Source organism: Pinus tabuliformis, chromosome 2_1 (genome assembly GCF_031772625.1).
Source record: "Pinus tabuliformis cultivar Carrire ecotype Pingquan chromosome 2_1, CPIR1, whole genome shotgun sequence".
Lineage (NCBI taxonomy): Eukaryota > Viridiplantae > Streptophyta > Pinopsida > Pinales > Pinaceae > Pinus > Pinus tabuliformis.
Genome location: NC_142299.1, coordinates 294,545,268 through 294,617,356, shown reverse-complemented (window position 1 = coordinate 294,617,356; position 72,089 = coordinate 294,545,268).

Below are 72,089 nucleotides of genomic sequence, written 5' to 3'. Positions count from 1 at the left end.
CCCATCAAATTTGACGGTTTTCGCACCTCCTCACCAATATTCACAGTTTCAACAAAACAACAATATTCATAGTTTCAATAAAGGAACTTAACTGTTTTGCAACTTTCTTACCATTATTTGACAAGCAAATAACCCCATGACAAGAAATTTTCCTTTCAAATCCCGTCCCTGGTCTCGTGTTAATGCAAATGTTAAGAGTGCCTGGAATGACACATCGAGCATTGGGAGTCTTCTATGTAGGATGTTGAGCTACGCTAGGCTCTGGCTTTGACACATGATGCAGAGTTGGATGGCTGACTCATAGACTGTGGCCTTGCTTGCCTAACTTCGGCCTTGCTCATACAAGCTGTGCACAGGGGAAATCTTCAAATGACATTTGAAACCAACAATAATTTTTCCTCTCATCATATTTGCATTTGCTAGGATGACGAAAATGGGATGTTGGGATTGGCTGGGCTGAACAATGTTTACCCAATCCAATCTAGTGAAGAGAACACCTTCAGTGTAAAAATGCACTTGCGTTTTGCCAAAACAAATAAAGAATCTTATTCTCGACCATTCAACGTATGAAGTTGGTGGTTTAAACTAGCACTTGCCCTAAAAATGAGACGGCCATGAAAATTTTAAATTGAAAAGTGTTGTATGAAGATAAAAAATATTTAGAAATATAGTTATAATTATAATAAATTATAATTTTATATAAATAAATTAAAGAATATTTTTATATTAATTTTTTTTTTATAGATCAAATTATATACATCTCATATTTTTATATATCAAATTTATATATTTGTATATATCGAATTACATAGAGAGAATGTCCGCAAGATTTGGTACTATGGGGTTTGTTCACAGTGCAATAAATCCTTCATTTCTTATTGGCAATAGAGAAAGAAAGTTCGATGGAACCTTTAACCATATAGTTCATATGTGTCACAACAAACATGATAATGCAAAAAGAAGGTAGGAGTGCTCCAACCTCACATGAAATGGATGAAGTTTTTGTTCGGGCATAGTAACAACAACCTTTGTTTGCATAAATGTATTAATGAAATTTATTTCATTTTTGTGCTGTCATTTAGATACATAACAAGCAACATAGTAAGAAATTGATGACTTACATTTGGAAAATAAATTCTAAACACTGAATGTGTTCTCTCCCTAATATGCCTTTTATTGACTTGATATTTAATTAATCAAGCCTTGCACGTTGCAATTCATGTATCTTCAAAAAATTGTGCTATAGCCTCCCTATTCTGCAACCCAAATGGAGCAGCACAAGATTTTGAAAAGTAAAGCCTTGCAACTACAATGTAGTGATTCAAGAAGGGAGATTTAAGGTGCACAAATAAATCATACTTTATGGTTGCAGAAGAGTCTTAGTCTAGCAAATCTAGGTAGAGAAAGAGCGTTGGGAGCACGGGAAGTAGGAGAAGAGTACCCTCCACAGTAAGGCACTGGAGATCTAAATCAATCGCATCTCTTTCTCAGACGCATTCCAAAGTGAATACTGATAGGGATGAGAAAAAATAATAAAATTAAAAAGTTTAAAGCTTTAATTGCTTAAGTCCAAAGTATGGAAAGTCCATAGATTTTATTAAAATGCTGGGAGAATTTTTATTAGGTTTGCTTTTTCCATTTTTTTGATGTTTTTTTAAATCAATAACTACATATTTCAGTGTTATTTTTCCCCAAACTTTCTCTCATGTAAGTTAACACTGATATCGAGAAGTAAATTCATATACTTAATCACCTTGAATTGAGGTATTTAACTAATAGGCACTCGCTTGAAACCATCTCAGTGATTGCTTTGGTTTTAGTTTGTTTTTCACTCTAAATTGTTAGTTATAAGTAAAAAAAATTCACATCAAAGTAGTAGCATGAGACACAACATGAGACAGTTTGAAGCCTTTGAGGATAAGACTCTCATTCCTATGGATGACTCATTTGGAGAGAATGTCATTGATCAGAAGGGAAGGGACAAGTAGTGTGCTTATTTTATTTTTTCTACATTTGTTTAGTTTGTTGGTACTCGTGAACTAATTCAACTACATCTCTTTTTCAGGCACATTCTAGGGTGATGAATGACACGACTGAGAAAATTTAATAAAATTTAAGAATTTAAAGCTTTAATTACTTAAATCCAAAATATGGAAAGTCCATATATTTTGTTAAAATGTTGGTTGATTTGTTATTAGATTTGTCTTTTCCAATTTTTAATGTTTTTTAAATCAATAACTACATATTTTAGTGTTATGTTTTCCCTACACTTTCTCTCATGTAAGTCAACATTGATATGGACAAGTAAATTCATATACTTAATTGGGTTGAATCCAAGGGTAAGTTTCTGGTTGTGATAGCACCCCATAAATGTAAGAAAAAATGGCATGCACAAGATGCCAAATAAAGACTCATTCTCCATATTCTACTAATTCCCCATCTGATCATGAAATCATTATAATTGATGACTTTCTTGATGAAGGACCGTATTCCCATATCAATTCTTAAAACTACACCTTTTAGTGGAGAGTCCAGTCAATTTCAGAAGCAAAGTTGGTGTTCAAAATCTAACTCTAATATCACCCCAAAAAGGACAATGCCTTTGGCTATTCCAATTTGTTATTCATATTTGAAACAACAATCTGACCTAGGGTTCTCATCTTCCAAATGTGAAGATATGAAGTCAGATTTGAATAGGAATACTCGATAAAGTATGTTATGAGAGAGGGTTACATTATCTTTTTCAATATTGGAAAATATATGCTTTTGTGATGATCTTGGGAGAAGTGAAGTGAATTCCTTATTAGTAAGAAAATTTATTTGTTATGGAGCATCTCTCTGTAATTTCTAGTGTTTCCGATTGCAATTATGAATTTCTTGATGCCATTGAAGAAGGCATGAATAGAAAGGTCGCTAATTGGTCTGCCCATATTACTAAAATGTTGGTAAGTGTTAAGAAGTTCTACCGAAAGGGCCTTGTCTCAGGCATAAAGGGAACCCAGTATGGATCTTCCCATGTTGTTGTCATTGCATTTCTTCTTTTAGAGCAAGCACATGATTTGTGCCATAAGGTTGTGGAAAATGGGGGCTTGGATGTTGAGTTGACGAAGAAGGGAAAATGGAATGAAATCACTGGGTTGCAGGATATGGAATTGTTGAAGAAGAGGAGAGTGAAAAAAATCAATGGGATGCAGGATAAGGCTTTGCAGAGCCTAATAATGGCCTCAATCATCGAATATTTCAATCTTTGTGAACCATTTTATGATGGGAAAACCGAAACCTACCAAGAAGATATGAACTGTAATTCAATTATTCCATGGGTAAACAATGGATAACAAGAAGTGAAAAATCCTTACTAAGGAAAAGGTTTTATGTTGAGTTGCATTCATTTTTTGGACAACTATATGAATCATTAGCACTTTGTTGATGGTACTAGATCTACCAACATTCAGGGGATATCCCCGGTATGAAGTCCCAACTAGACCTCACATCGTTTGGTGTAGGAGTCCCATCCGACATGATTGCCTGATTTCCATTGTCTTAAAAGTTTGCCTTAGCTCTTGCTTGTCAACACATGAGAGTGGTTTGCTTTGTCTTCGAACAATGAGGTTCACGTCCCTGGTGAATGCTTAGTGTTACTTGTGTCAATGTCCTTTCACTACAGAAGGAGAGGGTGAGAATGAGTCTCAAGTCGAAAGGGAATAATATGAAATCTGTTAGATAGACACAACAGAATAGGACATGCACAGCTTCCAATGGAGTATTCCACAAAGATGCGATAGTCACACAACACAGAGTGAACAAATAACATGTACAACACCTAAGGGAACAGTCCAAACGAGTGTGATGATCATTATAACAAGTTTACGAGAATGGTTCCGTCGAGTGTCAGGTGGAGTAGTCCACACGGGCGAGACAACGTTAACAACTGATACGACACATTTTTGAAAGCATATGAACTAGAACAACTGAAATATTTCAATTGTCTTAATACAGGTTAAAGAAACATGCATTACAAGCATCTAAAGAATAACCTTACAAAAGAATACAATACATGTGTGAAAACGTGCTGGCCTATTATCAGGCTTCTGAATTAAGCGAAAATTCCAAGACACATCAATACATCATACATCACTAACCCTGATAGCGAGCTGTTGGAGCCATTGCTCGCTCCTCAAATAAAAGACTAAAGACTCTCAAGGCTATGTGGGAGGAGCCAAGGTGAAAATTCCTTTTCATGTACAAATGAGGGGTATATATATCCAAGGGTGAAATTGACCCTTGTGATTGTTCAAATTCCCTAATGACTGTTTGAATTACATGACTTTTAAACTTCAAAGGACACTTCAACTTTACATGTGGGTATCTTGGACTTCCACGTTACATTACATTGATTATAACAGTGTGGCCCACAATATTAATGTGGTTGAGATGACTCATGACATGAATCGACATGACAATGTTCATATGCTCATGTTGGTGGTGGTGTCCATGTCGAGTTGTAGTGTCATTGAGTGATGAATGTGCTCTTGGTGTATCATGGCTTCACCTCTGCATGGCAAGGTGTGCAGAGTCTTTGATGGTCTTGGTGTTCACTTGATGTTGCACATGCATATATCTCCTTCTCTTGTACTTGGCATGCTTCATGTATTGATCCATTGGCGAACAAGTCTGCTAGCATACGCTCCTTATTTATCCCATTCGTCGTCGCACCATGTCTCATCCATGTACCTGTATCTGCAATCACTCATGACGAGACAACATCAAATCCATAAATCTCCTAGTCTACCATGATGCATCATCTTTTGTTTTTGGTGCGGGTGACTAGGAGAGAGGAGAAGGCTCTGAAACTATGCAGAGCACATTTCAGGTCAAGATGCGAGCTCTGGGTACTGTCAAGGAAAAGTGTGTAGAGGTCACTAGGAGGCTCAGATGAGTAGTTCAGATCAGCAGTGATTATTTGCGAGATTTGGCTCAGCTAAAGGGAAGATCTGTGCAAATTTTCCAGGGAGGTAGTGGAGGCAGCAGTGAGGACATTAGCAGTGAAAACTGCGCAGATTCTCCAGGGAGGCTGGCAGCGGGTTGCGAGAGCTTGCTGGCTAAAACAACGCAGAAATAGGAGGCTAGCTTGTAAGAAATCTACGTGCAGTTTATGGGTTGACCACGGTGTCAAGAAGTTGGAGGATATCCCAAGAGAATTGTGTAGTTTTCAGGAGGAGTAGAAGACCGATTGACTGGGTGACTGGTTAATAGAACTTCGTAAATTTAGGGGATAGTGCAGTGACAAACAGTGGGTGCATGTCCTTCATGTCTGTATAATTTCTTTTGTTAATGAAGGCAGGAATACTAACAAGTTCTGTGCAATTTTTCAAAGGATTGAAGCCTGGGGTCACTGCCCAGTCAAACTCTTTGATTGACCAGTGGGAGGCTTGATAGATTTGCTTGCGAGTAGCCTATTAAGATGACTTGCTAAGAAACCTCTGTGCTATTTTGGGTGACAGTCAGTCAGGTCGATTCTAGTATTATGCAGTGTAGACATTGTGGGAAGAAACCTAGAGCTCTATACAATTCTGGGCAGGAGTACATGATCACAGAGGGCTGAGACTGTGCAGTGTAGCTCAATGGAGGTCTGACTATTGGGGGGTGGCCCAGTCGACATATTTCCAGAAAAATTACTAAGTGTGTGAGCGAGTGAACTTGTTCATGCATTACCTTGCAAAAACACACTTAACATGACTCGACGAGAAGACACCTCGAACCAACAAGAAAACATGCTCAGTGTGACTGACCAACGAATGCGGGCGACAAGCGCGACACTTGTGATAGATCGTTGAACGTTAGTGACAACACTTGCATGGCATTACATACAAATTCGTGTGTGAGTGCGACAAATGCTTACATAGCGAATACAACTTGTACACATGAAGACAGACTATGAACATAGCCAGAACGTGACTGCAAATGTGACATGGTAACAAACATACTAAAATATGTCCAGTGAATAGTCAAGCAAGGAGGGTGAAAGGACTCGACACAAGCTCATGGGATGAGCCTGAGTGTTTGCAAACATCAAGGAAAAACACAAGGAAGGCTCTAAAATTGGATGCAGACCAAAATTTTGGAGGGTGTTGCAGCCGCTACAACACTTGCAGATGCACTGGTTGAATACCAACTTCTCTATTTTCATCCATTGACAACACAGGACCTTGGTCTATCACGGAGTACTGAATCGTTGTGCAGGTTACTTCAGCTTCCCCACTTACCCCAGGGATATACATGGTTCACCTTTCGCCAACTCAATCAAACAAAACAATAAGTTTCAGCTTGATCACAATTTTAGAAATCGGGAAGGGTAGTTTGGCTCGCAAGTTAAAAAAATTTAGAGTATTAAATTTTCATCTATAGTGTTGCTCCGCTACCACTAGGCCTGGAAAGTATCCTGACAGAGTCACACAAGAACACACAAAATAATCCACTACCAACGAGCCTGATCAGTACCCCAGTGGAGTTGCATGCTTCAACTCTCAATGCAGGAAGCCTTTCTCTTCTTTCGACTTTGTATTTTTAAGAGGATTATGCATAGGAACTTATTTATTTTGGGGAAGAATAGGGATCCTGACTTATTGAGAGCAGAAGAGGTTGTTCCTTCATAGAAGCATGTAAGACCTCTGACATGGATTTGCTCATTTATATTTTCCTCTTATCTATTTCTACTAGTTGGATGAGCTTAAACACACAGAGAAAAAGGTTGAGTACGGGCATGGGGTTTCCTAGTGTGGACATAGGTTCATGGTTGGACCCAAGCTTCCCTTGCAGACAGCTCGTATTTTCTGTTAAAACTTCATCGACTGAAGGTTATAACCAAGCACAGAGAAGATGAATGCGGGACTAGCTAAGTGTTGCAGTCTCACAAGACTCTTTGGATCTCAACCACATACTCATTCAAAAGCCAAAACTCAGTAGAAGGCAACACTTATTTACAAAACATGAGTGGCATGATACTAAGGAGACCAAACAACATGGAACAAAAATAGTAAGGCGAAGTGAAAAAACAACAAACAATAAATAGTCTATGTACATGGCGCGGGACGTGGCCCCGACTTACTCAAAATAGTGTTTGAGATCTTGGTCGTTGACAGGAAGGTTATCAATCCTCCCATCAACTGACCGCAGAAGATACGTGTGTGGGCCAAGATTCTCATGGACAGTGTATGAACTAATACACAGGGACTAGAACTTCGTATGTTTTCCTTTGTCTTCATGGGGTCTATCTCATTTCAAGACCAAGTCACCCACATCGAAGTTAGAGTTCCCCGTAGACTTATTTTCGAACCATCTCTTGATACGATTTTGGTGGAGTATGAATTTTTCTTCTGCTTTCATCCTTTCTTCCCACAACTTGTGATGTCTGTCCATCCTACGCTAAACTAGCAAACAAGGCTTACCTTGGGATTCTTGGTACAATTGGAGCGCAAACAAGTATGTGTTTAGTGGAAGAATGGCTTCTTTCCCATAAACAAGTAAGTATGGAGAAGTGCTCAGAGAGGTTTTGGGTGTTACGTGGTCAACCCATAAGGCATTTGTCAAAGAGGAGTGCTAGTTACATTGTTCAGAGTAAATGGTCTTCTTGATAATGTGGATAAGATTTTTATTTGTGGATTTTCTGAAACCATTTCCCTGCAGGTAGTAGTTAGATGAGTGATTAAGCATAATACCATATTGCAATTCAAAATCATAAATCTTCAAAGATGAAAATTAAATTGCATTGTCAAACACAAGTGATACCGAAATGCCAAAGCATGAGATGATGTTCTTTTGGAGGAATTTGATGACTTCCTGGTCATTCACTTGCTTAAGCAGAACTACTTCTATCCACCGTGTGAAGTAATATGTAGTTGTCAAGATGTAGCAGTGTTGTTTTGTTGAATGTGGGAAAATTTCCCCAATGATGTCTAAGCCCCATTATTGGAATTGTTCAGTCACTGCAACAGGGTGCAGTGGGGATGCTAACCTTCATGTTCTATCGGCACATCACTAATAGAAATGGAACCTGTAGGCGTAAGCGTGTGCATCCTTGAACAATGTGGGCTAGTAAAAACTAGCTCATATAACTTTGTGCGTAGTGGTCTTTCCTGTGAAGTAGCCCTTGACTGGTCCGTCATGCAAATCATGCGATACCTTATCTCAATCATGTGCCCCCAGGCACTTGAGCAAGATTCCATTACTGTGCTTTTTGTAAAGCACTCTATGCACCAGCTAATATGATAAAGCTTTTAGGCGAAGTGCCCGCTTCTGTCTCATGGAGAAGTGAGAGGGTATGGTGCCTTGCTTAAGATACTGGAGCACATCTTCGTACCAAGAGATTCTGTATGCAGTGGCTGGTGCTCACTCTACATCATACATCTCGATTTCTTGCTCCTAACCAGCGAGTTCTTCTTCTTCCTCTTGTGCATGGACTACCTCAGCTGCGAGTCTGTAGAGACAATAACCCTTAACAGTGTGAATTGGATTAATGTCAAGATCATACTCTTGCAAGTCTATCATCCAATTTGCACGCCGTTCACCCAAATCTTGGTGTACAAGCAGTGAGTGTACTACTGGGTGAGGCACATAGACTATGCAATGGTTTTTTTAGCAAGTAGGGTTTGAAGTGTTTCACTACCTTGTATACTGCGTATGCTTGTTTTTCAACAACAGGGTAGTTGATTTCGGGTTCCTTCATGCTTTCGGTCATGAAGGAGATGGGACGTTTGTCATTCAGCTCACCCTTCTGAGTGAGTACTGCAACAGGCGAGTTGTCTGAGGCGAAGGTGTATGCATTATTTTCCCTCTTTCCCCAACTGTAGACCACATCATTCTTGATCATATCTTGCATCGATTTCACTATATGTGCATAATCCGAGATGAACTTCCACTATCTGTGCATAATCGGTTTCAGTATCTGTGCATAATCTAGGAAATAGAAAGGCTAGGCAATCCACTACCAATCCTGGCCATCCTCCATGCTAATGAAAGATGATAACCAACAAACAACATGCATATGAAATGCATGCCAAAACTAGTGAGGAAAACATACATGCAACTCAGTACCTCTAAGAAAAATCTGTTATAGCTGCTGATCTCGATGTCCTCTTGCACTTTCCTACTCTTCCTTTTCCTTCTTGCTCCAAAACTCCAAGTATGCCACACCCTCCAAGAGTGCTCCATGAAACTATAAGCGTCCAAGAGTATGAGAGAGAGAGAGAGAGAATATAAGTGAGTGTCACCAAAATAGATTGACCAAGCTCACCCACTGATTCTCAGAAGCCTTTTTATTAATGAGGCCTCTATTTTCTTCATTTTCCATTATTTTCCTTCAATTTCCTCCTCACATGCAACATGTGATCTTTCACCTTCATTTTCTCATAATTTCCATTATTTCATAAATAAATTTCCAATTAATACCTATTACCTTTCCAAAATCTTTTCCATTACCTTTACCAATTTCCTTTAGCCATAATAACCAAAATGAACACCCACTAGGATGTTTTTCCCACCATTCAACTTGGAATACATGTCCCATCAACTGTGGTTCTATATATTTTTACATGGATTTTTAACCAGGGTTGTTACAGAAACCAACAAGACTACTGAAAACGAAACTTACAGCCCATGGAGATTTATACAATAGCTCGTTGTAGTATTTACAATGACTACTACTGAAACATGACAATCATACTATTTACTAGAGATTTATAAGACATCTCATTACTGTATTTACAATAATAACCACATATACACATTTTCTTCACCCAACAAATAATCATATTGTCTATGGATCTTTATAAACCCATCTTAATACAATATTTACAATAATACACACATATACACATATGCACATTTTCTCATCCAACAAATAAAAGGATGTGATGCCTACATCAATCAACAAGGGAATCAAGAGGCCCACACCTCTACCCTCAAAGTAGTACCAGGATTCACCTCCTTCCCAGGAAGTCCAAAATCCACTACAAAAGTCAAATTTGCATCCAATGTCGAATACTATAATCTAGCACCACTTTTCCTCTCAGTGAATAGTTACTGACTCATTTTTTGGGGAACACTCCCAATGTGCATTTGATTCCATCTGGAAATGCTAATGACCAAAACAAATACATCCCCAACCTTTCCATCTCTTCTACATAGTCCCTCAGGAAATCTGGTCACCCCCTTCCGTGTAGTTACACACCTTCCAAGTTCCACTGGCACCCCCAACCTAGGCAGTCCATCCCTTGGCAAGGTTTCCTCACATTGGAAGGTCCAAAACTAAGGCATATCCCTACCTCAAAACCATCATACCATTCATAGAATGCTCATGGAAATAAATGGACACTCCTGGGTACTAGTGTCCCACAATGGCCCTACTCCTGAAGTGCTTTACTATCATACTAGGTCCTGTTTCATTTCCTTTTTCTTATGTTTCTAATGCTTGCCGTCAATTTCAACCACCCAACCAGGCATTTCCCATGCTTTCCTATGTCAAGCACATAACTTCCATTAGATTTAAAATAAATTGAAATAAACTCACATCATACCTCATTGGTAGCTTATCAATAAGGTACACTTGCAATCATGTTTTCTTCCTGTGAGAACAAGTCAAGCTAACATCTTTGACTAAATCATCATGTATAAACATATCAAAATAGGTTAGCAAGAAACATAACCATCATAGATCAAAATCATAACTCATATGTAAGCATCATAAACCAAAATCATAGTTAGCATGTAATCATCATAGAACATAATCAGAAATCACATGCATAATAAAACTAGAATAAAATATTGATACTTATCCTTTAATCAATTGTTAACTTCTACCTTTGTTCTTATTCTGTACACACTCTGGATCGGTTGACACACCCGACAAACACCCAGTGCCTTCTTCACAACCTTGTGCACATACACATAGTGTGCATCATACACATACAACCACACACAGCATACAACAACATGCAATACATGCATCTACACCTGACATACAACACATACTCCTACACCCAGTGTACAACACAACACAATACACATGCCTACATCTGGTGTACACCACCATGCAATTCATTCACTTAAGCCTGATGTACAACACAATACATATATGTAGACAATGTACAAAACAATGAATACACATGTCACGATGCCACAACTACACAATGCACATACATAGTACTGCATGTACACAACATGTATGACATGTGCACAATACCACATGTACACTAGCGCTATATGTACAACATGTACACAGTACCACTTGTACACAAAACCACCTGCAGAACATGTGCACAACATCACATGTACACAGCACCACCTACACAATGTGTACACAATGGCACATGTACAATGTAGCACCTGTACACCGTGTACACAACGCTAGACGTACACAACACCACATGCACATGTACGCAACACCACATGTATACAACACCATATGCACAACATGTACACATCACCACCTGCACACAACACCATATGTACAGCATGTACACGACACTACCTGCTCGCAACACCCCTTATACAATCATGCACACAACACCATATGTATATAGCACCATATGTACAACATGCACGCAACACCATATGCACATAGCACCCTATGTACACATCAATGCATATCCAACATGCGCACAACACCATATGCATGCAACACTTCATATCCATCATGCACATAGTACAATATGTACACATCACCACATATCCAACACGTACGTAGCACCATATATACCCAACACTACATATGCAATATTCGCACAATACTATTGGTACCACCCTGTACATAACATTGGACAAGTCACATGTACAGACACTATGTATACACAACAACAAATGGGCACGACATCACAGATATAACATGTACAACATATAAAACATATGCACAACAATATTACCACACATCCAAAACCACACTATCTTTGCCAAGCAACCTTGCTTCTAGTGTCTCTTTCGTCATCCATGCTTATCCTAGCATGCTTCATATCTCACTGCTTTCGTTTAGCTGATGTATCCCTTAGAGTTTCCTGTCATAACATAAACATGGGCATAATACAAGCATACAATATCAAATCATATCCACATGATATTGACCTCATATATTTGTCATGACTAGTCTTCCACTTGATTCCTTGTAAACAATGAGCCTCTTCATGCAATTCACTTGTATAAGTAATCATTCTTCCACAAGAATGATCTCTGACAACCCTATCGGAGAGTGACATAGATGCATGGATACATACATACATATATATAAATATTAGCATAAAACAATCATGATCCTATCAGGCAATGACATACATACACACATATATACATATAAACATTAGCATTAAATAACCATGATCCATGACTACCCTATCAGACATGACATACATAAATACATACATACATACATGTATACACATATAAACATTAACATAATCATGATCACAACATAATTACTAAATATCATAAGGTAAAGGTTAAGATAACTCCCTTTATCCATTCACAACATGCACAACATTGAGAACACTTGTTCCCAACTTAGCCAAGGCATATGACGCCTCAAATCCATTCACCTTAGCTTTCTTGATTACCTTTACCATGACTATCCTGCCATCGTCCATTTACACCAATGGACCCAACCAGTCCAATTAGTTGTCATACTCATGCTTTCAACTTCCCATATACATGCACTGAGCTTTATCCAGGTCTTACATTACTTGCTAGGTTTCATTCAGATCTCCCTGAGCCCCATTAACTTTCCTCTTTCCCAACCAGTTCCTAAGACCCTCAAAACATAAAAGGAAAGAGAAAACGCAAACAAGGAGAAAACCATGAAAACCAATGACAATACGACACCAGAAACAAAGTGGTATGGACATACACTAGACATAAAGAAAGGCACAAATCAAGCACAAAAAATTACAAAAATACCAAAAGAACAAGACTGACAATAGATGCCATGAATCAATCCCCATGGTTCCCAGTGATTCCAAAGGAAAGTTGAACCTAATCCTTCTTCAAGATTTGATGGCAGTCTCTTTGCCATTTGATCCCCTGCATCATATTTCCATATACACATAATTGTGAGTGCATAAATAAACATAACAATACACTTGTTACCTTACCTTATTATGCCAAGCGCATTTCTTGCAACTGAACACATCCAAGCCATCTCTCAAGGGACTCTAATTCCCTTGATAGATCCACCTGTAACTAGAGACTAGCTAACATACCTATCAAGTACATGTTCATGAATATAGTATATATCCAGATAATGTTAGAGAAAGTCAAGGTTAAGAAGACTACCTATATGGAAAGCACTCATTTGTTTGGAATTATGGTTTCCAAACATAGCCCAAGGAATTCTTACCCAATTCCTTTCTTTTACCTTCTCCTTGCTGCAATTGAGTCTTACTATGCATTTTCACATCACCCAACTATTTGTTATAAAAACACATCAACTATTACCATGTGAAGCTAATACCAAGCATGTTTCCCTATAACTGCTCAAACATGTTAGTATCACGTTCCAAAGATTAAGACATTATGTATATTAATTTGAAATCAACCTTTACCAAGTCTAATAACCATGTCATACTCAACAACCAACTCACATTCATTAGTCACAATACATAATGCTACCACTATCACCTACTTATACTCAAGTATATATCAATTTTCTCAACACATATGTGTTAGTACAATCATCTTAAACAAGATCATTTGAACACATAGTCATATTATGCAATTCATCAAACATTCAACCAACTTGCAAACATATCATGTTAAATAAATAAACTAGATGAGATAACATACACCAAAAGTTGAAACACCAAATAGATGTCATAATCAAACAATCAAGCACCAAATATATGACATAAGCAATCTCATATCTTAATGCATCTTAGGGAGGCTATATTGTCTGCACAATCAAGCTAGATTAACATGATATAACTTCACAACATATCATCTCAAACATAAATAAGGTAATGATATCCATAATAGTCACTAGCTAACATGATCACATCCTAAACTCATAAACAATTATGATTCATATATAATAATCACATCATTATAGCCAACCTAGATTAGTATGACATAATATCACATCACATTAACTCATACTTGAATGTCATAACCCTAACCATTTGTATAGACCAATCCAACTTAGTATGATACATATAACATCAAGATAATAACCCTAATCATCAAGTTACTAGCGTATAAAAGCAACAAGTTATATATCATTCTCATTAACAACATATAACCTCATCATCAAGCTAAATATCATATAACAACAACAAGTTAACCTAAAACATACTCATTAATAACATAATCATCAAGTTATCTGACCCAAAACAACACTAGTAATGCATACAACGATAGATTACTATCATTCATGACTATTCTAACACATGTGCATATGACTACACTAATCATCTAGCATCTATCTTACATTTAACCAAAAAAACAATGGAATGAAAAGCATACACATAACCATAATGCATATAACAACCCTTAACCTACATAACTGCATGCCCAACATACAAACTTGTATGACGACATGTTCTTGCCTCGAGGTCCAATGTTGCACCCTCAATTTAATGATCTTCATCTCCTACTCTATCTCACGTCTATCTCAGCCAACAGATCAACATCATAACAAACCAATATAATCATGATGGCCTAATTGTATACAATGACTTCACAACGCATGTCTGACCTACCATACATGCATAACCATAACCATGACAATGCATACGTAACAACATATAAACACTAACATACATAACAAATGCATATATAACCATACAATAAATACTTAAATATACAACACAAAATATGATACCTATACAAATAAATCTCCTTCCCTTTATTATAAATAGTTGATAAAGTTCCATCACATAACCTAATATTAAGACTACATAACTATAACTTCAAAATAAAAATAAGAATGGATAATTATTAGGACCTTAATTTCCAACCTCTCGTTAGTATGAAATATTGAATTGCTTTTAATGTAGGTATCGTGCACATGAAATGGTAACGTTGCCATGTTCTTTATCAATATTCACTTTCCTTTGTTCGCATTTGTTCATGTTAAAATGATCTGACTCAAAAAATATAGTAATTTAAAACTCATAATTGTCGTTTTTGTATTAACATTTTATATATCGAATAGTTACATACATTTATCAAAATACATCTCTATTTTACAATTTTTTTAAATGTGTTTTCTAATTTATTTATGGTTAACTCATTGCTGATCCTTATAAAAGTTAATGGGATGTGCTAATGATTAAATGTTAGAATTTTAAAGTTATTTAGAATATTGGAATAAGAAAAATATACTTCATTTTCTGTTGACATGTGTTCACATGGGTTATTTGAAAAAGATATATTAATAATAAAATAATTTATATTAATGTTTATTTTATATATATAATTTCTAATTGTAATTTAAAGAATTGAATAAAAACAAAAAAAACAAACTTACTTGAAATCGAAACATAACGCTTAAAAAATAATAATAGTAAAATTTATTTCAATGTGGATGGTGATTAAAATATTTCAGTTAGTATCTACCAAATGTAATTATGTTTTTTTTTTAAAAGTTAAATAAAACTATAGGCTTTTATAGAAATATATATATATAAAGTTAAAAGTCTTTATTTTCATTTTGATATTTAAATATGTGGGGATTTTATAAATATTTTATTGGGGATTTTATAAATATTTTATTAATTAGAATTTAGTTAGTATCTAAAAAATGTAATTATGTTTTTTTTTAAGTTAAATAAAATTATAGGTTTTTATGGAAAAAATATATAGAATTAAAAAGTCTTTATTTTAATTTTGATATTTAAATATGCTAAGATTTTATAAATATTTTATTAATTAGAATTTTGAACTGACACATAATATTAAAAATTTAATAATAATTTGAAAATATTTCAATTTAAATTATAACTAGAGTATCTCGACTTTTAATGTGTCAAAGTATTTAAACTTTTAATATATTAAATATTTCAAAAATCACATTTAACATATGATGATTTGGAATTTAGAATATACTTTCATTAAAACATTTCTATTAATTAAACCATTTTTACAGTTTATTGTCAATAAAATACTTGGTTGAAACCAAATGTTTAATTCATCATTAAAACATTTCTATTAATTAAACCATTTTTACAATTTATTGTCAATAAAATACTTAGTTGAAACTAAATGTTACATAGTATATGTCATGTTATATATAAATAAAATAAATTAAATTATAACATAAAATATAAGAGATTCCTATCTATAAACATTTTTATCAAATATTATAGACTTTTTCACAATAAAAATATTTGATTTTATGTATCTTAATGCATAATACATATAATAAACACAGAGTTAAAGTAAATCTATACTTGTATAGAATTCATGTACTTGAAAAGATCCATTTATATATATTTAGCATAGTGTTAACATATATTAATAAAAAACACAAGAAGTAAATCTATATTCAAGATAGTGTTAATATCTAAGATAGTGTTAATATATAATGGATTTATATAATTTAATATCTAATATAGTATTAATATGTATAAAGAAAATACTATAGTAAATTAGAGAAGTTTGAAATATTTTTGGTGTAAGCCTTTTTCACTCTAAAATATATGATTATATATGCTGCAATGCATTATACATATAGAGTTAATGTAAATCTATATTTAATCACATATTATGCGTTTGCAAAACTACATTTATCTGAAACATAGTGTTTATATATATATATAATTATAATAAATTTATTTTTAATATAGTGGTAATTTTTGACATAGAAAAAGATTGAAGTAGATTAGATTACTCTATACTACTAAGAGAAGTATCAAATCGTGCGTGTAAAGCTTTTTAACCATAAAGGATTTGATTTTATCTTCTCAATGCATCATTCATATGAAGTTAAAGTAGATGTATACTTATATACATTATTCATGCTTTCATAGGTTAAACCATGATAATTTGAAGTACACACTATTGTAATGGCATATAATTGTTTACGGATATGATTATTTGGGCTAATCACAAAAAAATATCAAACTATACAATGATACCTGTTTTGTTTTGAATATTTGGGAATTGTTCGAGATAATTACTCTCGGTAGATAAATAAAGTATTGATCGATGTATTGCCTCCACCTCCTACACCTCCTCACTATTGCAACATCGCCTTCACTTGTTCATCTTCGAAGTGGTGCAACCACCATAACTCTATCAATCTAAAGGGGCTTTTACCGACATAATTTTTTTTTGTATAAATTTAGATGATCATGGATTGAAGAGGGATACACAGTTAGTGTCATAAGGTATTTGTAGTTGCACACTGTTGTAATAGTAATTGTATAGTTTTTTTTTTGGTAGTAGAGGACCATTGTAATTGTCTTTAGTTTTGGAATTTTGATGTTCTGTAAACTTATGCCTCAGAGTTATTTTTAGAAGTTGTATCTACATGTTGTTCTGAGTCTTTTAATTGCTATTAGAGCTTGGTATAGTGTGAGAGGAAGGAGCCAGCAGGGAGACTTTGTTTTGAAGTCGGGTCAACATAACCAGAAGTTAAATATTTGTGTGAAGATTGTGACCTGAGTGTGCAACCTTCTGTGTGAGCATGAGTCCTAAGATCTCAGATAACGTGAGCTATAGTGAAATCATTCAAGCCAACAAATCTTTTTCTCGATACAAAGACAACTGGAATATCAACTGATGTTTTTGTTTTTTTATTATTTAAGTGTGGATTTATTCATTGTGTGGTCTGTTAAAAACCCATAGTGCAAAAAAATCTTTCAATCCATTAATCAATTATGATATTACATATATACAGAAGTATTGTCTCAAGATAGGAAAAATATCTTGGACACACAATCTGTTGGTTGAGAGAATATCTCAACCACACACAAACATAGGAACATAGTTAGGAATAGACTCCTCTAGATAGAAATAATCACAACTGAGACAAGTAGGAATTACATATTCCAACACACCCCATTAATGAGTACTTGTCTCGATATCAATTTGCAAAGTCTAGTTGTGCTTAAACATAACAAAAGAATATGTTGATGTCCATATAAAGGAGAAACCATCCACTGGAATGCATGGGTGTTAACCGCTGCAACCACCAGTCTTGTAGGATGTCCTTCGCATGTATGGTTCTTTCAACCATTAGAACTGCATACATGTACTTGTACCTGTAAATCCCCCTCTAATATCATAATGGGTCTTATAGGATTAACTATAACCATGCTCTGGGTTTTATCGGATCACCCTCAACCATGCCACCAAGGGCTTTAAGCCACCAAGGCTCAACACAACCACAAAGGCTCAACTCAGCCATGAAGGCTCTAAGGCAGCTTCGAAGGCTCACCACAACCACTCTGGGCCACAAATATGTCACTAGGGCACTCCAGCCACTCTGGGCTACAAACCTACCACTAGGGCACTCCAACCACTAAGCCTCACCAAAGACTTGACTCAACCAGGCCGAGGGTTTTCTCGGCTAGCCCTAAACCATGCCAATAGGAATCTTTGTCCCACATCACTCTTACATGTGGTTTCTCGCTTACCACAAACTGACATTGCAAATACAAAGTGGTTTTGACATTACCATGAACTATATGGGGTAGACATGCCTTACAAGGCTTACAACACAACTTCAACTTTTGGAGTTACCAGGTACATACATTACAAAGACCACTACAAAACATCCTACACTTGCTTACACATGTGATTCACATTACAACATAAGAGAGTCTATTCCACAAACACAAACAAACTCACACTAACTTTCACCTAGTTGTCCATCATCGTTTAATCGTTGTTGCTGCTCGCTTTACATCTTCGACATCTTTTACTTTGTCAATTAAATCTTGGAACTCCATGCTTAACATGTCGTCATTTGTTAGAGTCGTGAATTCTAACAAAATAACTTTACCTAAATTGAGTTAGCTAATGATGAAAGGAGACTTTAGGGTAAAGCCAATTTCCCCTTTCTTTAGAAATTTCAATCCTGAGGCCTATGGGTTATAATCCCATTACGTTACCGGAAGCATTATCTACTCTTATGCCTTAAAACCTGGGAAACACATCCTTTCGAAAATACATGGATGCACACAGGAATACATAGAAACTCCGCTCCGATCCCTTTGATCAGACTTCAAAAGCATTACGGTCCCAACTATAAAACATTGATTCTGCTCCTCTAATATTTCCAACAATGCTGCGTCGACCATCATTATCTTTGATCACCAATCGGTGCTTAGTCAGATATCGGCGCATCGCTTAATCGCAATTCCATCTTCGCCATCTCTTAACCTTCCCGTAATGCGATCAACGATTAAATCTTGGTCGTCGATCTGGCGTTCGATTCGACGGTAGGACTTCACCGATCAACAAAACCGAACGATGATCCTCCATCATCGATCTTCCTCCTTCATATCCGACGGTTGACATTTATTTCGGGTAGACAACAAGCACAAGATTTAACTGCCCAAAAAAAACTGCTTTTCTCTCTCCTTCTGCCGCTACGTGTCAAGCGGCTAATGGAATCAGGCGGACTCGTGATATTACCACTTACCACTTAGAGTTCCCCTGAAATACCATTTCCTATTGTGAAACTTCTTTCCTCGCACATTAATGCCCCCACATTTTACCCACGCGATAACCGTCGATCTTGTCTTCTACGTTATTGATCTTCCAGATCCAACAGATCCTATGCATCGTTTCTCCAACCTCCTCTTGGACTTGATCTCCTTCTATTGATGGATTTATGTGTTTTATCACGGATCTTCCACATTCCATTTCACACACGACATTCATATAAACAGTTAATCGATATCTTTGGATTGCCATCGATCCTCACAGTGATTGATGGTCGATCAAACTTGCAACACAGAAACATTCAGACTATCTATGAAATATACACACAACGCACACAATATCAACACTGAACACACTTTATATTATACACGATATGATTACAGATCTAAGGCATTTCAGCCTTAGGAACAAATTCCCCTTCAACTACATTTTGATCACTCTGTTCTCACAAATTTACTCTATTCTCACTCTGTCCCTATTGAACACGCAGGTTCATCATTTATAAAACACATTGGATCAGATCACTGAAAGGATCCGATCAAATCCTCTCCATGAAACACTTAACTGTCCCTAACTCTCTCTACATGCATACATATGTGGTAGATTACATTTAATAAAGTCTTTTAGATACTTATCGCTTCCATCATTTTAGCTCTGTTTTAACAAAATTTGTCCCCTATTTTGCTCTGATGGTCCACATCCTCCTTGCTTCACTTTGGATTCCTCGTTTAATTAAGAGTGCCAAATTCTCCTGCATCAGACTCCCGAGCCACAAAAATGTATGACCTCCTAGTAATATGCTTCTCCTTATCCCTTAGCAATTCTACCTACTTCTCAGTGGAACTGCCTTCATGATATTCTGTGAGCTACAACCAACCTCTGTAGTAACAGTATTCCTCTGCTACACGATACCTCACCAATCTTCTCCTCTGAGCTTTAGTCTTTTGGCATCCTTCTGGTTCTCTTCTCTGGAACCAATTGAGCACTCCTCACTCCAAGTCGTCTCATCTTCTTTTGTTTTTATCTGTGCATCAATGTACAAACACACATTCTCCAATCAAATCAAAATAGAACATATCACCTCACCTTCAAAATCTCTGCGTGATCTTGTTCCACCATTCCACCTGTACCTTGAATGGATTGTCCTCTGTTTCTTGCATCTGCAAGTTCTACTACACATCACCTCTATGTGCCTACTTTCTGTCAGGTTAGAATTTGATCCTTCCTTGCCTGCATAAACATCTTAAAACATAACTTTGTTCTCAATTCTTTCACATAGAATTTCTTTGTTTTGTTTTAACACCAATTGTTTCAATTACAATTCTACTCTGATACTAAAATTATGAAAGGACACTTTGGGGTAAGGGCAATTTCCCCTTTGTTTAGAAATTTCAATCCTGAGGCTTATGGGTTATAAGCCCATTACGTTATCGGAAGTGTTTTCTGGTCTTATGCCTTAAAACCTGGACAACACATCCTTTCGAAAATACATGGATGCACATGGGAATACACAAAAACTACGCTATGATCCCTTTGACCGGACTTCAAAAACATTATGGTCCCAACTATAAAATGCTGGTTCCACTCCTCTAATATTTCCAATAGTGCTACGCTGACCTTTGTTATCTCCGATCGCTGATCGCCGCTTAGTCGGCTATCAGCGCATAATCGCAATTCCATCTCCGCCGTCTCTTAACCTTCCCGAAATGCGATCAACGATTAAATCTTGGTTGTCGATCTGGTGCTCGATCTGACGGGAGGACTTTACCCACTCAACAAAAAAAAACGATGATCCTCCACTGTCGATCCTCCTCCATCATGTCTGGTGGTTGACATTGATTTCGGGTAGACAACAAGCACAGGATTTAACTGCCCGAAAAAAAAAAAAAAAAACATTTTTCTCTCTCCTTCGGGTGCTACATGTTGAGCGGCTAATGGAATCGGGCGAACTCGTGATAATACCACTTACCACTTAGAGTGCCCTCGAAATACCATTTCTTGTTGCGAAACTTCTTTTCTCATGCATTAACGCCCCCGCAGTTTACCCACGCGATAACCGTTGATCTTCCAGATCCAACGGATCCTATGCATCATTTCTCCAACCTCCTCTTGGACTTAATCTCCTTCTATTGATGGATTTCTGTGTTTTAACATGGATCTGCCACATTCCATTTCACACACGACATCCATATAAATAGTTAATCGATATCTTTGGATCGCCATCAATCCTCACAATGATCAATGGTCGATTAACCCTCCAACACAAAAACATTTAGACTATCTATGAAATATACACACAGTGCACACAATATCAACACTGAACACACTTTATATTATACACGATATGATTACAGATCTAAGGCATTTCAGCCTTAGGAACAAATTACCCTTCAACCACATTTTGATCACTCTGTTCTCACAAATTTACTCTATTCTCACTCTATCCCTATTCAACATGTAGGTTCATCATTTATAAAAAACATTGGATCAGATCACGGAAAGGATCTGATCAAATCCTCTCCATGAATCACTCAACTATCCCTAATTCTCTCTACATGCATACATATGTGGTAGATTACATTTAATAAAGTCTTCTAGAGACTTATCGCTTTCATCATTTTAGCCTTGTTTTAAAAGAATTTGTCTCCTATTTTGCTCTGATGGTCCACATCCTCCTTGCCCCACTTTGGATTCCTCGTTTAATTAAGAGTGTTGGATGCTCCTGCATCAGCTAAGCTCAATAATGCACAATACTTTTATCCATGATTCCAAGACACAAAAATAACTTTCATATTAACCAAACATCATATTTCTCTATCTCTGCCCAACATGACTTTTGACCACTATTTACAAACAAAAACAATAACACAACAACTGGCTCTCCATTCAGTTGAACTCTAGAAAACTCTAGATCTACACCGATTTTGCCTTAAAATTAAGCGTAAACACTCCTAAAACTCTTATACGTTCAAAATTAAGCATGAAACCCCTTAAAACCCTTAAATAGTGATCACCCTGGACACTTCCGCTGACAACTTCACCACTGGTGTGCACAACCACCTCCGCAGACAACAATTTTTGTAGAACCAGCTAGTAGCACAAAAACCATAACGATTTCCATGCTTCTGCTGTGCAGGGCGACTCCATATCATGTTAAATTTCAACGCACAGGTATGGCAGGTCCTATCTCTTCAAGCATTCCAACAAATCTACAATCTTTTCCATACAACAATGAATCTGCTCGTTCGTTGTTGGCCCATGAATACAATGAATGAAATCAAAGAATTCATCCTGCAATCAGGTCCACGACACAACTTCAACCAGGCCGAACACTCCAACCACGGGTCCACTACAGCCTCTTCACACTACACGCAGATCTGCACATCACTCGTGCTCACCACAGATATTTTGATCCTGGTTTACATGGCCCACAACGTCCAAAACTCAAGATTGCAACTAGATCTAAATATGAGATCTCCTTCATTAACGTCGTTCCTTCACAACCATGGATATATCGACTGATATGCACATCCCAACAGATTACGCATGAGCAAGGCACTTTACTCTGTCTGCCTCCTTCGATTAATAGCACACCAGTCCAATCAACGGTTGCCTCCATGATCTTCACGATGACACCCACATCAGCGTCAAGGAACCAAATTCCTGTTGTAGCCTTTACATATATATCCGATGATTTGAACCCCAATCCGGCGATGCTCACACACCGGCACACAAACAAGTCGAACGAAACACACACCCGTCGCCTTCAACAACACCGATCTGACCTCCACATACTAACAACCTGCACCTACACACGGCAGGCTAGACCTCCACTATCGATCGGCTCGAATTGGCAATTCCACTACATCCAACAAACAGGCCCATTGTTTTTCACCAATCGCCTCCAGCAAATCTTAGCTCCAATAAATTCGACCAATTCACACAAGTTCAATCCAAGCTATTTGGCCTCCCGTTTTAGAATTAAAAACGAGAATGTGCAGCCAATTTGCCACTTCGGTCACAATTCCAAGTGACCAGGAACGCTACCACAGTTGACCACTCTCGGGTCCACAAATTCCCACGTAGATCAACTATCTCTTATTAACGATCCTCCACAACCTCTCTTGTATCTACAGTCACATAGCAACAACAAACAATGGACAAACAAAAAAACTAAAATCAATACAAATATACTTGGTTATTTCCCTCAGCCCAGGAGGGGCCAGGGCTTTGATACCATGTTAAAACAGATAGTGCAAAACTTTCTTTCAATCCATTAATCAACTATGATATTACATATATACAGGAGTATTGTCTCAAGATAGGAAAACTATATTGGACACACAATCTATTGGTCAAGAGAACATCTCAACCACACACAAACATAGGAACATAGTTAGAAACAGACTCCTGCAGATAGAAATAATCACAACTAAGACAAGTAGGAATTACATATTCCAACATAGTCGCTTTAATTTGACCAATCATTATCAGGGTATCCAATCAGTCGTATATTTATAAATAAAAATTCAAATTCGTTAAGTGCATGTTGATACCCTCTATTAAAGCTATGAGTGAGCCTAGGATTTTAATATCCATAGGTTTTTTTTTTTTTGAGAGGATGGTATTTTGTTTGATCACATGGAATGGACACTTCTGAGATCAACTCAGCTCTTAGGGCATGAGCTGTGAGTGTTTGCTTTTCCAGTTCTGGTGAGTGGTGTTTAGCGATAGCTTCCTATGGATGTGGTGGTTAGCGCCGAGTCTTAGCATTGTAAGAAAACTCCTCCTTTCAATGTTGATTGTGTCGCAAAACTGTTATGAATTGCGTGTGAATTGGCCAAGGATTGTGGCCTGGAAGAAAAGTGTAGCAACTGAGCACATACGTATTATTGCGTGTTGCCTATATAGGAATTGGTTCAGGCCATTTGGCATAGGGTTTGTGATTGCAGTGCAGAGCGTCCAAAAATGCCAATGAGGTTTTGCATTGAAGCGTAGCTTTGACCCATTGTGGGCTCAAAACTATTTGCAGTTCAGTGAATAGAGAAGTCAAGTTTTTATGAGTGAGCCTGGTCACTTACAGAGGGGTGAAAAGGATTAAAACTTAAGTCATTTCAGGACACAAAGAAGAAGAAATAAATTTGTTTTCAAATTATCTTTCATAGGTAACTGTAAGATTGTTTGGCGATGCTTGAGTGGCGATTAAAAATCTGAAAGATATGTCGATTTGAGTGGCGATATTATCCAGAGCCTGTATGGTTGTTGTTATTTCTACATTCAAATGTCGTGGCATTTTACTATATCTAAATTTGGTATTGGAGAGGATTTGATACAGGAAAAATCAGGGATCATCCTCTTCTTCTAAATATTATTGTGGACTTTTTTGATCTAGTATTTTCCTCTCTAACGTTTAGCTGTGGTTAAATTTATAAAGTTAAAGTTTACAATTTTTTAAAATTTTGAATTCTTGAATAAAAGAGGTTGGGTACAAATATGGTAAACATTTTCTGAAGAAAAGGCGTAGTCATATTCTGAAAGAATAAAAAAAAACACAATTCTTGTTTTACAATCGTGTTTTTATTGAACATTGTAAAGTATAAGGTGATTAAATTGGGAAAAAACATGAAGCTGAGAAATTCAAAGCAACAATAAGAGTTTTTTTATGTTTATTTGAAAGAGTTGGTAGTGAAGAGGCAAAAGAATGCCTTGATATTAAAATGCATAAATGAATGGGTAAATGACAACATTCTTCCCCTCATTACAGATGCAAACATAGCAAATGAGACTTATGATATACTTGAAAATATTTTTGGTGTAAATTGGAGTAATCAAGTTGAGTAGTATTGTACAATTTGTTGTAGTAGTGTTTGAAGATGGAAAGGAAGGTATATCTGTAGGATCAACAAATCTACAGGAAGATGAAGAATTTTTTGAATCCCACTTGAATGTGGATGACAATGATGATGATGTGTTACCGACATCAGTTGAGTTTGGCATAGATAATGCTACCAATGAAGATGCAAGTTATTTGGTGGATCCAAGAATTGAAATTGTTGATGTTAACTTTGATGAAGAACAATTAACTAGTGATGAGTAGTTGCACATGATGCAACAAATCTTTTTTATTGATATGTTGTTATTTGGGGAGAGAGAACCCACTTGTGTCTAGAAACCAAGTGGAAGACAACCTATTTGTAGTAGCAGAGATTAGTAAATAAATGGAAAATGAATCTTATGATGCAACGGCATAGGAATGGACGAAAGTAGAAGAGGAAAAAGTTCTCACTGTAGAGCAGAATGAGCATAACCAATATGGTTCTGAAGATGTTTTTTCATATAAACTTAACGTTATTTTTGAGTGTGTAGATGTCAACAACAACCAACAAGAAGCAATAAATTTTGATGAAGAATTAAAGTTCCTTGAAGCATCTCTTGAAACGCCATGTGTTGATGAACTCTGGATAGAAGTTGTGACAATGAATGTTGAAGACAACATGCATGATGTAGAAAATGAGAATGTCAATGAAATCTTCATGTATTGGAGCCTTAAGAGATAAAATTTTATTATGGACTTATGTTGCAACAAATTGATAATCAAAAGAATGATGAAGAAGAGCAAGCTATCGAAAATGACATGTGGCAATGATCCACATATAAGCAGATTTTTGAAGTAGTAGAGGACATGCATGGATAACCTGAAATGGTTTTCTACATTTTTATGATAAACAAAGATAAAACAATGGAACAACTCAAAAAAAAAATGAAGAAACTGAAATTTGGAGCCTACAAACCTAGCTAAGACTTAGACCAACAAATATGTTTATGTTTATGTTAAGTGAGGTAAATTATTAATAGTAATTAAAAGGGAGTGTAGGAGATAATTACTTCCGTTAGAAAAATAAATTATTCAATCACGCCCCTTCTCCCCCTTCTATAACGCCTTCTCCACCTCCTATAATGCCCACCATTGGAACACTGCCTTAACCTATTTAAATTCGAAGGGATGACACCCCCATAACTCTATGAATCTAAAGGGGCAATTACCAATATAATTTTTGTATAAATTTAGATGATCATGGATAGAAGAGAGATATGTAATAGTTGAGTAGTTTGTTGTGAGAGTAGATAACCATTGTAATTGTCCTTAGGCTTGGCAATTTGGATGTTCTCTAAACTTATGTCTCACAGTTTTTGTTAGAAGTTGTGGCTGCATGTTGTTCTGTCTTTCACGAATGACAGCTAACGCGTGACTGTATCATTAAATAAAATGATTTTGAAATTTTTTGTTAGGACATACTAGGTAAGATCTACTAATCTACCAATTGTAATGGAGCAGGACAATGTCGCGCGTCTATTCGTTTACAATAAATGTTTATCATGGTTATTGGAGAAAAGAAAACTGTATAAGGAAGCATTGTATAATATTGAACACCAGATATTTTCCTAACTCTGTTGAGTTAATTTACACAATCGTCAATAAAATACTCTCGATTCAAGAACTGGTAATCAGTCACTATCTATTAATTTTCGTGAATATCTTGTGGCCGACGTTGTTCTCCTTTTCCCTGATACACTCCAGCGTCGGTTTCCAGCAATGACCTCTTGGTTTCACCAACTTCTCGTAATCTTTCAGCAATTCAGGAGTATGGCAGAGCCTGCCCTCAGGACGCCCGCCGTCATCAACGTTAAGCCTCCTCTTTTCGATCAGCTTTGTAACAAACTCTGGACAGACTCTGATCCGAAGGCCTCAGCCATTATCGCTCTTCTGTATGTCAAATGGGTGGCAGAGAAGAGAAGCATGTTCGATTCTGCGGAGCGGAGCTGATAGGCAAGCACTGGAATTACAAGGTAGTGGAGCTTTTGAGGGCGGCGGTGGCGATATTAAGGGAGCCAGCAACAGGAGAGAAATAGAACTGACAACTAAATGCAAGAATGGAATTTGATGGTCAATGATTACAGAGAAATCACTCCTGAAACCTAACTAATTTTTTCTTAAATTTAATCAACATTCTGTTTAAAAAAAATAAAATAATAACATTAGAATTTCAAAAGAGTCAAATTTAACGGAGTTGTCTATAATGCGACTTTTTGAGATTCCGGTGACGGAATCCGGCGGAAGAAATTGAGATGAAATCATGATTTGTTGCAGTTAAAATGGTTTTTTAACTGCATATTCGGATTCAGCACCCTGAAAAACCCCTGGGACGCTTTCATTGTGCAGAAACTAGTTATAAACTTCGATTTCAATAAATTACTGCCGGATTTTCACCGGAAAAAATCGCCGGAAAAGCTTTCAAAAAGTCGCGTTAAAGACTACGGCAAATTTAACAGGTGTTTCTCCGAGCACGATATTGGCACGTGCATAGTCACGGCGCTTCACAATTATGGCCAAACAAAGACATTGAACACTTCCCATCATCGATCCCCTCTATCCTTTTATGCGAATAGTGCAAGACCGTCGGCTTTGCCTTTCTGTGTTCCAATGGATTAGTTTCAAAGCCTTTCTCGTGGGCATCTAAAACGTCATTCTTGAAATCCAATGGACGAGGGAAGGAGAACCTAGCCATTATTTTGTATACGAGTATAAAATTCCAAGCTCTGTGGGGACGTTTACTAGGTCTACTCTTCCATATACTAGGCTTGGAAACAAGTCGGAGGAGCCCACCGTTGGACAACATTGGCACGTGCATAGAAAAAGGAGCAAGTTAAGGACAAATGCGTTTCACAATCATGATGAAAAATGGAACAAGTTCAGGACACTGCACACATCCCAAATCCTCTCTTTTGAAAGAAGCCGTGCCATATGAAAAATGCACTTCGCCATAAAAGCGACTAAAGCACTTTATTCTGAACCACTTTCTTATGGACCATTCAACGTATAAATCTATTGGTAGACTTTATTGTGGACCATTCAACGTATAAATCTATTGCTATAAAATATTTATAGTTATCTGTTTGACCATTATTTCTGACTCACGAGGATTAAAATGGCAGCCATATAAAGCATTTAAAAAGATAAGAAATTTAATAATTTATTATATTTCATCTATCTATTTATTAGATTTTAATTTATATCTTTCTCTATAAATATCAGATATCCATATCAAACTCACCGATTTTAAATGGGTGGAATGATTATAGTTTTGAATTGGTAGAATCATTTCAATGTCTTCTCTTAAAATTTTAGAGGGTATTATATACAATTATGTAGAGGACCATTAATATGTCATGGTAACATGGGAAATGATCGCTGGGGACTTCTTAGTGGAATAAACAATAAAGAACTACTGGCGTATTATATACAATTAGGTAGAGGACCATTAATATGTCATGATAATGTGCACTGTGTAGATGGGAACTGATCGCTGGGGGACTTCCTAGTAGAATAGACAATGAAATAAAGAACCACTGGAATACCCACATGAACAAGAAGGTCCAACTGCATGATTGCGAACCCAAATTTCATAATCCCTTCAAGAGAAGGGATGTGGATTCGTACTCTAATTATGATGAGGAAGGAGTCGTAGATAAAGATATTTGTACCTTTTAGAACACACCAGTAAATACAACAATAGTGAGATACAATGGAAGGGTAGTAGAAAATGTATGCAATCTTGATAGTTATAATTCGATAATGTTCTAGATACCCATGACAATATTGATCAAGAAGACGCGTGAAAGAAGAAAATGGTCATGTTGTTATTAATTATGTATGAGTTGGAGTACCATGCATAGTGTGGGTATTGTATATGTAGAATCACACATGATGGCTGCTCTTGCACACTAATATCAATATATTCAAATATGTGTTTGATAAATAAATTTAAGCATATGATTAATCTGAGCTATGTTGCGGGGAGCGCTCCTCCCCCCTTCGCTCCCACTCTTAATCCGCGTGGGAGCGACTCGGGAGCGGGTCGGGAGTACGCTCTCGAAAAGGGAGCGATTTCGGGAGCGTGCTCCCTAAAAATTTTTTGCTCGCTGCCTTTTCGGAAGCGTTTTGCCTTTTTTGCAATTTTTTTTTTGTAGTAATGTTCAAAATGCATTTTTTTGAAAGAAACAAATAATTTTTTAGTGGGGCAGCTTAATGATCAAGTCTAGGCCCTAGTATTGATATGCTATTCATGGTAATGTTAAATTCTTAAAGTAAAAGTCAAATTTTCTTTAATCTTCATTTTCATCATTTTACTTAAATTTTTAACATTACCATGAAATGACTCAAGATGTTTAAGAGTGGTTTAAGCCTCATTGGATTTCATATGGAGAAAGTAGAATTTTAAATTTCATTCAAAATCCAGTAGACTTATCAGTTTTTCAGGATTTCAGGATTGGGGGATTGCAATGTTTCCATTGAATTTTGTCATGTATTAGGGTATGAAACTCGTATTTAATCAAGAGCACCAATCCCTCTATGTACCTCGATGTTAGTGACATTGGTTGTCGAACTCCTCTATCATGACCCTCTTAAAAATGTATGCATCACTCAAACAAAACCTTGACTTGACATGCTATGCTTTTTCTATCTTATGTTAATGCTTAGAGGGTGATATTAATGACAAAGATCCCTATACAGATACAGAGGTAATGACAAAGATACCTCTGGATATTAATGCTTAGAGGGTGATATTAATGACAAAGATCCTGATTTTCCAACAAGACTAAAAAATTCGAGATTTCTCGTGGTGGCAAGAGGGCCAAGCATAAGAAATAGATAATAGATTTACTTCTCTTTTCTAGTTTCTAGTAGCTTTTATAACTATTGACTCTTTCATATTTATTATGATATTTTTTTAAACAATACATGACAATTTAAGTTTGAAGTTGGCAATTATAACTCATTAGTAATGAATTATGAATATGATGCTTCATGAAAGTTGTTTCATTTCATTTCATTTTATAACAGTTCATTTCACGTTAGATATTATTTGTTGTAATGGTTACACTTAGCTTACAAGTACAACTTTGGTGATCAATGATGATAAATGTTATATATTGAATTTTGAAAGCTTGAAACTTTAAGATTGATGAATCATGAGACTCAAGATGTTTTATGTTACTATGTTACTAACTTGTGGACGTGGTTGATGAAGATTATAACTTCTAGATGATTGTTGTTATATGGTTCAATCTATGCTTTTTTTGTTTTTTATATCCAATTCATTATTCTACATGTTTTTGTTGACATATATGTATCAAAATATTATATATATATATATATATATATATATATATATATATATATATATAAAACGCTCCGGGATTCGCTCCCAAACCGGGAGCTTCTGAAAATGTCGCTCCTGCTCCCATTTTCGCTCCCGCTCCTCGCTTTCGCTCCCACTCCCAAGTAACATAAAATAAAATAAAAAGATTGCACTCTAAATGTGACTCGTGATCTAATATCTAAACTTTTTAGCGACGAAACTTAAACATGAGACAATAGGATCAAGTGGTAGTACCAGGCTGCTCTCTAATTATTATTGGAATTACGAGGAATCTTTTCCAGTAACAATGCCAATAGTTTTCTTGTTAAAATTTGAGCCTCCTAATCTGTTCTCCTTTGGAATGAGCCCAAATGCCTAGCCTTTCCTCTTCCCCTGCCGGGTAGGATTATACTTTTGTGATAGGTATATTATAAAATAATTTTTTTCGCAAAGTTCTTTGGTGTTTGGAAAGATCGATACATCTTAAATTAGCAGTTTGTTGCATGTTGTACTTTAGGGTTTTTATTAGTCAACCTAACTATTGCATTGTACAAACAAATTATATCCTCTCTTCACAAAACGAGTAGAATCTGAGATGAAATTCGGGTATAATATTGATATTATTAATACCTTCGGCTAGTTTGAATGTATAGGGAAAGTAGGAAACTAATTGCTACTAACATTATTATTATTATTGGACAAGATTTGAGCCAATTCAAATATGGCTCTTTGGATAGGGAACCCGATTTACACTAAGACTGACACATTTTGGAAACCAAACACGAAGCATAGTAGTAGTGTGACAATAAGGAGAAGTGAGACAATCAATAGAATAAATGCCACTAGCGTAACTATTGCAAAGGAAGAGAAGAGAAACACAAAATAACACAAACAATTTACACATTGAATAACATAAGCTGGATTCTGGACTCTTCAATTGATCACACAAACTTGATTATTACAATAAATTTGGTGAGGGGTATTTAAACTTTTTCGTCTAGTTACTCGCCCAAAATAACTTCACATGCACACACACTCTAAATTCGAATTTCCCCCAAATATGACTTAACTTAAAACTCCCTCACCTTGACTTAGTGAACTAACTCTAGCCAACTCTGGCATGTGGGAGTAATTACAATTTCTAACACTCCCCCTTAATTACAGCCATATGAATCAACATAACTCAAACACAACTTAACCTGACTCAACATGACTTAAGATGACTTAACTCTGTCTCTTAGGCTTACAATAGAAATTGACTCGATTATCACCCAAACATGTCTGCTGGTCTATGTCTCAGCTAGGTTTACAATGACTCAAAAGTTTGACAATTTTGCATTTTCCTTTTCCCTACTTCCAGATTCTATTTCTTCAAAACTATTTCATTATTACTTTTACTTTCTTGTTGTAGGCTCCATATTTCGTTATTTGTTGTTGTTGCAATTTTTCTTTGACTTTTTTTGAATTTGTGTTGAAACACAATCTAATCTTATCTTGTACACCTTCCTCTTCAATATTCTTTCAACCATGGACTGTTGCAACAACATTTCATCTTCAAACTATTATCTTTTCTCTTCTTCTTATGCTTCATATTCTTGTCTTTCTTTTTGCCATATTTCTTGATGGCAGAATATTATCTCTTCTTGACTCCATTGCTGAAAAATTGTTTCAATGCATTAATCTTTGCCATCATAAACATTCATTTCCTTTCCTGCATCATGTTCTTCATATTCTCTTTTAGCTCGATTGCTATCCTATTTAATTTCACACTCAAAATCAATGTTAAAAATATCTTCATTATGCTCTTCAGTGAATTTTTTTATCTTCCTCTTCCTTCTCTACCTTCTTTTCAATTGCATGAAAGGTTGTGTTCCACTGTTATGTTGTTAGTGGATATTCTCATAAAAAAACCTTCAATCACTCTATCCTCTTCTTGATCATCACCTGTTGCTAGATCATGTACTGCTTCATGAATAGTTCCAACTGCTTCATATCTTGCTGCTAGATAGGAAACTTCAGCTTTCAATGCTTCATCAAACATGGCGCTTACAATATTTCTACAATCAATCCTTATTTCAAAAAGGAAACCACACATATCACCAACATAATGTTCATCCACCCTATTGTGGGATACTCGAGCATGCATGTGCTCATTGAAAATTTCAACTTCATCAAATCCACAGTTGCGGTTGGAGTCAACAATTCAAATCTCACTTTGTAGCCATCATCCACATGTGTTTTGTCATAGTTGGATTCACCATCATTTGCGTCATCCATGTTACACTGGAGTCCTTGAGCATTTACATGCTCTTGCTCTGCTTCATACACAAAGGCTTCAACTTCTCTTATTGCAATCTTTGTTGCATCTTCTTCATCCATATGCATGCTTGTATAATGGGTTTCAATTTCATGGTCTTGATAACCATCATCCACTTTTGAGTGGAATTCTCCAAACTTTGTTGTCATTTTAGTGTCTTGCTCATCTACTCTCAAATCTACAGCTAACTTAACAAATTGTGACACATCTTGTTGTTGCATGTCACTCCCCCTTGCACAAAATTCTTCTTTCAAGATCTTGCATGCTTCCTTAGAAGTAGCTTTTTCTACCTTGCACATAATCGTTTCATCCATTTCTTGTTGAATGAAACTCAAAGATAGGGTATCAGTAAATATAGGAGGTGGTATCAGATCCACGCTACACCAATCAACCTTGTTTTCTTCTTTGTCATCTACTAGACTTCTCAGTTCCTCAGTTGTAGCTTGAACTTCTCTAAACATGGAAACAATCTATGCCTGTGACCCATGATTGCTATCTTTCCTTGTCTTTAGTTTCTTTCATGTTTCATGAGGATATCTTCCATATCGCCCTCGAAAAATATATGATTTTCAATATACGCCCCCGTAAGGCACAATCTTGACCCAAAAAGCTATTATGCTTTTAGCCTTCCATCCTTTCTATGGTTACAGACTTTCAAAAACTTTTCAAACCTCTACAGTAGTTCTTGATGACATGGTTCTTGACTACTCATGGCCGATGTTGTAGATGCCACTTGAATCTAGGACCAAGGCTACAACCCTCTTCTTCTTATTTAAAAAAAATGCTTTTGACTTGTCTAACGTGGCTTGAATTATGGAGAGTCTACATTCTAACGCCTTCCATGATTACAGAGCCCTCTAGCATTATAACGCACTGATTTCCACTTTCAAGGTGCGTTATAACTCAAATCAAGAAAAAAAAATATATTTCTCTTCTCACAGATAGTGGTTGATTCGCCCTCTCTCTCAACTCTACAAAAAATTCTCTTTGATACCAATTTGTTGGAAAGGAACATAAGAGAAACACAAAATAACACAAATAATTTACACACACAATAACATAAGTTGTGTGTCTTCAATTGATCACACAAACTTTATTATTAAAATGAACCCAGTGAGAGGAATTTAAAACTTTTTGTCTAGTAGCTCGCCCAAAATAATTTCACATGCATACACGCTCTAAATTCGACTTTTCCCCAAATATGACTTAGCTTGAACTCACTGGACTTGAATCAGTTAGCTGACTCTCCTAAATTTAGGCAACTCTAACATGTGGGAGTAATTACAATTTCTAACATGAATGCTATGCTTCAAGGGTTTTTCCTAGTACTTCATTAGAAGAAGAAATTCCTTCTTTTTATTATTTGCCTTTTGCTGCAGAATTTTTTAACAAATTCTTCACTATATTCTAATTCAGGATCTTGCAGATGATACATACCCTTGAAATGCTCAGCCTTGAAGGATTCTATAATGGTTCCACCTTTGGTCACGAATTATGTGGCTCTAAGGTTGTAATGCTCCATAATCCATCTTAACATATTAGCGTGGGGAAACAAGCGGCCGAGCGACTATTTTATGCAAATGGGACCGAGCAAGGTCACTAATTGTTTCCTTAGAAGGTTATATGGAACCATGATCATATGTGGCTACTTTGGCTCAAACTATGCCATCAACAGGAATTTCATCTTCGATGATATTGTATATACACTCATAGGTCGAAGTACCAGTGTCAAGCATGCATACTGTGTTGACAACAAGAACATATCCGAGATTTTTTCATTTATATCCTCTGTGTATGCCTTTGTAGGTGGCTGCAATAGTGCTTCTGCTTCCTTCTTTTTTTCTCGCTTTAGCCGTTCCCAAATTCTTAGGGTTTCTATGTGAGGAGCTCTGCGTTCTCAACAAAATACATTCGAGTTCAATAGTAGGCAATTTCAAAGTATAATGGTTAACTTAAACCTGCACATGTAGAGCTTTAATGTGAAAGACAATTCAAATAGCGTAAAACCATTGTCAAATGCATGATAACTGGTAGTTTGAATTTCGAAAAGTGGCTTCATTCAATACATTTAATAGCTTAGTCACCAAATCATTTAGTTGACATAATAGCCTATGGCGTGGCAATCTTACATGGAACCGCACCAATATCCTGAGAGAAATTTCCCTGGACGAAAACATAACCACTAACATATTTCACCCCCGGGAACCTTTTCCCAGGCCACTGGTTAATGAAATAGCAATGATCCTAGGGAATTAGTACCCTGGCCTTTCCGAGAAATGGATCCTCAGTCATCGGCCTTTCCATCAACAATCACCCTGCTATCTTTTCAAGCACTCGGGAAAAAACTCCCCAGGAACTGGAAACTCTAAAAGAAACAGTAGCCCAGTCCCCAGCCTTTCCATGATAAGCCACTCCACTACCTTTTGGAACACTTGGGAAAAGTCTCGGGGAATCGAAAATTTGGCAATAACCAACAGACAGAAACATTGTCCCGGGGCCTTTGCACTAAAATTCTTTCTAAAGCATAAGGGTCACACTTCAAAACTGTTAATCATTCGTGTACAATAAACATAGCCATATGGTGACAATGTGCAAAAAAAAGGGCAATGACATTTCCACCCCATCGCTCCTGTCATGCCCCTACACCTGCGGTAGTCTTCCAACCGCTTGTAGCAAGGCGCGGCACCACCAAAAGCTTTCTTTTCACCAATACTAACATTCGTGGACTACGACTACTTTCACTTTAACATTACTAAGCTTGGGTTTCGCAACCAAGTAAACATACTTATCCTTTATACTTAATGAAGCCCATACTCATCCATTATCATCATGCAATTATACCAAGAACAACAACAATTGCAACAAGTATAAAGGGGAGGGGCAACTCCTCGTAATGTGAGTCTGCCCAACAATTTTATTAAGAATATCAGTTTACAATACAAGTGTGTCTTGGTCAAACCAAACCTCACACTTAACCGAATAATACAAAGAGAGGCAAACCTGCCTTTACAACATCTTGTGTATCTCTTATACAAAGGACAGTGCTCACCCAAGCCACCAAGAATCCTTGCCAAGTCTTACACCAAGAACCGCACCTTAGAATCCACCCTGGGCACACCTTTCCCAACCCACAACTGGTTACAAGAGACCTTCCAAGTGCTCCTTTAAGACCTGTGCATGAGGTATGTGCATTACCCCTTAAATCTGCGCACTCTTTTCCTCTTTCCCTTGTGCGTACTTCCAAGTGCGAAGTTGGATGTTCAAAATGATTCCAACGCATGTTATTTATATGCTTCTTAACTTAGTTTTACATGTGGGGTGGCACCCCGTTGGCCGACCCCCAAAATGCTCACAATATGCCCTTAAACCACTTATTCTCAAGTCTGCCATGCCCCAATGCAGCCTCCTCCAAGTCGTAGTATAAAGGTTCATTGCTCCACGCATTTTCCAAAGTGTCGTTCGTCGTTCACAGTATCGTCGCTCTCGAATCGCACAAACGTCACATATGTGCGCCCGCGCTCTCGTCCACACGCCCGCACGCCCGTCCGCACGCCCGCGCGCGCGCCCGCGCCCTCGTGCATGCCTTCGCCTGGCGCTCGTCGCACCCGGAACCGGAGGTCCTTACATCCTCCTCCACTTGAAGTCGTTGTTGTCCTCGACAACATACCATCCTCCAAGCATCAATATCCATGATGTCAACTCCCCTCACATATGGCAAACATCCCTGCAACATATATAGGACTCCATCTCCACCATGTCTCATCTTAGCAACCAATTGTCACCAAGATACTCCATACCAATGTATGTCATATATCAGATGTCCATGATCATCGACCACCCTGTCACAATGTCCCCATGCTGCTCTCCACCATGGAAGGTCGACCCCTCCAACTCAAGCTACGTGTCCACCGCAACAATGTGTCAAACTCCATCATGTCATCACCACCATGTGCAAAACGGCCCATGATATGTCAACAAGTGCTAACACACCTCAACCATGTGCCAACATCCCATCTCAACAATATGTCATATATTGGAAGTCATCTCAATCCATGATCATCAATCACCATGTCACAATATCCACATGCTGCTCCATTGTGGAAGGATGGTCCCTCCATCTCAAGCTACATGCCCACTGCAACATATCGTGTCGACCTCATCATGTGTCGTCCTCATGTGAACTGCTGCCATGATACTTCAACATAATGCTAACACATCTTTGTACACTACTAGTCCCCATGTTTGAACTAGTTGGGTAGCTAATCCAACCGTCACGCCCAAACCATGAGAGTGAACATCCTCATGCCACCATCAGTTGTCTCTCATAACATCCTGTCACATCCTCAACTCGATCAAGAATTCATCTCCATATAAATGTAAGCCATGCTCAAGTCCATGAAGTAGTCCTCATCTCATCTGCAACATGTTGTCCATGATGTTTGGTGTCAATGTGCTACATGAAATCAGCCACATATATCCCAACATCATCCATATCTGTATCTCCTCCATATGAAGAGATCATCTCATTAATCTCCAACTCTCGGTATGCCACATCCAAGTCCATGAAGCTACCTCCATCACATCTGCAATGTGTCATCCCTCAAGTCTGCCATAGAAACAAGTATCTACTTGTCTCATCTATCCATGTGCTCCCCACGATCATAGATCAATCAGCTCCCATGTCAAAAGGTAGTTGAGTCTCGGCTCAACTCATGCCCCAAGTGTTGCCACCAAGGCATCATCATCATCGTAACTCCATCACTCCAAAGTGTCTCATATCGATCCTCTACATCAAGTCACTCTTTCAAGCCATTCCCATACATGTAATTGAAAGTATGCACCCCATCCTGCATCAAAGTCTCTGACCTCAGCTCCTCAATGCATCAAATCCTCTAAGTCCACCATGTATGAAGTCCCTAAAAGTCACAACAATCTCATGTCATCATGAGCTCCATAAGTCATCCCCAACCAACATCCTAGCAAGCATACAAGTCTTGGCCCAAAGGTCTCTGCAAGATGCCTTAGCCCTCCATGTAGTAGGAATGCTCCATAGTCTACTCACAACTCCATCCATGTCCATGGTCTTGTTGTACAAGAGTGCACAACCTCTCCATCGGCTCATAAGTAATAAGTCTCCATGTCACATCAGTAAATCCATCTGCACAACATCCCTGCCTTGGCACTCCTCATTGGATGCCCATAAGTGACACCTCTACAAGTGCTCCACATAATGTCCCTGCATAAGACTACCATGCTTCATGTCTCCAACCTGATGCCCATGACTAAGTTGTCCATGTAGTCCAACCAAGTAGACCCATCACAACAATCGGTCATCCAAGCTACATTCTTCGGTCTAGTGAACTCGGTTACCCAACCATATCATCATGTCATGAGTCTCTTCCATCACAGCTCCTCCACCAAAGTGTCCACCAAGACTTGCTCTTGGTCTCGGCCATGAGAAGTCCACCCAAGAGTGTGCCCTCCAATCTGTCCATGAGTCATGCCGAGCACTTAGCCATGTGGCTAAAGCATGACCCATTCATCCACAACGATCATCAAGTTCCACCTTTGTCACGGGTCATTGTACCTTCTACCATAAGGTCACAAACAACCCCAACAAGTCCTGCAACAATCAATAATCCTGGCTTCTCCATACAAGGTCTCATCATAAACATCCATGGTAAGATGTTCCCTAGCATCAGCAAACTGGCTTTGCCCTTCCCTGCATACGGTCCACCTACCAAATGCTCAAATGAAATACAAGTATCAATAATTACTTCATTATCATGAGGTTCCTCCATGAGAGTTCCCTCATCCATACATGTCTGCAAACTGCACGATCCTGGTCCAACTTGATCAATCTCAAGCTCGTCCTCCATCATGATCATGTCTGCAACATCTTCAACTATCACAGCTTCCTCTTCCTTGTTTGCACAATCTGCATCTTCACCTTGCTCCATTGTCCAACCAAGTTGAAGAAGCTCTTCTTCAATATTCCTTTCCAAGACTTCAAGTTCCTTTCGAATTCGGGGATTCTCTTCTTTCAACCTCTTCAACCTGTATAAGGTAAGCAAGAGCTTCCCTTCACCTTCTCCCAAACTTTCCATGCCTTGTCGTTCAGCTTGGTCCAAGCACTAAGCTTTACCTCTTCCAAACCTGCTTCCACCGTCACGAGAAACCTTGCTCAAATACCAACTGTCAAGTGTATGTGCACCTGCTTCACCCAGCTTCCTGCAAGACTCCTCCAAGTCTTCAGACTAGCTCTAATACCAACTGTCACGCCCCTACACCTGCGGTAGTCTTCCAACTTCTTGTAGCAAGGTGCGGCACCACCAAACACTTTCTTTTCACAAATACTAACATTCGTGGACTATGCCTACTTTCACTTTAACATTACTTAGCTTGTGTTTTGCAACCAAGTAAACATAATTATCCTTTATACTTAATGAAGCCCATACTCATTCATTATCATCATGCAATTATACCAAGAACAACAACAATTGCAACAAGTATAAAGGGGAGGGGCAACTCCCCGTAATGTGAGTCTACCCGACAATTTTATTAAGTATATCAGTTTACAATACAAGTGTGTCTTGGTCGAACCAAACCTCACACTTAACCGAATAATACAAAGAGAGGCAAACTTGCCTTTACAACATCTTGTGTATCTCTTGTACAAAGGACGATGCTCACCCGAGCCACCAAGAATCCTTGCCAAGTCTTACACCAAGAACCGCACCTTAGAATCCACCCTGGGCACACCTTGCCCAATCCACAACTGGTTACAAGAGACCTTCCAAGTGCTCCTTTAAGACCTGCGCATGAGGTATGCACATTACCCCTTAAATCTGCGCACTCTTTTCCTCTTTGCCGTGTGCATACTTCCAAGTGCGAAGTTGGATGTTCAAAATGATTCCAACGCATGTTATTTATATGCTTCTTAACTTAGTTTTACATGTGGGGTGGCAGCCCCTTGGCCGACCCCCAAAATGCTCACAATACGCCCTTAAACCACTTATTCTCAAGTCGGCCATGCCCCAACGCAGCCTCCTCCAAGTCGTAGTATAAAGGTTCATTGCTCCACGCATTTTCCAAAGTGTCGTTCGTCGTTCACGGTATCGTCGCTCTCGACTCGCACAAACGTCGCATATGTGCGCCCGCGCGCCCGTCCGCACGCCCGCGCGCCCGCCCGCGCCCTCGTGCACGCCTTCGCCCGGCGCCCGTCGCACCCGCAACCGGAGGTCCTTACAGCTCCCGTTAACATTAGTATTAAAGTTAATATTAAGTTTATTAGTATTAATATTTTACTTTTATTATTAATATTAGTATTCATTTTATAATATTAATATTATTATTAACATAAACATTAAATATGTTTATGTTTTTAGGGTTTTAATATAAATATTACTTTTAATATTGATATTAACACTAATACTAATAATAATATCAACAATAATATCAATATTAATATTAACAATAATATCAATTTAACATTATTATTAATAATAATATTAACAATAAGATTAATACTAACAATAATCTCAATATTAATATTTGTGTTAGCCGAGAGGGTTAGTTCAATTGGTTGAGTGTCTATCATTAAAGCACTTTTGTTATTAAGAGGTTATGGGCTCGACACTCTCAGAGTTAGGCTCCATGGTTGATCCTATGCAACAGAAAGTTTTCCTTTCAAGTCGACAAATCGATGTCACAACATTGAAATTTTTTATCATTATAGTGTTAATATTAATATTAACAATAATTTTGAATATGTTGATGTTTCAAGACTTTGGAAATTAACGATAATATTGATACTAATATTTATATACAAATATTATTATTATTAACATTGTTAATAAGATTAATAATTTTAATTTTAATATTAAGATTAAGATTAAGGTTAATATTAATAAGTTTAATATTAATATTAAAGTTTAATAATTTTATCAATACTTTAATAATATTATTTAAAAATTAATAAATTTATAATAGTATAATATTAATTGTATATTAATATATTAATCTAAACATTAACAGTTGATTGTCTTGGTAAAACATAGTCAACGTAAACAAAATCATGTTCAACAACATCATGTTCAACGATGATTAACGATAGGCATTATGTTTAACATTCTTATAATTAGCTATAAGCACATATTTAGAGTCAACATGATAACATAATCAAACATAGTTCACCTTTGTAGTCAACCTTGGTAGTCGATGTTTAAATAGTCAACTATGGTCGACCTTAATTAACCATATGTTTACCATAATCAATGATAGTCAACCTAATTCACTCATAGTCATCCTTAGTCAAACTTGGTTGACCATATTCAAGTATGGTCAACCATTTTCAATTGTGGTTCACCATGGTCAACCTTACCCAACCATAATCAAGGCTTAAAAATGTTTAATAATATTAAATGGTTTAGAACACATTTACTAATATAAGTAAAATTCAATAAGTTTTTATTAAAAATGTTTTATATATTAAACTAAACATTAACATCATGTTCAACCATGATTAACAATAGGAATTATGTTCAACATTCTTATAGTTAACCATAGACATCATGCTTGACTTACCTAGAGTCAACATGATGACATAGTAGACCATTTTCACCCATAATCAATGTTTAATAATATTAATATTAATATAGTTTAAAACACTTTGGTTCACTCATGTGGTTGACTATGTTTGACAATCAATATTTTCCAACTTTGGTCAAACATAATCATCTATTATTATTATTGATTAATATTATTAATAAAACATAGTTAGCCACAATAGTCAACATAGTCAAATAAATTCAACCTTTATAGGATTCCTTTAAATAGTTGACCATGATCAAAGTTTATCAACCATATATTTACCATGTTTCACAAAATTCAACCTTGTTTACTTATAGTTGTCTTCAATCAATATAACTCAACCATATTCTATTATAATTTTTACCATAAACCAACTTAAACCAACTTCTCCATGTTTTTTCATACATATATTCTATAATTCACCAAACACACTGTTTCTATAATTCAAGAGGAAATGAATGCAAATAGGATAGTGTCAAGGTTGATGAACAATGCATTGACCGATCCTCGACACTAGAGAAGGTTTTCAAGACCATGTGTCATCTATGTGCCAAATATGGCGTCTTTATTGACCTTTTTCTTAAGCTCGATGATGTAATCAACTGTGTGCTTCAAGAAATTGGGTGTGTCCATTCTACAGCTTTCTGAGACAAGCATCCCTAGGGTTTTCATACCAGTGTTAGAAAACTGGAAAGAAAAATATGAATTGAATCAACTAGCAACTCACAGGTGAGTAAGCTGCACTTAGAGGCTGCACAAACTGGAGCGTACACTCTCATACTCAATTAATCAAAGATGAGACAATAAATACATCTCAAAAGAATAGGGATGTTAGAGAAAACTCCTACAACCTAAGAACTAATCTTAACTTAAGGAGTTATGTTACAACCATGTAACCATTTCTCCATTAATACAATATAATATTAATTATTTTCAACTCTCCCCCTTAATGGAGAAAGGACTATCCTGAAGTCCTAACACCCCCCTAAACAATTCAAACTTCACCTTCTCAAGAGGCTTTGTAAAAATATCAGCCACCTTGTCAAATGTTTTACAATATTCAATAAAAAATTCTTGTGACTAGACTTTTTCTCTTACAAAGTGAAACTGAGTACCTATGTGTTTCATATTCTTATGAAACATTGGATTTTTCGCCACCTTAATGGAACTCTGGTTCTCCAATTTTATGACGGTGGCTTCTTTCTGCTCTTCTCTTGTGTCATGGAGAAGCCTCCTCAACCAGATAGCTTCACATGTCGATGTGCATACTGCTTGGTAATCGACTTTAGCTGAAGATAAAGACATAGTGCTTTACTTTTTACTGCTCCATACTATAACCCTAGATCTAATACTGAATGCATAACCTGTGATAGATCCTCGATCATCCCCGTTACATGCCCAATCAGAGTCTGAAAAACCTGCTAAAGTAACATCAGATGTATCAGTGTATAAAATACCATAATCACTAGTACCATGAAGATACCTCAATACACTTTTTTCCTCTACCCAATGACTTTCAAGAGGCTTAGACATAAACTCGCTCAACAAACTAACAAAGAATGCTAAGTCTGGTCTAGTTGTAGTCAAATATATCATACTACCAACTAGTTTCCTGTACAAAGTAACATTCACATCCTTAGAACCATAGTCTCTACACAATTCCAAGTTCTGCTGCAAAGGTACTAATGTTGTCTTACACTATTCCTTTCAGAACTTTTTGAGCAGCACTCTGACATACTTCCCTTGAGGAAGGAAAGTCTGCCCAAAGTCTCTCCACAATTCTAGACATAGTCAATAATGTAAACTTCTGAGGTCTTTCATCTCAAAAACATGTGACATTTGTAATTTGATTTCTTTGATTACTGCATTTGCATTACCTGTTATAATCACATTGTCCACATACAAGGAAATCAAAATTATCTTACCCTGTTCATCATACATGGTATATAGATTTGGGTCATTCTTACTCTTATGAAAACTATGCTATAAGAAAAATGAAGCAATCTTCTCGTACTGAGACCTCGGTGCCTGTTTTAAACCATAAAGGGCCTTTTTCAATCTACAAACTAAATGCTCATGATTTTGTTTAACAAGCCCTTCAGGTTGCATTAAATAAACCTCTTCCTTTAACTCACCATTTAAAAATGAAGACTTAACATCTAATTGGTGTAGCTTCAACTGATGTTTTGTAGCTACAACAATTAACATTCTAATAGTGTTCAATTTGGCAATAGGAGCAAAGGTTTCTTCATAGTCAATTCCATCTTGCTATGAATAACCCTTTGCTACCAGTCTAACTTTAAACGTTTCTATACTCCCATCTGCATTAAATTTAGGTTTATAAAGCCACTTGCAACTTATGAGTATTTTTCCTTCAGGAAATTCAACTAGTTCCCAAGTATTATTTTTAATAATAGATTCAAATTCTTCATTCATTGCAGCCGTCCACTCATGAGATTGACTAGCTTCTTTATAATTTGTGGGCTCTATAACATTTAAAATGTTTGACATTAAAGCATAGTCTCTCAATATGGCTGGTAGTTGAGTCTTCCTACTTGATCTTCTCTGTAATGGACTCACATCAAATTGTTTGCTTTAGAGCTTAGTGGGATCGACTTACTAATTACATCTCCTGCCTCTTCCTCTTCATCTTCCTATTGTTGTTGTTGTTGCTGCTGCATGTCCTCACTGCTTTCTTCCATCAACAATGGAATGTGCCACTCTTCAAGGTTGTTCTCCTTATTTCCTTCCTCAATCTGCTCATGAAATAGCACATCTCGACTCGCAAAAACTTTATGAGTCAAAGGATTAAACAATTTATAAGCTTTAAACTCAGTGCAGTATCCTACAAAGATGCATTTCGTGGCCTTAGGATCTAACTTCTTCATGTCATCCTTGGGAATATGGGCAAAGTCTTTTGACCCAAAAACCATTAAATGATTCACTGTAGGCTTATATCCATAAAGTGCTTCAAAAGGAGTTTTAAAATTGAGACATTTAGTAGGACTCCTATTTTTCAAGTATACTGCAGTGTTGATGGCTTCAGCCCTAAAACCATTAGATAGACCCTTACCTTGAAGCGTAATTCATGCACACTCCACAAGGGTTTTGTTCTTTTGTTCGAGAACTCAATTCTGCTATGGAGTGTAAGGTACTATGTACTGTTGAATAATCCCATGATTCCTGCAATATTTCATTAACTCTCCCAATTTGTATTCTCCCCCTTGATCAGAGCAGAGAATCTTAATGAATTTACCTATCATTTTCTCCACCGCATTATTAAAATCTTTAAATAATTGAAATATCTGACTCTTCTTTCTAATAAAATATACCCAAGAGAATCTAGTGCAATCACCAGTAAAAAGTAGAAAATAATACACACCACCTAGCGACCTAGTCTGCATATATCTGTATGCACAAGCTCCAAACTATCTCTTTCATTCCTATCAGTATTCAAAGGAAACTCTTCTCTATGAATTTTCCCTAATGCGCATCCATCACAATCTAAATGAACATTATGAAAGGCAGGTAATCCATCAACCATAACTTTTCTTTATAGCAGCATGACATCTTGTAGGTTCAGATGATCGAATCTTTGATGCTAGAGATTCTCAGTTGTGAGTCTTGTTGAAGCGAGAGCTTGGTGTGGCATGCTCTTGACATCCAACCTATACAGGCCTCCCACATGCACTCCTGATGCAACTGGTTCCTTCTTGTTGTCCTTCTTAACACAATATGATCTGAAGAATTCGACTTGAAGGTCTGGATCTTCCATCATTGAACTAGAGATCAAGTTCTTCTTGATCCCGGGTACATACATCACATTGTTGATATATCTGATATTACCATCAGGTAACATCACCGGAATATCATCATACCCCTTGATTTGATAACCTCTGTCATCACCTAGATATATGTTAGCTCCACAAGTAGTTTCTTCAAAAATTTTGAACCAATGTCTATTACCTATCATATGTGAAGATGTCCCTGAATCTATGAACCATATTTTAGATTCATCCTCCTCAATAGTTGAAAGAGCATAATCAGCTACAAACAATTAAAGATCTGCCACCAACCTGCCTGATCCGCCTCCGATCTAGTCGATCTGCCCCCAAACTACCAGATCTGCCTCTGATCTGGTTGATCCGCCACGAATCTACCATGATCTTTGTGTCTGCAACTCAGATTCGCCACCAAACTGCCCGATCTGAAGCTCAAAACCATAAAAAACATGTCATCACTTTTTTAGACTGGAAAACATTAATGATTTAAAATCCCTCTAAGGAGAGGTTGATCATTGTGGGTTTGACCCTGAGATCCACAATGATCATCACTTCTGTCAGGCCAAAAGGCACAATTACTGCTTTGTGCTCAACTGGAGATACGCTGAGACCTGTGAGAAAATAAATTTCTCCTGTGAGTAAGGTACGTCACTCCTGACCACCTAGACTCCGAAATTGTGAGCATTGAGGCTCCTATGTTGCAAGTGGGGCATTGTACCCACGAATTCTCTAATGTAGCCAATAAGGCTCTGCAAGTAATCAGGCTCACCAGATCTGAGCTCTGATACCATGTTAGAAAACTGGAAAGAAAAACATGAATTGAATTAACTAGCAGCTCACAGGTGAGCAAGCTGCACCTAGAGACTGCACAAACTGGAGCATACACTTTCATATTCAATTACTCAAAGATGAGGCAATCAATACATCTCAAAAGAATAGGGAGGTGAGAAAAAACTCCTACAACCTAGGAACTAATCCTAACATAAAGAGTTATGTTACAACCATGTAACCATTTCTCTATTAATACAATATAATATTAATTATTTTCAACTACTAGAGACCAATGAACCTCCTACTTCTTCATATATAATTAAACATTGTATAACTATTTGTTAACAAATTACTAAAGAAAAATTTATTAAATTTATTTTTTTTATTCTTGGATTTAAAAGGGAAAAGGATTCAAAAACTTTTCATATTAACTATTAGATGGTGTATAAGATGAAAGAATAAGGGAAAAGAGTTTTAAAAACTTTTCAAAGTTAATTATTAGATAGTGTATTAGATGAAGAATATTTTTATAAGAACAAATTTCTTCCATTTATTTAATAAAAAACAAAATTCCTACACTCTAATTTCTAATTCGAATATAATATAGACCAATAAGTCTAATAATAATTATTCACAAACTTATATATATAAAAATTAACCCTATGAAACAAAAAAATTCAAATTCATAAATCATATAGATTATTGAGAAAAAAAGACTTGTGGTAGTAAGTAAGATTTCTAACTTTTTTTCAAAAAAATTCAAATTCATAAATCATATAGATTATTGAGAAAAAAGACTTGTGGTAGTAAGTAAGATTTCTAACTTTTTTGTAGATGACTGTGGATAGCTTGCGACGACTTTTCCTTTAGGGATAGTAGTGCTATCTGTCTCAAGATCACTCCCATAATATATGGGATTGGTCCTTTAAAGACTACTGCAAGTTTCGGAATGCAGCATCTAATACTTTGATTTTCTCTTTTTAATTTTTCAAAACTCTTCTTTACGTTAACTAATATATAACATATTTATTTGTCAGCGGATGTCACTCATTAGTTTTGGTAGGCGGATTTATAAAACCATCCCAAATTCAGTAATATTGTTGGCTGTCCTTGAATTCTTTGGGATGAGAGGTGAGCCATGATGGTGTTATTAGATAAATTGATTTTTAATAATTACCAAGTTTCGTATATAATTCCAACCTCTGCGGGGTCGTTTACCGAGCCCAGTCTTGAAGAAACGGCAACGCGTGCAACGAAGACTCTTTTTGCAAGCAGTTGCCCTTTAACTAATATAGCATGCTCTAGAAACACACAGGAGAGCTCAGCCCATCCTCGGATTCATTGGCGCGTGCTTAAAAACCAGCCAGTTTAGCACAAATACGCTTAACAAATAGAATGAAGTACCAAAACCTCTCCGCAGTAGTATACCGTGCAATAAGAAACTGCATTTTGCCATAGTAATAACCGAACAGAATTGACCATTCTCCTTGTTGGCTGCTGCCTTGGCCTTGGTTCTGATTTGGATTGTTGCCTCTTCCTTGTGCATTTGATGAGTTGTTCCTTCCACCTCTATTCTGGCTTCTGCCTCTTCCTCTTTTGTTTCCTCTGCCTTGACCTCTGCCTCTTCCAAAGGACATCTGGGTCTTGAAGGCTTGCTCAAGAGATGAGTTTTCATTCCTACTCAACCTCTGCTCATGTGTTATCAGTGATGCATGTAGCTCATCAACTGAATAACTTGAGAGATCCTTTGTCTCTTCGATGGTGGTGACTATGGCATCAAACTTTGAGGGTAAGACCCTCAATATTTTCTCCACAATCCTTCTATCTTCAATAGTTTCTCCATGAGTTCTCATTTGTGTGATTACACCAATCACATGAGTGAAGAATGAGTCAATGTTATCTGACTCCTTCATGCACAGATTCTCAAAGTCCTTTCTCAGCAATTGTAGTTTTGTTGTCTTCACTCTCTCCATGCCTTGATAAGCTGTCTTGAGGGTTTGCCATGCTTCATTTGCTGTCTTAGCTGCTGCTAACCTTGGAAACACACTCTGGTCTACTGCTAGATACAACAACATACGGGCTTTTGAGTCCTTCTTCCTATTGCTCTTCAGCTGATCTCTCTCTCCCTGAGTTAGTGCATTGAACTCAGTTTCATCTGCTGGTTCTTCAAAACCTTCCTCAACTATTTCCCATAAGTCTTGAGAGGCAAACAGGGCTGTCATGGTTATTGCCTAGTAGTCATAGTTCTTCCCATTAAACTGTGGGAGCTGGGTGTTAAACAAACCCATACCAGTGCTTGTGCTGGCCATTCCTTGTATTCTGATCTATGCCTCTAAATCCTTGACTGTGTGTTTAAAGAAAATCACTGCTTCTTCAGCAACACAAAAAAAACTTTTTGGAATACCTGAATCTTTTGTTGACTGTCTTCTGTCTCCCTGAGAAGTTTTGCTGCAGCAACAACCTTCTCCCTTCAGCTTCTTTAACTTCTTTAAAGAGCCTAAACCTGCTCTGATACCACTATTGGATATTTTTCTTTTAAATGGGGAAAATACCAAAAACCAATATTTAAACACACTGAGGCAATGCTCTGTTTCTTCTACTCCAGGATCTTTTGTGCATAGAAGACTTAAAAGAAATTTCACTCAGAGAACTAGAGTATTTCACCACCATAAAAGATTTCTATTCATTAAAACAAAAACTGATACATCCTCTTTTACTGAGAGGGATTTACCACTGTAAAATTGTTTTCATATTCACTGCTGTGAAAAACAACTTACTGCTGTAACAAAAGTTTACATGAGCTTACTGCTGTAAAACAAAATTTACATTCACTGGTGTGAAACACTTTTACATGCTGCTGTAAAGACAAAACTTACAGAGTTACAAAAACTCGCTCCACCATTTCCTTTATGCACTGCTGTGCAAAACTACACATGGTTTTTCACACACCTGAAATTACATCACCCTGGTTCTATCTTTTTACACACTGCTGTGTGTTCAATACATACCACACATGGTTTTCGCTTCACCACTCTTATTTTTTTTACTCTACTGTGAATGCACACTTAAACTTCCCGTGTGCCATATATGAAACAATGGTCAACACAGTAATAAATTACATACACCTATCCCATACAGAATTTATGTGATAAGTACATACGCCCATACCTTCTCATAAAAAAAACTTACGAACTCTATGTAAAACTTTAATATTCTACCTACCACTATGACATTTCATTAAGACGTATGGTCAACCAAAACTTAGCTTTACTCCACGCAACATTTAATATTTGCCGTCGGGTGAATTTCAAACATTATGCAATTTGGTTTTGGGAAGCCATCGGGTCCACTCCATCGCATCGCAACTTTACTCATGTCAAAGACCCCAACCCTATGATATTGCCGATAGCGAAGTGCCGATGCGATATCGGCGATCGCTCATCGCAAACACAAGAGCTTCCTTATGACTCCTTCACTTCAACTTTGCCGATGCGATATCGGCCCTTCACTTTGACTTTGCCGATGCGATATCGGCGATCGCTCGTCGGCAACATTTTATATCGCTGCCACTGCCTGCCTCCTATGCTTCAACCTGCCGATATGCCGACTTGCCGATATGCGATATCGGCGATCGCTGTTGAAATTATATTTTCAACACTCCCCTTTAATTTCAACTGTCGGGCATTCAATCATACCCAAACACTTCCTCAAAAATTCAAAGCTCTTCTGATCCAATGGCTTTGTCAAAATGTCTGCTACCTGTTCCTGAGTACTGCAATGTTGTAGCACAATTTCTCCATTGTTCACCAATTCTCTGATGTAGTGAAACCTTGTATCAATGTGCTTCGTTCTCTTGTGAAACACTGAATTCTTTGACAATGCAATAGCTGAGCTATTGTCACAAAAGATGACTGTCGCTTTTGCCTGCTCTTGGCCTAAGCTTCTCAACATTCTTCTCATCCATACTGCCTGACAAGCTGCTGCTGTAGCTGCCACATATTCAGCCTCTGTTGTAGACAATGCTACAATGGACTGCTTCTTAGAAGCCCATGAAATGGCTCCTGAACCCATATGAAAAACATAACCGGAAGTGCTCTTCCGATCATCTACACTTCCAGCCCAATCGCTATCAGTGTAACCAATTAAATCTGAACTTTCTGAGACACTATATAATATGCCAAACTTTTTGGTACCCTTGACATATCTCAAAATTCTCTTTGCTGCCTGCCAATGTGCCTCCTTCGGCCTCTCCATGAACCTGGAAATCAAACTAACAGCATACATTAAATCAGGCCTAGTTGCTGTTAAATACATAAGGCTGCCTACAATACTTTTATACAAACTAGGATCAAAATCCTTGCTGCTGTCCTCTCTGCTGAGCTTTAATCCCATCACTGTGGGAGTGATTGCTGCCTTGCATTCTTCCATCTTAAATCTGCTCAAAATTTGATTTACATATCTTGCTTGAGATATAAAAATCCCTTTTTCATTTTGCTCTACTTCTATGCCTAAGAAGTATCTCAAGAAACCCATATCAGTCATTTCAAATTCATCCTTCATGACTGATTTAAAATTCTTAATGAGCTGAACATCATTACCTGTGAAAATCACATCATCAACATACAAAACAACAATTAAAATTTTACCATCCTTTTCCTTGATGTAGAATGTGGGTTCTCCTTCACATTTGTCAAATTCATTATCCAATAGATATGAATCTATCCTACTGTACCATGCTCTTGGTGCTTGCTTCAGCCCATAAAGAGCTTTCTTTAATTTGCACACTTTGTGCTCTTCACCTTTCTTCTCATAGCCGAGAGGCTGTTCAACATAAACCTCTTCCTTTAACACTCCATTTAGGAATGCTGACTTCACGTCCATTTGGTAGACTTTCCATTTGTTTTGTGCTGCTATGGACAGCACTGCTCTCACGGTTTCCATTCTTGCAACCGGTGCAAAAGTCTCCTCATAATCTCTTCCATACTGCTGCTTGTAGCCTTTAACAACCAGCCTTGCTTTATGCCTTTCAATCTTGCCTTCAACATTGCTTTTGGTCTTGTAGACCCATTTCACACCAATGACTTCTTTGCCTTTTGGTAACTCAACCAAATCCCATGTTTTGTTTCTCTCTATGGCATTCATCTCATCATCCATAGCTTCTATCCATTTCCTATCTTTAATTGCATCCTCGAAATGAATAGGATCATCAACATGACAATACAAGGCAAATAAGGAATTCATTCCTTCATTATAAATGTCACTTAGATTTCTAAACTTCTTACCTCTTTCACTTGGTGTGCAAGTGCTTGAAGATGCACTTGAATTTCCTCCTTGTGGTGTGCTTGGAGAAGCACCCTTATTTATCCTCAATGGTGTACCTTGCTATCCTTGTGTTGTCCTCAATGGTGTCCCTTGCTGTCCTTGTGTTGGCGCTGCTGTTTGGGGATGTACTTCAGCCACTTCCTCTTCATCTTCATCATGAGACAAATAGCTCTTGACATTCACTGTTTTCTCTATGCTTCCATCCCAAGCTTCTTCCTCAATGAATTGAACATCCCTGCTTACAAAGAACTTCTTGGTAGATGGAATGTACAGCCTGTAGGCTTTGGATTCATCACTGTATCCAATGAAGATGCATTTCTCCCCTTTGCTGTCCAACTTCCTCCTTAGCTGATCTGGTATGTGTGCATAGGCCACACACCCAAAAACTCTCATGTGGGTGACTCCTTGCTTTCTCCCACTCCATGCCTCTTCTGGCACCTTGTTCATGACTGCTTTTGTAGGACACCTGTTCAATATATAAACTGCACAATGTACAGCTTCAGCCCAATACTCATTTGGCAAATGCTTTGCCTTCAACATGCTCCTTGCCATATCCATGATGGTCCTGTTCTTCCTTTCAGCAACTCCATTTTGCTGTGGGGTGTACCGAGTTGTAAACTGTTTATGAATTCCATTTTCTCTACAGAATCTTAGGAATTCCTTGGAGATATACTCACCTCCTCTATCAGTTCTCAATACTTTTATGTGCAGCCCGCTTTGGTTCTCCACAAGTGCTTTGAAGTTTTGAAATTTCTCAAACACTTCACTTTTGTTTTTAAGGAAGTATATCCAAGTTTTTCTTGTACAATCATCAATGAATGTTAGGAAATATAGGCTGCCAGCTAATGATGGAGCTTGCATTGGTCCACACAAATCTGAGTGGATAATCTCTAAGGGTGTCTTTGCCCTTATGCTCTTCCCTGATGGAAAACTTTCTCTATGTTGTTTTCCCAAAATGCAGCCTTCACATAGGCTGTCCGGTTTCTCTATCAATGGTAATCCTCTTACCATTCCTTTCCTGCTCAACAAGTTTAGACCTCCAAAATTTAGATGCCCGAATCTCAAGTGCCATAACCAGTTCTCATCCTTTGGCACGCTTTGGAAGGCCTCTTGGGTGACTGCTGCAATTTCACCTTTGTTCTTCAAGTCTGCCCTGATCCGGAGAGGGAACATCCTGTTCCTTGTCATCTTCACTTCAGCAATGCATCTCTTGCTGGGTGGTATATCCATGATGGTGCACACATCATTTACAAAGTAAACATTGTAACCCTTTTGGATAAGTTGTCCAACACTCAATAGGTTACATCTCATTCCGGGGACATAGTAGACATCTGCTATGGTTTTCCTTTCTCCTTGTTTTGTAAATATTTTTACCTCCCCTTTTCCCATAACAGACACTTTACTATCAGTTCCTAGTGTGACCTCTGATTTCAAATTCTGATTTAAGGCTGAGAAGAGGGCAATGTTTCCTGTCATATGGTTGCTGCAACCTGAGTCTAAAAACCATATGTCTTCACTATGTGTTTCAGCCATGTTACAAGCTAACAAGACATTATTTTGACTGTTGTTTTCTCTTGTAACATTTGCATTTTGTCTACTACTCATATCATGTTGTTTCTTTCTACAATCACTTGCATAATGTCCATACTTTTTGCAATAATAGCATTGAACATTAGATTTATCATACCTTTGTCCTTGAGCATGATGTTGTCCTCCTTGTTGGCTGCTGCCTTGGCCTTGGTTCTGATTTGGATTGTTGCCTCTTCCTTGTGCATTTGATGAGTTGTTCCTTCCACCTCTATTCTGGCTTCTGCCTCTTCCTCTTTTGTTTCCTCTGCCTTGACCTCTGCCTCTTCCAAAGGACATCTGGGTCTTGAAGGCTTGCTCAAGAGATGAGTTTTCATTCCTACTCAACCTCTGCTCATGTGTTATCAGTGATGCATGTAGCTCATCAACTGAATAACTTGAGAGATCCTTTGTCTCTTCGATGGTGGTGACTATGGCATCAAACTTTGAGGGTAAGACCCTCAATATTTTCTCCACAATCCTTCTATCTTCAATAGTTTCTCCATGAGTTCTCATTTGTGTGATTACACCAATCACATGAGTGAAGAATGAGTCAATGTTATCTGACTCCTTCATGCACAGATTCTCAAAGTCCTTTCTCAGCAATTGTAGTTTTGCTGTCTTCACTCTCTCCATGCCTTGATAAGCTGTCTTGAGGGTTTGCCATGCTTCATTTGCTGTCTTAGCTGCTGCTAACCTTGGAAACACACTCTGGTCTACTGCTAGATACAACAACATACGGGCTTTTGAGTCCTTCTTCCTATTGCTCTTCAGCTGATCTCTCTCTCCCTGAGTTAGTGCATTGAACTCAGTTTCATCTGCTGGTTCTTCAAAACCTTCCTCAACTATTTCCCATAAGTCTTGAGAGGCAAACAGGGCTGTCATGGTTATTGCCCAGTAGTCATAGTTCTTCCCATTAAACTGTGGGAGCTGGGTGTTAAACAAACCCATACCAGTGCTTGTGCTGGCCATTCCTTGTATTCTGATCTATGCCTCTAAATCCTTGACTGTGTGTTTAAAGAAAATCATTGCTTCTTCAGCAACACAAAAAAAACTTTTTGGAATACCTGAATCTTTTGTTGACTGTCTTCTGTCTCCCTGAGAAGTTTTGATGCAGCAACAACCTTCTCCCTTCAGCTTCTTTAACTTCTTTAAAGAGCCTAAACCTGCTCTGATACCACTGTTGGATATTTTTCTTTTAAATGGGGAAAATACCAAAAACCAATATTTAAACACACTGAGGCAATGCTCTGTTTCTTTTACTCCAGGATCTTTTGTGCATAGAAGACTTAAAAGAAATTTCACTCAGAGAACTAGAGTATTTCACCACCATAAAAGATTTCTATTCATTAAAACAAAAACTGATACATCCTCTTTTACTGAGAGGGATTTACCACTGTAAAATTGTTTTCATATTCACTGCTGTGAAAAACAACTTACTGCTGTAACAAAAGTTTACATGAGCTTACTGCTGTAAAACAAAATTTACATTCACTGGTGTGAAACACTTTTACATGCTGCTGTAAAGACAAAACTTACAGAGTTACAAAAACTCGCTCCACCATTTCCTTTATGCACTGCTGTGCAAAACTACACATGGTTTTTCACACACCTGAAATTACATCACCCTGGTTCTATCTTTTTACACACTGCTGTGTGTTCAATACATACCACACATGGTTTTCGCTTCACCACTCTTATTTTTTTTACTCTACTGTGAATGCACACTTAAACTTCCCGTGTGCCATATATGAAACAATGGTCAACACAGTAATAAATTACATACACCTATCCCATACAGAATTTATGTGATAAGTACATACGCCCATACCTTCTCATAAAAAAAACTTACGAACTCTATGTAAAACTTTAATATTCTACCTACCACTATGACATTTCATTAAGACGTATGGTCAACCAAAACTTAGCTTTACTCCACGCAACATTTAATATTTGCCGTCGGGTGAATTTCAAACATTATGCAATTTGGTTTTGGGAAGCCATCGGGTCCACTCCATCGCATCGCAACTTTACTCATGTCAAAGACCCCGACCCTATGATATTGCCGATAGCGAAGTGCCGATGCGATATCGGCGATCGCTCATCGCAAACACAAGAGCTTCCTTATGACTCCTTCACTTCAACTTTGCCGATGCGATATCGGCCCTTCACTTTGACTTTGCCGATGCGATATCGGCGATCGCTCGTCGGCAACATTTTATATCGCTGCCACTGCCTGCCTCCTATGCTTCAACCTGCCGATATGCCGACTTGCCGATATGCGATATCGGCGATCGCTGTTGAAATTATATTTTCAACAGGTCCAACGTATGGACATTCATAGAGGAATATGCGAGAGAGTAAATTTAGGGTTTTGCCATAAAAACAGCTAAATAACAATCTTGGACCATTCAACGTATGGACGTTCATAGATTGATTGATAGAGTGATTGATAAAGTAATATGCGAGTAAGTAAATTTATAGTTTTGCAATAAAAATAACTAAACAACAATCTTGCACCATTCAACGTATGGACATTCATAGGTTAATTCATAGAGTAATATGCTAGTGAGTAAATTTACGATTTTGACATAAAAACAAAAAAACAACATCGTTGGACCATTCAATCTATGAACATTCATAGAGTAATATGCGACTGCGTAAATTTTGAAATATTTTTAAATTGTGATGGATAGAAGTTAAATCAAACACTGAATTTGTTTATATTTATTATAATTTTTAATTATTTTACATATTTTGAATAAATAATATTATTAAAATGCACTATAAAATTTATATTATTTATCATTAATAATTATATATTTATATCATAATACACTTAAGATATTTTATAAGCATTTACGGATTATTTTATGGACCTTCCTCCAAGTGGCATCAATGAGTCATAAATTCCTCACCAAGCAAATTATGGTCTTGTACTCCAGTCCAACTTTCTCGCCTGTCAAGCCTAGGTCTTTAACTCTCTTCGCAATGGTCTCCCTAGAGTTTATTCCTTTTGTTGTATTACTCACAACCTCCTATGCTTCCCCCAACTCTTGCTCTGCTCCCTCTTAATTCTGTCACCTAGCCATGAAGTGCGAATCAGGTTGTGGTCGTGACCCCGACTGGGCGAGGGGTCGTGGACGTCCACCCACTTCCTTCGATGAGGCCACTATTGAAGCTCTTTTTAGTTATGGAATTCTAGCCGACATTAGGCATCAAGTGCTCGTCCTGAGGAGGAAGAGACAAGATGAGGCCAACCAATGCTCCCGCTCAAGATGGATCGCCTACTCAACGAGAGGGAGCAAGAGAAATCGAGAGAAACATGGTGGATTGTTGAGCTCTCTTCCTTTGACAAATGTTCTTCCTCCTCCCTCAAGCTTCTAGCGAGCGATCTAAAATTTGACTTTCCTCCTAACGTGCCATCCCCCTCCTCTACTACTCCCTCGCCTACGCACTCTCCTCTCGTGGGCTCATCTTCTCCTCTTGTCACCTGTGATCCAATGGCCCATTTGCCATCCCTCCCATGCTTCATCTTGTCTTATAGCTAATGCTCCTCACCGTCCCCCCCTCTTAACCCCCTATCCTAGTCCCTATGGGTGCTATATTCTCAAAGAATTCTAGTTAACTCAGGTAGAATGCAGACTCAAGGCAAGGCTCAGGTGTATCGTGGCTCCAACATGGCCTCAATGCAACTCCAATGTGGCCCCTCCACAAGCAAGTGTTAGCCTCCTCGACTCCATGATGCTCCCCAAGTTGGTCAATTTTGGTGTTTTGATGCATTTGGCACAAAGTTGCCAGACTTATTGTTTCATGTTTTGGTTTATGTCAACTCTCTTCTAGATGTAAATTGTTTCAAAGATTTTGGCTTTGGTTTCCTGGGGCACAGAGTTTTTGGACTTTCTCTCTCATTTCCTAACACAAAATAAAAGTTCTCGATGCTCTTAAGGCTATAAATTATGTATTTTTGTCATGTTAATAGTATGTGTATATGTTTTTTTACCAAATATATATATATAACCAAAATGTTCGATTAAAAAAAAAATCTTAAAAATCTATTACATTAAAATTTAAGTGTAAACCTTAAACATAGGAATAAGTTTTTACATTGAAAAGACATCACAAAATTTGCTCTTAGATTGGAAAAACTAAATAGAAAAACTAAATAATAAAGAAATATATTATTACTCATTGTCATATTTTATGATGTAAATAATTTATTAAATAGTTTAACAATTTGTTACTATGGGATTAGATAGATAATATGATTTTATGAATATCAATTTTATATTTTGTTTGTTTGGTATTTTTTTTAGTTAAATATATATTAAAATAATTAAATAAATTAAATGGTTGATAAATGCTCATAAGTATCAATTCATAATAAATATCAAGATAATTACTTCATAAAACATTGCATATTTTTAATATTAAAAAATTCGAAAAAATAACTAAATTATAATTTTATTTTAAATTATTATTATTATTAATTATAAAAAAATTAATATATAATTTAAAGATATATATATTAAAAAGAATATGGAACAATATTTTTAGTGCCAAAGATTTATCTCCTCTTTTCCACCAAAACTTTTAATCTATAAATGGGCTTAACTAAATTACAATTTTATTTTAAATTATTATTATTATTAATTATAAAAAAATATATATATAATTTAAAAATATATATATTAAAAAGAATATGGAACAATATTTTTAGTGCCAAAGATTTATCTCTTTTCCACCAAAACTTTTAATCTATAAATGGGCTTTCTTACCAAAACTTTTAATCTATAAATGGGCTTTCTTACGAGACCATAGTTTATTAATACCACATTCCCATAAATCATAACTCACTCCATATGATATATGTTCATATGATTTTTTTTTAATTAATTAATTTAATTTAAAGTGTAAAAAGAGTGTAACTACTTTAATAATTATTGACAGATAAATTAAAAATTTGTAATCCCTATTCTATTTAATAATTATTGACAATTAAATTAAAAATTTGTAAGCCCTATTCTAAAATAAACATGTCTATAGCATAATAATTTTATCTGTGGACACATGTTTTGTTAAATCATATCTTTCTGAAATTTGTAATTTAATTTTAAATAAAAAAATGGTTCAATTTATTTGAATTGTTTAAACCTCATAACAAAAAAAATGGTTTAATTTAGCTAATTTTTCTACTGAACATCAAAATATTATAACTAGAAATTGCACAAAATGTTTCAAAGGAAATGTTGTAAGGCAATAGCGTAGGAAAGAGTAGCATTAAAAGTAAATGTGTCATGCATTAAAAGTAAATGTGTCACTTGCAATGTCTGGATCAAAAATCATGGATGTCGTTAATACTCAAAACCAATACAACAATTTGAAACTTTTTGAAAGCATACAAAATATTAAGAACATTGCTTCTTTTCATATGTTTAGCACAAAGACCTTACCAACTTTCTAATGCTACTATATATGTTGTATTTACCATTCATGTTTGGACATTATTGTCACATGATCTAAGTCTTTAACATGGGAATGCTTTTGTTGATGTTGATTTAATATAAATATTTTTTGATAACTCACCTTATTCACATACTTTGTTTTAGTTTTTTTCATTTATATATGAGTTGATTTTGGTTGATATAAAGTAGAATGGAACAGGGAATTCTCAGAACTGGTTAATTACTATGTTTTTCTTGTTAAAGCACCTAGTGTTAAAATACTCTGCATACACAGTTTATTTGAAATGAACCAAGGCCAAAATTGAAGAGAGAATTAAAATAAAATAATTCATATTATAAATTAAATATTCAATTAAATTGCATGACATATCACATCTTCTTTCATCATAGATATTATTTATGCAAGTTGATTCCAACTTGTATAATATTTATTGATTACTTTTTTCTTGGTTGTATATTGTTCAGCACAAATATCAATGTACATCCAAAGATAAAATAATAAATACTATATATAGAGAGATATATTGCATTTGATTTATGTACTACATATCATTCTTAATTTATTTATGGGTTCATGACGTTTATCCCTTCCTAAAACTTTCTATGATGTGACCCTTTATCAAACCTAAAATAAAAAGGTGAATTCCATTTCTCAAAAGAGTAATAATGACAAAATTCTATTAGTCTATCTCTGCTTGATTCAGTGTGAAAATGAAATCCATTTATATTTTTATTAGATTAGCAAGGTATAAATATCAACAATGTTTTCTACATAAAAGATGGAAAACTATGACATCAAAAGTAAGGGAAAAGTTGAAAATAGAGATTCTTGTTCATTGCAGGAAAAGTAAAAGATCTTAAATACCTTAACATATAATTGATGGCATAAATATGCATAAATACATCATTTATTATTTAAAAAAACACATAAACACCATGTCTTAGTGAGTAGGAGAACACCATGAAGTAATGGATCATCTCATTATTAGAGATTGGTCCATATCCAATGTTAAGAGGCTACATCTCAATGAAAATGAGGTCTCAATTATCATTATTAGACTTGATGGGTTTAACATTCTCCAAAATAGTAAGAACAAAATTTAGAAATTTATCCTCTAGTTGTACATGATGGGGTGGCTAATTGCGCCTATTTTCTCTCCTCTCCTTAAATGCACAAATCACCCTAATGCATTATTCTATGGGACCATTGAGAAATTGTTTTGGCTAGGGGAGGAACCAAGTGTCTCCTTTCTCACATGATCAATAGTGCATCTCAAAATCTCTAATCTCTAGGGGAATTGTGTAATTTGCATCTCTATCATTCATACTTGTAGGGACAAGTTAGAAAGAATCAAGTTATTATTAAATCATGAAAAATATGAAAAGTTCCATAATATCAAATAACACCTCATTCCACTGATTCAAATAGAAAAGAAAGAAAAAGATATACCTTAATAAATTAACATTAATATAAAACTATACAATCCTTTGAATCTTAATATTATCTACAAGAGAGTTGTCTAGGATATGGATGTAAGGATATGTTTAATAAAAATTGATTCATCACATATAGAAGTAAACTTGACAAGGGGAAAAAATTAGAAAATAATATTGAGTACTCATAGTTGTTCCAATTTATGACACTAAGGTTTCTAAATTACTAAGTCATTCTAGTGTTTACGGGGAGGGTGTATATTGTTCACCATAATTATCAATGTGAATCCAACCATAGAGTAAGAAATGCTATATAAGTTGAGATAAATTCCATTATATTTATGTACTATATATCATTATTAATTTAGTTATGGGTGCATGATGCTTGTCCCTTCCCAATTTTTTTTATAATGTAGACCCTTTATTCAAACCTAAAATAAAATTTTAAAGCTCATTTCTCAAAAGAGTAATAATGACAAAATTATAATAGTCTATCGCTACTTGATTGAGTGTCAAAATTAAATCCATTTATATTTTTATTATATTATCAAGGTATAAATATGGACAATGATGTTTACATAAAAGATGGAAAAACATGACATCAAAAGTAAGGGAAAAGTTCAAAACAAAGTTTCTAGTTCATGTAGGAAAACTAAAATATATTAAATACCTTAACATATAATCCATGACATGTAGGAATTTACAAGGTAAGTTCCTCAGACAGAACACCAAAGGACACCGCTCACAAACAGATCACATATCAATACACCAGTACTTTTGACGTGGTTAAAACCCTCAAAGAGGGAAACAGTCCACGGCCTGAGCGAACGCGACCACTTCAGGCAATTTATTAATAAAAGAATGAAAATTTACATAAGCTTCTCTCATGGACGGTTAACCTACAAATGACCCTCCATGCTCTTTAAATAGAGATCATGGACCAATCGGGTGTTAAGCCACAGATCAAGTGTCGGTAATACCGAGGAGAGAATGAACCGTCGGATCACTACATATCGTGACCGTCGGATTGTAAGTTACAAAATGTACATAGTAAAGAAACACACTTTACCTAACTCTATACTAGACCAAGTTATACTTAACTATTTCCTATGTGTTGGAATATCCTAACATCCCCCCTTAAGAACAACTTGGGATAGGATTGAAGGATTTACAAATATGACACAATAGGAGAAGGAAGGAGGCACTAGAGCCTATCCCCCCTTAGTGAAAACTTCCTGAACTCCAACCATAAATCGAAGTTTAGTGAACTTTTCCTCTGTGAGAGCCTTTGTAAAGATGTCTGCAACTTGATCATTTGTTGAACAATATTGCACTTCAAGAACATGGTCATGGATGAGCTTTCTGATGAAGTGCATGTGCAGTTCAATGTGTTTGTTGCGCTGATGTTGGACTGGATCTTTGCATAGTTGAATGGCACTTTGATTATCACACCAAAGTGTAGTCGAATGTTGCTGCTAAAAGCTAAACTCTGACAGGATCTAACGAAGCAACAAGGCTTCCTTACTAGCTTCTACGGCACCATGATACTCTGCTTCTGCTGAATAAAGAGAAATGGCACCTTGTTTCTTGCAAGCCCATGTAATAGGTCCTGAACCAAGAGTGAACACATAACCTGCAGTAGACTTCCGATCATCAGGGTCACCAGCCCAATTGGAATCAGTGAAACCAACCAATAGAGGAGCTGCTTCGACACTGTAATGAATCCCAAACTGAACTGTACCTCGAACATATGGAAGTATTCTTTTAGCTGCTTTCCAATGACTTTCATGTGGGTTTTGCATAAACCGAGCAACAAGGCCAACAACAAAGGAAAGGTCAGGATGAGTATGGGTTAGATAGAAAATTTTTCCGACAAGTTGACGGTGTAAGGTAGCATCAACTTCAGGAGAAGTACAAGTGACTGAAAGTTTGACTCCAGACTGAAAGGGAGAAGGGGCTGGCTTACAGTCTTCCATGTGAAAATGGTGTAGAATATAACAGGCATACTTGGACTGGGAAAGGGAAATACCTTCCTTGGATTGCAAGACTTGAAGACCAAGGAAATAATGTAAGTGTCCTAAGTCTGTCATTTCAAACTTCATTTTAAGGCTAGACTTCACATGGTTTATAAGGTTGGGATCACTACCAGTCAGGATAAGATCATCAACATAAAGAACAAGAATGATAAGAGACTTTCCCACTTTCTTGGTGTAGACAGTATTGTCAGAATGACACCTAGAAAAGCCATTTTCTAAAAGAAAGTTATCCATTTTGGCATACCAAGCTCAAGGAGCTTGCTTGAGACCATAAGGGGATTTCTTAAGCCAACATACAAGGCTGGAATCTGTTTGTATAAAGCCAATAGGTTGTTCCATATAGATTTCTTCATGCAAGTCCCCATGCAAGAAGGTGGATTTAACATCCATCTGATGGACTTCCCATTTGAAAGAGGCAGCAAGGGAAAGAACAAGGTGGATAGAGTTCATTTTGGCAATAGGGGAGAAGGTTTCAGTATAGTCAATGCCTTCAACTTGTGAAAAACCCTTAGCAACAAGACGAGCTTTATGTTTATCAACTTTCCCATCTGGTCCATACTTGGTTCTGTAAACCCATTTGCATCTAACAAGTTTTCGTCCCTTTGGTAGAGGAACAAGATCCCATGTATCATTTGCCAATAATGAATGATATTCTTCATTCATAGCTCTTCCCAATCTGGATGGCCTAAAGCTTCTACAAAGGTGTCAGGATCATAATTCACTGAAGCTTGAGCCAGTAAAGAAGAGGCTCTATCAAACTGAGAACGTGTACGTCACTGATCTGTAGGATCACCGACAAGATCACCTGCTGCATCTCGAGTAGCACAGATCCATTTTGGAAGCTAAGGAGCTGAAGGAGGATCTTGAGAAGATGGGGGAGGATTTTCATCCTCGCTTTCATCATCTGAAGAAGAAATATTTTCAAAAGTAGAAGAGATAGGGAGAGGTGGCACATCCGCCGAACTAGGCTCGTAGGCCGATATATTTTCAGCAAACTTTACATCTCTTCTAATGATAACATTTTTGGACTTAAGTGGAATAAGTCTATATCCTTTGACATCTTCAGAATATCTAACAAAAATACATTTTTCACTCTTAGGTTCTAAAGCTTTATGTTTCTCATCTGGAATATGGGCCCATGCTTCACTTCCAAAAACACGAAAGTGACTTACATCTGGTTTAATTGAGCTCCATGCTTCTTCTGGAGTGATATTCTTTGAAACCTTAGTAGGAGTGCGATTTATTATGTAATTTGCACAGTTGTTAAGATATTCCGACACATAGGAAATAGTTAAGTATAACTTGGTCTAGTATAGAGTTAGGTAAAGTGTGTTTCTTTACTATGTACATTTTGTAACTTACAATCTGACGGTCATGATATGTAGTGATCCGACGGTTCATTCTCTCCTCGGTATTACTGACACTTGATACGTGGCTTAACACCCGATTGGTCCATGATCTCTATTTAAAGAGCATGGAGGGTCATTTGTAGGTTAACCGTCCATGAGAGAAGCTTATGTAAATTTTCATTCTTTTATTAATAAATTGTCTGAAGTGGCCGCGTTGGCTCAGGCCGTGGACTGTTTCCCTCTTTGAGGGTTTTAACCACGTCAAGAGTACTGGTGTATTGATCTGTGATCTATTTGTGAGTGGTGTCCTTTGGTGTTCTGTCTGAGGAACTTACCCTGTAAATTCCTACATGACATGAATAGACATAAATACATCAGTTATCCTTAAAAATGACGCATAAACATCATGACTTAGTGAGTGGGAGAACACCATCAAGGAATGGATCATATCATTATTATAGATTGGTCCATATCCAATGTTAAGATGTTATAACTCAATGAGAATTGGGTCACAATCATCATTATTAGAATCAACAGTTTTATCATTCTCCAAAATAGTAGGAACAAAATTTAGAAACTTATCCTCTAGTTGTCTATGATGGTGTGGCTAAGTGAGCCTTCTTCATCTCCTCTCCTTAAATGCACAAATAACCCTAATTCATTATTGGATGTGAATCTATGGGAACATTGAGAAATTGTGTGGCTAGGGGAGGAACCAAGTGTCTCCTTGTTTAGGTGATAGATATTGCATCTCAAAATCTCTAATCTCTAGGGGAAGTGTGTCATTTGCATCTCTATCATTCGTACATGTAGGGACAAGTTAGAAAGAATCAAGCTATTATTAAATCATAAAAAATATGAAAAGTTCCATAATTTGAAATTACACCTCATTCCATTTATTGTGTAAAAAAATAAAGAAAAATATATACATTAGTAAATTAACATTGATCCAAAATTATACAATCCTTTGAATCTTAATATTATCTCTCAAGAGAGCTCTCTAGGATATGGATGTAAGGATATGTTTAGTAAAAATGGATTCATCCCATCTAGAAGTAAACTTGACAAGGGGACAAAATTAGAAGTAAATATTGAGTACTCGCAATTCTTCCAATTTATGACACTAAGGTTTCTATATTACTAAGCCAGTCTAGTGTTTACACTGAGGGTGTATATTGTTCACCACAATTATCAATGTTCATCCAACCATAAAGCAATAAATGTTGTATAGGTTGAGATATATTCCATTAGATTTATGTACTTGTTACACGACATTTTGTCACTGTCCCTGTAGTCCCCATTCCATGATCCTGGAGGACCTCTACAGTGAACCCTACATGATCATGAAGAAACTCCCATCATATCCCTCTTCATGATCAAAACAATTCCCTTTTGCATCATTTCCCGAGAATCTCCCTTTTACCCCAGTTTACAAGACCGACGATAATGACCAGTTTCCTCCTCGCACCGATTTGTAGAGATTAAAATGAGGACTAGCGTCGTACGATGCTACTAATCCTTTTTTCAGTCACGCCAATCCTCTTTTGGAAAGTTTTTTACATATGGAGTCAAAGCTTCCAGGTCTAGAAGATTCGTAACGGAAGTCTGGTAAATGGTTGCGCTGAATGGAGCTAAGGAAGTTAGTTTGGGCTCCTTTCCCCTATTAGGATGGAACCAATCCAAGAGATAAGGCCTTATCCCATGATAAGAGGAGCCATCTCCCCTCCATCCAAGCTATATAAACCCCTCCTTTTCCTAGCTACACTAGTTTCAGTCTTATTATTTTTGGAGCTTGAATGGTCAGCAAGACATCTAGAGCTTGTAGCTCTCTAGTTTATGTTTGAGAGAGAATGGTGTGCTTGGTTTGGTTTAAGACTAAAGGGAAGAAGCCTTAAAACTTCCATTGTTGGGGCTATCCATGAGATGCTATTAGAAGTGTGGGAACCTAGATACGTCGGAGGAGACCAGCAACGTCAAGGCATTAGTTGTAATCTGTTTCTAAACTTATATGAATACAACTATTGATTGATTTCATACATTGAAGTGTTATCTTACATTTGATGGCTTAATGTTCCTTGATTTGTTAAGTAGGCTGAATGCAATTTGTATTTTATCACGTTTGTTATTGTTGTTTGTTTTCTTGTTTCAGGTATTCGAAGGAAGGAAATGAAAAGTAGGTGGAGTAGGGAAGCAGGGTCATTACCAAGTGGAATAGCGTTCTAAGAGGTAGGCCCTCTTATTTGATTCTAGCTTAAGGAAGTTTTCCATAGATTGTTTGTTTGTGGCTAGACCCGCTCTCTCGGGCTAGGGGAATTGTTTGTGTCCACACTTAGAATTTACCTACACCACAAATTGGTGACTCTGCTGGGGATCCAATCCTTCTGTTTGATTGATTATCATTTTATGGTTTTGTTTGAACTTTTCTAGTATCACCATTTCCCTTTAGTTTTCTCTTCTTTTCATGGTTTACTGCTCTGAGTCTGAAATTTACAGTGGCAAGTCTGGTTTTAGCCTTTGAAATTTCTTATCTTTTTCCTTGAATCCTCGGTCAACGCGTTTATTTTTCTGACAATCGAGCTGATCAGCGTGAGTTTCTCCGAAACAGTCGTGTTGACCCCCTTCTGGCACTTGCTGTCAGTTAGACAGTCGTGTTGATTCCTATAGCTTGTTCTGGCTGCATTCTACTGGACTGGAAAGCTTCATTAGCTTGTTTTTATGTGCTTGTTTGGTTTTCCTTTTCTTCACCTTGTTTCTTGAGTCCTTGTATGGTTTGTAGCCCTAGGGCATCTAGTTCGTCATCCATTCAGCTGTTTGTGTGCTCAATAAGTCAAGTTGTCAGTTAATTTTCTCCTTGCATTTCGTTCTTGGTCCTTTTGTTGCTTTCATTACCATTTGACAAGTTTGAAAAGTTTCGTTTGTTGATTAAGCATCTCTTTTCGGGCATAGATCACATTTCTCATCTTGTTCTTGGTTAAGTCTTTGCATCATTAGTTTGGAAGGAATTCTCTTTTGTGCTTTTCACTTGCTTGAGGTTGATTGTTTTGAAAAAATTTCATTGGAGTGTTTGTGAAAGATTCGTTTTATCATTTCAATGAAAAATACTTAATTCTAGTTTAATCAATCAATATGTTACATTAGCTAGGATCATTGAAGACTAGAGTTGCATCGTCATTTGCATTGGAAAAGAAAAGAATTCTCTCTACTATTGAAAGGACTACTTGAAGTGCGTTTGATATGAAATACAGGAATTGGAAAGAGTTTTTCATTATTTTGTTTTCAAAAAGCGAAGTAGTGAAAAGGTCATTTTTATTTCAATTACTTGTTTGTTGCTTTGATAGTGTTTTCTACTCTCATTAGTGTAAACAATTCATCGAATTGAAAGGGTCTTGTCTCATTTAGCTGCACATAGGAGTTTTTCGAGTCACATTAATAAGGACTGAAAACCAAGACATAATTTCAAGATAAACTTTAAAATGTATTCAATTAACCTAAGGCACCTTTGAAACCTAACAATCACATTTAGATGTCTAGTCTAGAGATGTGTTCTGGCGTCTTTAAACCTAGAAGTTGTCATTCGCTTCGACACTAAGTAGCACTGGTACACACTTGTGCTCCCCGTACCATCGTGTATATAAAGGGAGACCCCACTAGGTTGCAATCCTTTATCCATAGGAAGCCGAGTCTTCTACCTTGTAAATGTGATACACTGAACACAGCATTCGGGGAGATTTCCTACTCGTACTTCTCGGTTCGTCGTCAGGTATTATGCAGTTCACGGTTACCTGGTAATCTTTTTTTCCTAGATTATCCTGAGTAGTTATTTTGATCTTTTTGACTCCCTAAATATAAAATATTATCCGAGCACTTTTTGTTTTGAGCTTGTTTCAAACTGAAAGTGATAGAGTCACCTTTGCTTCTTTCTTGACTCTTAAAACATGAAAGAGCACCAGTTTATTTTTTCATCTTAAAAAATTGTTGCCCACGATCATATAACATTCATGTTAGTATTTTTTTAGACCATGTCGTGAGTATACCTTTAAATACATTTTAAATTCCTTGGAATCAATCTCTCTCTTCTTCATAATTAAGACAAAGTCATTGTGGCTAAACCATCAGGTTCGCCTAGTTCCTCTTCCTCTCCTTTGTGTGCAAGATCGTATGAGGAGCCATTACCTGAATTGCCACAATCACTTGAGGACCAAGGTGTTGAACTTGGAATTGTTCTGCGCATTCAACCTTTGTCATCTCGTCCTCCCCCTCCCTCGGATACTAGGTCACTTTCTGACATTGGCCCGGAATCTCCAGATAATCCTATCCAAACTCACTACAGTCTGCAGACTTCTGAAGGTCAGCTTGGACTGGTTGTTTATCCTCCGAATCCTTTGTTCGATCTTGTTGTGATATCACTGCAACGTCCGTACATTCTATATGATAATCCAGGTATTCCTTTGGAATTATCCCCTCGAACATCTGTGGTACTCCGTTGTCATTTGTCTTCACCCATGGAATCAGAAGGTGAAATCCCAGTCTCCTATCGAGGTCACTCGAAGGTTTCCACCCCATGCACTATCGAGGAGAAGGAATATCCTTTCCCTCCCTAAGGTTTCCCTTATATGGGAAGCATTCCTACTAGTGTTCATCTTGAGTTACAGCATAATTATGTGACTTTAGCTCAGTTGGTTTTTGGTACGCCTAACGACTCATCGCTATATCACAACCATATCTGGTCATCTTGCGCTATGCCTACCTCAGGTCCATTCATTCAAAACCCGACCTCCCAAGGGATGGTGCATTCTACAGTAACTTCAGTTCTGATTCAACTTTCCATTTTGAATCCTCTTGTTTCATCGGTCCAAGTAACCCATCTAGTTCAACTGATGGTCTCGAGTCATGTCTCTGTCAGTTCTTCGATCCCCCCAATAAGTGGACAGGCTGTGCCACCACCTGGGGGACAAAGTCTGAATGTTTCTATGATGTCTGGCACAACCAATGTGAGTGGCTCACAAGCTCACATGGTTGTGATGAACCAACCCTCTTCGGGTGCCATTCAAAACCCTGTTGGCCTTGTTGGATCGAGTAATGTCCAGTACCAATAGCCAAACCCTATTGGTCCATCTGGGTTAAGTAACGTCTAGTACCAGTAACCCAACGTGGCTCAGGTTTAGTACCAACCTCCTTACGTTACATATGGTTCAAAAGTGATGGTTAATCCATCTTACATCCCTCATCCTGGACCTTATGTTCAGCCTAGTCCGTCCACCACACCTGGTGGATATGGCCCGATACAGTTCTGGAACATTCAAGGTGTCACTCCAAGAATTGTTCAAGTACCCTTGCAGCAGCAAGGACAACTTCTGTAGCAACAAGAACAACCTTCTGTAGCAACATTGACAACCTTCATTGTAGCAAGGGTCATCCATGCAACAGCAAGGGCATATAACGCTGCAATAAAGACAACTGCAACAACTGTAGGGGCAACCCTTGCAACCGTTGTAGCAAATCGTGCAGTCGCAAATGCAGTATGTTTAGCAATCCTCCCAGCCTATGTCCTCATAAGGTCAACCTCTGTAGCCACAGGGACAACCCTTACAGCCCCAAGGCCAATCCTTACAGCAACAAGGTCAACTCGAGCAGCAGAAACCCTTATACTCATATCAACAGGGCCAATCTTTGCAAGAGTAGGGTCAGGGTCATGTCCTACAACAGCAGACCCAAAATCCTTATGTCCAAGGGAAACAGGTTCAAAGTCCTTTTGTCGAAGGGCAGCAGGTCCAAAAGCCTTATGTCCAAGGGCAACAAGTACAAAATCATTATGTCCAAGGGTTGTAGGTCCAAAACCATTTTATCTAGGGGAAACAGGTTCAAAACCCTTATGCTCAGGGGCATTAGGTGCAAAATCCATATGTCCAAGGTCAACAGGCTCAATAACCTTTTAGCCCCTATGTTACTTATCAGAAGCCTATGGCCGGATAGTTTCAAGGCTTTCAAGGTAAGAATCCTCCCTACGAGCAAGGTATCCTATAGTGGGGAAAAAATCAAATTCCATATGAACAAAACCCTCCACTATGGGACAAAATCCTTACCAGCATGGATGGGTTCCATCGGCTGGGCCCGCTTATGGGCCTCAAATCCCTTTCAATACCCAATTTCCATTCTTGGCTACGTTGGAGTTGCAAGATGTGTCTAGGCTCACGAATGACCCAATTATTCATTCACCATACTAGCCTCTAATTCCATCCAAGATCCTGAATGATTGTCCAAAGTTTGAAGGAAAAGTGAAAGAGGATCCACAAGCCCATGTGATGACATATCACCCCTGGTGCTCCTCGAATTCCTATGTTGATGATTCCATTCGTCTTCGGCTTTTCTAATGAACTCTAATAGGTGCTACATCCAAGTGGTATATCGAGCTACCTCAAAATACCTATCATTACTTTAACACTCTCACCATGGCCTTTCTCACACATTTCCAGTTGCCAGTTCAATATGAAACTGGCACCCATCTACCATCGTCGCTCAAGAAAGACACAGCAACCCACATCGCCAATCACATCCATGAATGGAGATGTAGGCGTCACCTGATTAAGTTTGAGATTGTTGATCAGTTGTTGACTGAGTGGTTCACCAAACCATTTTGTCAGCAAAATTGTTCAGGACATTTCTATGGGCGGATGCATCACTGAGGAACAAGCCATCATGCATGCCTAGTATCTACACCTCTTCTATTCACAATTGGCACGTTATATGATATGTTATCCAATGCGCCCAAACCATCATTAGATTTGGCGACATATAAGTCTTTGGCTATGTTAGGGTGCCACCCTAACCCCCTTATTTATGTAATGGGATCATGTCATAGTCAAGAGTCAATAAAGCCCATATTAATAATTGTAAGTGGTTAATCCGCAATTAATGACGGAACCACAGTTAGTTGCAAATGGGCCGTAGTATTAGATAGATGGTATTAATAAAACCCACGGTATTGGTCCGTGGTATTGCATGTATGAGTCATATATAAAGGATAGAGACTCCCTGCGAGGAGCATCATGTCTTATTTTGTAATCGAGCTCTGCTCTATTGGAGGTTGCCCCCTCGAAGAGGCAAGTGAACATTACTCTCTGAATAATAAAATCATTGCTATTCTGTGTTCTGGGTATCTTTTCTTCGCATATTCTGTATTTGGGTATCATTTTGCAGGTTAAGAGCATAACAGGCTACACCTCCTGTTGATGGAGTAATTGGTTCAGTGACTCAAACCCCCACAAAATCTTCTTCCAAACAGAAGTCGGTCTCCAACACTACTTCCAATGATTCCTTGCGTAATTCACCAGTCCCTCGTAAAACCTCAGAGGTTCACGTTGTCTATTCTACCGCAGCGGAAAAATACTCTAAAGTTGAAAAAAGCAAGGCAAAGGCAAGGGTAACACCGATGCCCCGAAACAGGGCCCTCCTAAGTCATCTACTAGTGATGCTTCTCAACGAAAGCCTAAGTATCCATGCCTCATCTGTGAGGAGGATCACTATACTAAGGATTGTCCCAAACGATCCAAAGTTAGTCATCTTCTCAAAGGAACCCTAGCCATCCTGAGAGATCCCTTTCCCTCTCAACAAACCTAAATGGTAGACTAGCCTCAGTCATCTGCTTCCTTAGGTTCACAAGTTTTCATGATGAATACACCAATTAACGTGGCTACCAGGTCAAAATATTATCAAAGTCCTACCCCGACAGTAGGGAAAGAGAAAGAAGGTACCCCTTCTTCTTTTGTCCCCTCTAGTTTTGGTCCTCTCCATATAGAGTTACCTAATGTTGATTCCCCCATTTGACCACCTTCTCGAGGTGTGCTACGAAAGTCCTCGTACAATCCAAACGCTCGAGCCACTCAACATTATAACATTGTTGAATATTTGGCTCAAGTGCCATTAGCTATGTCTGCTCTCGAGGTCCTTCAAATCTGTCCTTCTCAGCGGAAATAATTACTATCGGCTATTAGAGATATTGATTCAACTCACTCTAATCTCATTTGCTTCGATCTAGAAAACCACATTCCATGTTTACCTCATCAAATTTCCTTTCTCATTCAGGTGATCATAAATGAGAAAACGATTCATACAACCGTCATCGATGAAGGTGATTCTACCTGCATCATGTCTGTCGCTTGTTCGAAAGAAATTAGTTCTCCTACTCTGAACCAATCCCTCAACACTCTGGAAGCTTTTGATGGATGCGATTCATGACCATTCGTGTCCTTCTCAACCTTGCCATTACTTTGGAGGGCAAGAGAATACATGTTAAAGTAGAGATCGTTGACGCTAATCTTAACTATAATCTTCTACTCGGACGGAGTTGGACCCATGCCATGCATGATGTAGCCTCCTCCCTTTTCCGTGTAATTTGTTTTCCCCATCAAGGGAAGATAATCACTGTCAACCAACTGTCCTTCTTTTCCTCTTCTTGAATGGCAATGTTCCTTATGTAAAGCACACTGGTGCTCCTTATGAGAGTGTGGGGGCGGGACTTTTTAAATATCCAACCTTGATGGGTATTTTTCCGCTCCCACCTCTGCATGTTGCCTCTGTCAACATGATCTCAGTCAAGTCTGATCCTTG